General features: G+C 44.1%; 1 long non-coding RNA gene across 3 annotated transcripts; it reads left to right on the forward strand.

Moving 5' to 3' along the window:
* The first annotated feature begins 41,487 nt into the window (after nt 1-41,487).
* LOC128106382 (uncharacterized) lies at nt 41,488-55,425 on the forward strand. Of its 3 annotated transcripts, none has more exons than XR_008216681.1 (5): nt 41,488-41,730; nt 41,823-41,918; nt 44,905-45,008; nt 45,609-45,697; nt 55,154-55,425. It is a non-coding gene; the product is annotated as an uncharacterized LOC128106382 (long non-coding RNA). The 3 variants fall into 3 exon arrangements; XR_008216682.1 differs by having other exon boundaries at nt 41,827-41,918; XR_008216683.1 differs by lacking the exon at nt 41,823-41,918 and having other exon boundaries at nt 41,490-41,730.
* Nucleotides 55,426-72,089: the final 16,664 nt, after the last annotated feature.

The following is a 72,089-nucleotide window of genomic DNA, read 5'->3' on the forward strand; positions in this document are numbered from 1 at the left end:
AGATTGCTGGTGGCTTCTCTGCTGCTTCCGTGATCATTCAGGTTCTTACCCCGATATCTGACTCCTGATTTTTTTTGTTGTTCATAAAGAATAATTAGATAAACGCTTCACCCATCAATCTTATTTTAAGACAAGGTCTCTCATATGCTAGTGCTTGACAAGTGTGCTAGGCTGGGTGCCTAAGGACTCCCAGGCATCCTCCTGCCTCCACTTCCCAGTGTTGGGTTCAGAACTGCACCACCATGCCTAACCCCCACCCCCATTTAAAAAATATGAGTTCTGGGGCTCAAACTCAAAGTAATTTATCATCAGAGTCCTCTCCCTAGACCTAGGAAGTAAGCCAGTGTGTGGCACCTCAGCAGCATCAAGCTTGGGTGAACTAACTCGATGTTCAACATTGTCATCATTTGCTAATACAGACTTGAAAGTGAAGACAGATTTGACTAGGACATTCTGAAAAATACAATAGACATTCACTTATTTCCTCTTAGTCTCCCGTTTACCAGCTTCCTTTTCTGTGGACCGTTGTGTCTTCTTGGCTGCTGGCATTCCTAGACAGGTTGAAAGAAATCAATTCGTCGGTCCACCTGATTCTGAGTAATTCATAGTACCCGAATTGTAACTTTCTCACACGGTACAGATTCCGTCCTGGCTTGTCTGCTCTGGCTCACCACTCTTGGTTGGGTCTCATTTTCCCTTTGAACCCCGGTGAACCGACAGTAAGAACAGGAAGTCTGGAGAAAGCCAGTGACTTGCCATTGACTGCAGAGCTAGCTGGTGTCATCAGCCACGCCTGAACTTATAGCGCTTATTTTGTAGTAGTTCAAGATTCTTTTCCATCACCAGACTTTCTGACACCGTATATGGTTCTGATGGTTAAGACGGGTATTTTTTTCCTCCCTAAAAATGAATTTTAAAAGTGCAGAAACACCTTTCTTCAGGATCTTCAGTTCAAGAGTGGGTACTACTTTTTTTTTTTAGTATTTATTTGGATTTTTAATTATATGTGTGCGTGTGTGTCTGTGTGTGGGCATAAGCATGTGAGTGCAGTTGCCTGCAGAGGCATCAGATTCCTTGGAGTGGGAGTTACGCATCGTGAGAGAGCTCTTGCTGGCCTTGGCAATGAAAGAGTCCACCAGGCAAGGAATGTGGTAGTCTCTAGAACAGTGGTCCTCACCCTGTTGGTCACAACCCATTTGGTGTCAAACAACCCTTTCACGGGGGCCACCTAAGACCGTTGGGAAACACGGATATTGCCGGGCGGTGGTGGCGCACGCCCTTAATCCCAGCACTCGGGAGGCAGAGGCAGGCGGATCTCTGTGAGTTCCAGGCTAGCCTGGTCTACAAAGCGAGTTCCAGGAAAGGCGCAAAGCTACACAGAGAAACCCTGTCTCGAAAAAACCAAAAAGAAAAAAAAAAGAAAACACAGATATTTACATTATAATTCATAACAGTAGCAAAATTACAGTTATAAAGTAGTTATGAAATAATTTTATGGGGCCACCACAACATGAGTAATGTATTAGAGGGTCACAGCATTAGGAAGGTTGAGAATCACTGCTCTAAAAGCTAGGATAAGTAGGAAAATGGATTCTATCTTATAGTTCATGGAAAGGAAATGTTTTGCCAAAGCCTTGAGTTTAGCCCTTGTGAGACCCAGTTAAGGCTTTGGACCTCCCCTTCTGTAAACAAATGAATTTGTGTTGGTTCTGCTACTATATCTGTGGAAAGATATCATAGCCACAATATTAAATCAATACACTCTCAAAAGTCTTTTAAATGCAAACACATTGATAACACAATTAATAACACATCCTACTCTTTTTTTTTTAAAAATATGCTACTTCTTTAAGTTTGACCTTTAACAAGCTGTATCAAATGGGAAGAACAGCAGATTCTCAAGTGTAATTCTTCCTGTGCCTTGTGCACTATTCTAGATTTTGGATTTATCAGCTCATCTCAGCCTTTCCAGGACATCCGGAGGTAGGCTCACAATGACAGTACCTCACCAACACTAAACTAGAGAAGAAGACTCAGGCACGGAGAAGTCATGCAACCGGCCCAGGCTCACAGAGCTGGGAAGCTGGAAACGGGCATCGGACTTGATCTGCCTCTGGAGGTTATGATGCACTTTGATGCTTCTCCGAAATGCTAGTGGCCAAAGACAAAGAGCAGACATAGATCTTGTCTTTTACCCAAGAGTCAAAGTGTTCGTGGAGGCACACTTTTTTCTAGTTCATAGATTTTCCTTTGTGATATTTTTAGCATTTCCTGTAAGCTTGACATGCTGCTATTTTCACTCTCCTCTCTCCTTTAGCGCTGAGGCTGTTTTCACACGAGAATCACCAAAAAGCTCATAATTAGCAGATACCAGTTATTAAACAGTTTGGTTTGTGTCTGGGTTTTGGTTTTTGGTTTTTCTGTTTGGTTTTTTTTCCCTCTCCAGTTCAGCTGTTTGGGTCCCTTCTTGCCTCTTGCTTATTTCAGACAAGTGCAGGGGCTACCTCTGTGCAGGGGTGCAGGGGAGAACAGAGATGTGTAAGGAAAACTGCAGACTTAGGTTTGCCCACACTTGTCTACCGCAGACATTTTTCTGTTTTATTTTCAAATGAAACTTGAGCTTTTTGTATCCCTATGAAATGTTGTATTTAGACATCATTCCCTTTGAAGTCTTCGCTTCTGACGTAGACGTTTGAGATTTACGAATTTGATTCACTTATGCTAATCACAGATAATCAAGACTCTCTTTTAATTGTGATTTTGTCCCCCAGTCTCTAGACAGAGACAATCAAAGTGAATAAAATGAGTCTTTTTTCATCTTCAAGCCCTCTTTTCCATTCAAAAAAGGCTTCCGTCTATGTTTCAGCCCTGGAGTAGTGGAAGTACAGCCTGGTGGCTATTAGGTTGGCAACTCTTGTTTAAAGTCCTAGTTTTTAAAGTAATGGTTTGAGACAACATCTATGCTTCATGGAAAGCATCCAGCAATATTTCTTTCAGCATATGTAAATGATTGTTGATAGACATAGATCCATATTTGGGAGGTGAGCTGGACATCAAAATCACCCTGTCCGTGCCCTAGTGAGCCAAGTCCTTCTTAACCCATTGAACACCTATGTGGTAACGGTACTAGTGGCACCGTCTGTTCCAACATCACCAAACACTCACAGTCGTCAAAAAGAAAGAACTGCTACCACATAAAACCACACAGAAGGTAAGTGTGGAAATGCAGTCGAAGCTGGGTGTGGCAGCACATGCCTGCAATTCCAGCACTTGGGAGGCTGGAGCTGGAGCATCACAGGTATGATGCCAGCCTGGGCTGATAGTAAAGGACTGCAAAAGAAAGAAAGGAGAGGAGAGAGGAGAGAGAGAGAGAGATGAGAGAGAGAGAGAGAGAGAGAGAGAGAGAGAGAGATGGGAGGGAGAGGGAGGGAGGGAGGGAGGGAGGGAGGGAGAGAGGGAGGGAAGGAAGAAGAAAGGGAGGGAATGCAGTTTAAAATTAAATTATGTAAGACTTTTTAGCTTCAAATAATATTTACACACTGGAAGCATCGCTTAGACAATGCAGAAGGCATGGCAGATGGGTTAAACTTCCCTTTTAAAAATAACAATAGTTCCCAAGTTCTTTTTATTTGTACAGTCTTCTCTCTATTAAGTGACTTTATGTATTCAACTTAGTTTTAGCCCTTAACTAAACTGACAAAGAGGATATTCTCGCCTCACAAAGTTAATCGACACATCTTCCTAAGAAGCCAAGGTGGAGGATGCCCTCTGGACAGGAAATGAGCCAGCTAGACACCTTGCGAATGCCACCTTCAGCCGAGAGGTAAAAGTAAACCCATTTACTATTATCCCCCATCTGAAAGGGTAAGAGCCACCTGGAGGAACAGAGATGTTGGTAACAGGCTTAAAGTCAGAGGGCAGGATTAGAGAAGCCAGATCTGGCATAACTGTCAAGCTCCCAGGATTGTGTCGGGATGGAGCAAGCATCTCATCTAGCTTTCAGCTCTCTCTCAGCCACACCTCAGGGCTTGAATCTTATCACGCTGCTCCCCTTCAACCTTGCCTGTCCATTGCTGTCAGGCTGGGGTATTTAAAATGGTTTGCTCTCAGGGTCATGGTATTTAAGAGATACATGTCATTCTGTAAGGGGCTGCTGAGTTTTCTAGGTCCTTGCTTGCTTCTAATTCTTTTAGAGACCAGTAATATAGTGGGTGGGCTTTCCTTCTGTACCCGGGGGCCCTGGAAAAAAGTTAGCAAAGTTTCATAATCAACAAGGGTGTGTGGGGGGAAACCAGACTTCTGCCTTGAACTTAAAGCGAATGAGATCAGTTCAGAGACTAGTTAGATGTTCTGTTGAGGCTTTGTGTGGGGTCAAGTGTTCAAAAATACATAGCTTTTTAAAAAATAAAAGCCGGAGCATCCGCTTCAAATTGGTTCCTGAGGTGTTCTTTTGAAAACTGGTTCGGGTCACACAGGCCAGGGAGAAAAAGAAAGAAAAGAAAACTGGGTTATGCTTGATTTAATTCACCTCAGCTTTCAGGATTGAAGTTAAAGTTAGCGTCTGCCATTTTCGATAGCTCAGTGAGTGGAGAAGGACAGCACTTTCGCCATGGAGGGATTCAGAGAATTCGATGGAAAAATAACCCCCAGGGCTTGAGGGGGGGAGATCTAGACCCCCATCATGTCACACAGGCGGTTACTGATTACCTTATACCTCTTATTTAGATTGGTAAAGCAAGCTCTGTGTTGCTAAATAGACTCTGTATCGGTATTCAACCTAAGGACCAGCTGCTATCTCTCTTGTTCGAAGCACAGCTGTGAGCCTGGGTGTGGAGGTGTGCAATGGTATCACAGGACTCAGGAGGCCTGGGCAGGAAAGACGCAAGTTCAAAGCCAGCCTGGGCTACATCGGGAGCCTGTGCAAAAAAGACACAAACAAAAACCCACCACAATAAACTAGCTGATATTCAGTCAGTTGATCATTGTGTTATTTGCTATGGCAACAACTGGATTGTCTATATTTAAATTAATAAGCATCTAATTTTAAAAAGCTAGTTATTTTAACAAAATAAAAATGTTCAGATTTCCATTTATAATTGGAACATGAGAAATTAATATTTTAGGTTTGTTTATTTTTTGTTTTATGTATGCGGTATCTTGCCAGTATGTATGTCTGCACATCACATGTGTGCCTGGTGCCCTTGGAGTCCAGAAGAAGGGGTCAGATTCCATGGAATTATGGATAATTGTGAGCTGCCATGCGGGTTTGGTAATGGAACCCAGGTCCTCTGGAAGGCAGCTGGTGCTCTTAACCCTGAGTTCTCTCTCCATCCTTAAGTTTAAAAACCTATCTCAATTTTATATGCTATTGTCATAATGTATAAAAGCCCCAAGACCCCATTTTTTTAAGCCTCTAGCTTATCTGAAGGCATTTAACTATTCAATAGAAATAATGAACTTCAGTTTATCTTAAGAACATCTTGATAATACTATCACCAATTTAGTTTATGCATGTGCTAAATATCTTATGTCCTGATGTAGTTTATGTCTTGGGTCCTGATGTAGTTTATGTATGTGCAAAATGTCTTGGGTCCTGATGTATTTTAGGTGTGTGCAAAATGTCTTGGGTCCTGATATAGTTTATGTGTGTGCAAAATGTCTTGGGTCCTGATGTAGTTTTATGTGTGTACAAAATGTCTTGGGTCCTGATTTAGTTTATGTGTGTGCAAAATGTCTTGGGTCCTGATGTAGTTTATGTGTGTGTTAATTACTTATGAAGAAATTTCCCACACTAACTCCTCTGGGCAAAAATTATCGGACATAAGCACATAAAATATCAAAATTTCAGTTTTTTAATCTGAGTTTTCTTTGTTTCGGGAGATAGTCTCACTGTGTAGTCCTGGATGGCCTAGAACTCACTGTGTAGACCAGGCTGGTCTCAAACTTGTAGCAATCTTCCTGTTTCTGCCTTCCAGGTGCTGGAATTACGTGCAGACGTGAACCACTGCGTCCAGCTAATGGTAATTCTTTAAATCACAGTGTTTATTATACGACTACCCTGTAAAACACAACATAGTAACAAGATGAAAATTGCATGAGCAAATGTGCTTTCAAATAGTCCTAAGCTGCTCTGGGTGAAAGAAAAAAACAAAACATCATTTTTGTAGTCAATTTCAGTGACAGAGTTCAAAGGCTTTTAGAACACACACTGACAGCTACTTCTTAAATACGGGTAATTTGTTCTGGGTCTACAGCACAAGGCAGCTCCGAACGTTTTTAAGGTAGCTCATTTGATTACTCTAAAATTGTGTGGTATGTGGCCACCTGCTTAGGCAAGTCCACGTGACAGAGCACACCGAAAGCATTCTTGGGACTTGTGGCCATTTCAGAGCAAGCTGAGCTATTGTCAGGGAGGCTAAGTGAGACAGGTGATTTAATTGACGTTGTTTAAATTCCCAGGCAGTACAGCATGAAGAAGTCACTGTTTTCAGTAACTGGACTATTTCTGTTAGCCCCCAATGAAAAGTTCCAGTTTGAAAGCCTGGCATGATAAATGCACTGTAAAACACCTTAAAAAGCAGGGCATGAGGAGGGTTTCCAGTGAAGGCCTCATTAGCGATGACAGGTGTTTGTGTTAAACATCACGCTTCGGGACTAGAGAGAAGGCTCAGAGGTAAACAGCGCTGACTGCTCTTTCGGGTTCAATTCCCAGCACCCACATCGCAGTTCACAACTGTCTGTAATTCCAGTTCCAGAGGATCCGATGTACTCACACAGACATATATGCAGGAAAAATACCAATGCACACAAACTATAAATGTAAATATCAAACAAACAAAACTATTTCTCTTAGGCATCATTAGCCTATCACAGAATCTCCTAAGCCAGAGAGGTACATCAATCAGACATAGGCCCCTCCTATAACATAAAACAAAACAAAACAACAAAACAAAAAAAACCCCTAATGGCTATGGAGTCAGCATTTAGTTATTTCTTTTTCTTGGATGAAACAAAGCTCATATATGAACACAGAGACACACGAGGTGGCTGTACACAACGTTCATTGATCACTTTATTACTGGAAATAAAATTGGTTGTTATTGTAGCAGTATTGGGCTGGACCCTAGGGTACAGGGCTGTACCCTAGGATACAGGGCAAGTGCTGTACCTCTGAGCTAATTTTGATGTGAGATAATTTTGATTAATTAATATTGCATTTGTCATGGTTCCCTTTCCATGGAAAGAACAGGTCGTGAAACTGAGGAATATCAGAATGAAATGTCTTGTTCAGTTAAAAGTTGCTTTATTTCAATATGACCTACTCTCATTTTTAAGATGCACCACCACCAACAAAAAAATGCCTGAAGGTTTGTGGCCTTCACTCAGTGGATTTTCTCTATCAAGAGTTAGCTCAAGGAAGTCCCATGTGGAATGGGAAGAAGTTGCCTGACGGAGGGCACCTAGATCGCCTGATGTCATGTCTCCTAATGTCCAGTGCCCATTAAACTATTAGCTTTCAATTAATAAACAAGGCTCGACTGAAGACTGAGGAACAGTTTGAGATGGATGCTTAGTAGTAGACAAAGATTACTGGCCACAGAAAATACTTTTTGCTTCTTGAGGGGAAAGGAGCTATGGATTATTTTTTGTTTTGTGCAAAAGTATAGTAAGACTGAGGAAAAAATCCCTGTGGTGGGCTACATATATGGAGAAAATGAATCTGATGATTTTTATAATTATTCTGTAACTTTTGTGCTAATGTTGTGGTAATTTTGCTTGTCTCTTGTGTTCCATGATTAAATGTTTAGTTGCTACTGTTACCTGGCGATCATGCAATACTTAAGATTTTTTTCTTATATTATGAAAAAGAGTAAGTATGGCACAGGAGAACTGGATCCAGGATCTTTGTCTGTTGGCTTCCTTTACACCCCAGAGATTCAGTGATGATAATGGTTCTCTTTTAGGGACCCTGGAGGAATTCTTCCCAGAGAAATAGCATCAGTGTGTTAATAGATGATGTCAGTTCATTTTTCCTACCATGTTATAAACTAGCATGTTGAATTTTCCAGCCTTTAAAAAACGGGGACTTGGATGTTTTGATCGTGAGTCCCTTGAGCTCTGTACTTGTTTGGGGTTTTCTCTCCCTCCCTGATCCAGTCTGAAGTTCTTTGTCTGCAATTCAATCTCTATTGCTTTAATCATTTTGGATTGTACCGGTGGCTTCTCGCTAATAAAAGAAACGGGGAAACCAAGCCTCTTCAGCTGCAGTAAGACTTTACATATGAATTGTCTGCCCACAAAAGGGTCCACTGTCAGATTAAATTAATGAGCTGCATGTTTTAATCATTAAGGTAATAGCAATATGTGGATTCTTTGCCTCTGTTTTAATCATTTCTGTGTTTTTACCAGCTTGCTCATCAAATGCTTTCTTTTGAGACGCCGTCCCGTTTCACTGCAGAGAATAGCTTCTATGTGGGGCAGAAAGAAACGATTTAGAGTTTTGAGAAACCCTAAATCGTTTCAGGGCTTAGTGAAATTTATAGCTACATCTTTGTCCTCCAGTGCTTTATTTATTAGATGGCATTTGGAGAGACAGGTCTATGGCCACCATTAGCAAATGGGACAGAGTGAGGTTGGATTCTCAGAGTTAAGGGCAATAGGTGAATTTTAGGTCTTAGTAACTGAGGGGGAAATGGGTTATTTTGAGGACCACAGGCAACATTTAGACCAGGTGAGTTGAAAGAGATATTGCCACGGAAGCCAGCAGTGTCTCTGATAGCTTGGCCTCCTCTGGAAATGCTTTTGTATAGACTTTGAACTTGCAGGTGGGTATCTGCCCAGCAAACCTCAGCCAGAGTATTTGCAGTTCTCAAAAGCATCCAGGGGAGTACATTGTCCTTAGCTGACTTTTCTGATAAATGAAACTTTGATTCCCAAAGCATGGATGAGTGAGTCTGAACACCACTACCTCAGGGATTTAGGCCATGCCCAAGTGAAACCCACAGGATAGACCCATTTCGGTTCTCCAGTTATGTACTGTTGGGTTGATGCCAAGCAGGTGGCTCAAGGGACTTTTAACTGAATTTGCTAAATGAAAGCAACTGTTTTAATAACACTGTGATGAGTCTGTTGCTTGAGTTTTCCTGCCTGGCCCACAGTCAGGGCAAATCTCTCTCACCTGCCAGTCCCAAGCCGCTCAAACCCGATCAAGTAAACATAGAGACTTATATTGGTTACAAACTGTATGGCCGTGGCAGGCTTCTTGCTAACTGTTCTTACAGCTTAAATTAATCCATTTCTATTAATCTATACCTTGCCACGTGGCTTGTGGCTTACCGGTACTTTACATCTTCCTTGTCCTGATGGCGGCTGGCAGTGTCTCCCCCTCAGCCTTTAATAATTTCACCAATATCTGGCGCCCAACGTGGGGCACGAGTTTCCACCTAAAAACTGACAAAAAAGATTCTAAAACGGAGCTAAAAACAGTTCCTAATTGTTTCTCTCAAATGAGCGGCAGCTGCCGGTTTGAGCTACTGGCGGGTTGCTGGCGTGCGCGCTCGACCTGCAGTATGGCAGGAATGAGGCCTCTGCAAGTGGCACATTAAGCTGCTTGATGGATTTAGCCTTTGCTAGTACAAAACAAAAAAAAAGAGGTTTCTGGGCTACATGCTGCTTGGATAAAAACATAGACCCACGATGGCTCCCAGAGCTGGCGGTAAGCATACCGCCGTCGCCATGTTGGGAAGCTGAAGTGGGCGGAGCCAGCAGCCACAACACCAGCGCCGTTTCAGGCTTAGAAGGCTGCAGTTTAAAGCAATAGGCTCAAGCTAATATAAAAAAATAAGCCACGTAAAGATGGCTACCACACAGAGACTCTGGATTATGTTCTCTTTGATATTCGTAACTGAAGAAAAACATTTGATTGCAAAAGCTGTTGAGTTATGCCAAAATGTATATTTTAAAGGTACCTTGACTTCAAAATTTGGATATAAGGATATGTTGCTTTGGAAAGGAGATTCTGCTTTTGTTTCCACAGAAAGCCAGAGGCTATGGATTTGTTCCAGATTAAGACACATCAGGTTTGACCAGCCAAGACCCCCTGAAAGGTCTCCGATGACACCATGGCCCAGATGATCCAACATCCAGAATGGTTTCAAGGCAACTGGCTCAGACGATACACCCTCAGACTACTCCATAATCCTAAAATATTCTTTGTGTCCCCATAAGATACAGCGCCCCCCTCCAGCAGGAAGTAGTAAGAGAAGCTACGCCCAAATTCCCAAATATACCAAGCTGACTTTGGAGATGTGTAAAGGTTAAAACCTTCCTTTTTAAGAAAAGAAAAGGGGAGGTGCTGTGGGATGGTCTGTATGTCAAATGTGTTGCTGATTGGTCAAATAAATCACGGATTGGCCCGTGGCCAGGCAGGAAGTATAGGCGGGACAAGGAGGAGAATAGAGCTGGGAAGTGGAAGGCTGAGGGGGAGACACTGCCAGCCGCCATCAGGACAAGGAAGATGTAAAGTACCGGTAAGCCACAAGCCACGTGGCAAGGTATAGATTAATAGAAATGGATTAATTTAAGCTGTAAGAACAGTTAGCAAGAAGCCTGCCACGGCCATACAGTTTGTAACCAATATAAGTCTCTATGTTTACTTGATCGGGTTTGAGCGGCTTGGGACTGGCAGGTGAGAGAGATTTGCCCTGACTGTGGGCCAGGCAGGAAAACTCAAGCAACATGAGTCCGATACGCCCTCACAGCATTTGCTCAAACATAGCCCATTAGACGTTATAGTCTTCATCTGGAGCTTCTTTGGGGCAGGGCCAGTAACACTGACTGTGCCCTTAAGTCTTCAGGATGCGAATGCTCCGCAGATTTGTTGATATGAGGACAAGCAGGGGTTTTTTTGTTGCTGTTGTTTTGTTTTTTGTTTTGTTCTTTCTGGAAACCGGGGCAGGAGGCTGGACTAATGGGTATGTGAAGTAGGTTGGGAAATGCAAACAGAACGATGAGAAAGGATCCCAGAGGAGGAAAGTGGGACCCGAAGGGGTCAATGGCTTGTCAAGGTCCTGTACCTACTTGGGGATGGAGCCAGAACAGACAGGACTTTCCAGCACTCGCTGGAAGTGGGCACAGGTACCGTGCTAGGCCTGTCGGGTCCAACATGGCAGCTACTGGCCTCATGGAGCTAGTGAACACTTGAAATGTGGCAAGAGACTGAAGAACTGAATCTAAAATGTCACTCGATTTTCATTTAAAAAACCAAAGCAGTGGAAAGTGTTTTTTCTATTAAAGCCAACTTTATTGCTTTTGTAGAAGCACCTTCATTTTAATCACTACAATTTAGTGTCCAAATGGAGACCTGTCATTGGTATAAGAGACATACTAGATTTCAAAGACAGATTGACAAAAGAATATAAAATGGCTTGTTAGTAATTTCTGTATTGATTGCATATTGAAATTATGGGATATATAGATTAAGAAAAGTAGAAATGTTAAAATTATACTCACCTACTTTTTTCTATTATTTTTTAACATAGTTACTAGTACACTTTAGCTTGGGGTGCTGGCTCATGCCCATAATCTATAATCTGAACACTTGGAAGAGAGGCCAAGGCAAGAGGATTGCTACAAATCTTGGCTACAGAATGAGACACTTTTTCAAAAAAAATAAACTACTAACAGAAAGAAGGAAGGAAGGAAGGAAGGAAGGAAGAGGAGGAAGGAAGGAAGGAAGGGGAGGAAGGAGGGAAGGAAGGAAGGGAAGGAAGGGAGAGAGGGAGAAAAAAGTGTAAATGCTGCAGGTGTCTTGCTTATACTTGGATTGGGCAGCACCACATTGGACACGGAGACACAGCATTCCTTTACTTCCCCAACAGTTTAATCTCAGTTTTACCTGCTCCAATTTACTTAGGAGGACACTGGGCCGAGAGGGGCTGGACTCTTGCAGAAAGTCAAATGTCCAGGAAACGGCAAATTCGAGGCTAGCAGTAGGGCTGGGTGAGTTTGAAGCCCAGCTTTTATTTCTGAAGCTTCTCTGTACTACCTGGGTAGATCTCAGCATCCAAATAAACTGCATTTCAGATTTCGGAACCTAATCCAGATTCTAATGTGGTTGTTCATTACAGGCAGTGGGAGAATTCCCTTGGCTCATGGAAAACTTTAAAGTGGTCAGTCTTAAGGCTCTTGTGTTCTGTTCTATGAGTTTCTTGTTTAAAAAAATTCTGAAAAGTGAATGCATACAGTTAATTCATTTTAGGGCATTTCTTGTATTTTTATTTGCTTTTTTTTTTTTTTTTTGGTTTTTTTCTGTGTAACTTTGCGCCTCTCCTGGAACTCACTCTGTAGAGCAGGCTGGCCTCGAACTCACAGAGATCCGCCTGCCTCTGCCTTCCGAGTGCTGGGATTAAAGGCGTGCTCCACCATCGCCTGGCTTGCTTTGATTTTTCAACGCTTTTTAAAAAATAGGTTTCTAGCACAACAATTGTATTTCTAATTACAATTATATTTACCATTAAAAGCTGGTTTCATCATTTTTCTCTGAGAAGCAGGTCATGTGTTTGGAATTGAAACGATCAGTTTGTAACAAAGATATTTGGAAAATACTAATACATTTAAACAAACACTGCATTTTAATACTACACTTGCCCTACTTTCTAGATTTTGCCCAGGGTTTAAAGGTCAACTTAGTAGCTCCATGCAGGGCATACTGTGCAGGCACCATCTAGGTAGTTCTTTCTTGCTGCTCTTTGAGAGTTGGAAAGTCTAGCATGATTTTTGTCTGCATTTTAACACTGGCTCAGTGCAGATGCCTAATGATGTGGGGATAACAGTCCATTTACAGGAAACCGCCTGCACCAGCTTGGATGGAAGGCTACAAGACTCCCCCAAAGACTAAAGCCACCATGATTGTGGGTCTGCTGAAGGACCCTGCCTCTCTCTGAGCAGTAAAAGGAGTCAGTGTGATATCACACGATGGAGTTGTCAATAGAGGGCGCCAGAGGATGGGAAAGTAGCTACAGACGATGGCTTTGCCATATTTCTTTGGCTTAAATTACTATTAAAAAAAAAAAAAAGAAGGAAAAAAAATGAAAAGTCACCTTTTCATATTGCAAAGAGGATATCAGTACTTCTTTTCACATGTATGATTTCTGTCTGTCCAGGCCTAGGCCTTGAAGAGTGAGTCCCCAGCTGAAGCCAGGGTGTGGTGCCTAGGAGGTCTGTGAAGTCAGGGAAGCATTTCCTTTTTCCCCTTTCCCAGGGGCCACAGCCATGTTTCTTTCCCCAGTTGGAGCCTCAGAACTCTGCCACAGAGCCTCACTTCCACTGGTATTTTCGTTATTAGCGAATTAAGTCTCCTTATTGGGAAATAAATCGACAGAACAAACACTGGAGCTCTTGCCGTGGGGCCTGTGCATTGTCAGTTTCTGGGAAAACTAGGTAGTAAAAGAGACCAGCAGATGTGTAGCCCGAAGCCTGGCAGGCAGCGAAGACATTAGCATTCATACAGCTATACAGGAAAAAGTGATCTTGACAAAACAGCGTTGAAGCAGAGATCTGGAGACCGCGTAGGCATTAACCCGATGAAGTAGAGCGGGTTGAAGAAGATTCCAGGCACCATAAAGGCGGAATGCTGAGAGAGGGGCTGAGGAAAAAAAAGTTTTCCAGGCGGGAAATGAGAGAGGGGCTGAGGCTGAGCAGGAAGCAGAGAGACATTGTCACCGACTCAAGGTCATGGCAAGGAGTTTGGTCTTGTTTTCATGTGCATGGGAAGTCCTTGGTAAGTGGATGATGGGATTAGATGTAAGTCTTTAGACGAAATCTCTAGCTGCTGTGTGGATAATGGACAGGAAGACCCTAGGAAGGCTGCTGCAGCAGTTCAGATGGGCTATTGTGATGACGTAGAGCAAAGTACTGATGGACAGGGAGAGACCCAGGTAAAGAATGGCTGTGGCTCATGGAACATTTATGATACCAGACCCTTGGGTGACTGTAGTCCTGGATGTTTGCTTTTAAATGGCATCTCCAGTCTTCTCTGTCATTGAGTGAGCATTCCAAGAAGAGCTGGCCATAGCAGTGTGATATAGAAATATGTAGCCAGTGTCATTACATACATGCATGAATGCATAGAAAGATTCTGGAATGTAACCAGGCCATTAACCATCATGTCCGAGGAATGAGATGGTAGGAGGCCCCAGTCTGAACTCCAGATGTTAGTGTGTTATTTGAAAATGTTTAAGGCAGGTCTTAATTGGTCTTCTAATTAGCAAAACTCATAAAATCACCAACATTTCCAATAAAAAAAAACTTTTCAGCTGGGAAATTTGCAGGCCTTTGTAGAGCCCCAGTAATCTCTCACTTCCATTAAAAGTCTGGGCTGGAATTTCAAGAACCTTTCTATGTGGGGACCTTCTAGCCCCAGAGAACACAGATTTCTCTCTGCAGCTCATTAGAGATGCTCAGAAAATCAACTAGGGGACTAGCTGCAGAAGCCCTCACACACCCTTTGATCTTTTCAGTAGCAAATGTGTCATTTGTAACGTGATGGTCCACTTCTTCTCTGAGAGTAAAAGAGCCACCCGAGATGCTTCTGAGAGTCTGGCTAAGGACCAGCCTTTCCCTGACTGATGTATCCATTCTGTCATAACCCCCACCCCATGAGCATCATTTCCACTTGCTTGGTAAATAATAAGCCTGCCACCTGTGGACACAGAAAGGCCTGTAAATATTTCAAGCACCGTGAGTGATTGGAACTACCTGTGTTTGATTCCATCTTTACCTGTGAGGCTTCAGATGAAAACTCACCTCTAAGTAGGATATGGCCAGGAAGAAACACAGTCTAGTAACAGACGCACATGGTGGTGTTCAAGCTATTGTGGTCATAAGTGGGATATAACAAAGCCAGTAGTTTGAACCTGTCCAATTTAAGCTCTTACGCATCAGTCTTACCAGGAAAAAAAAAAAGACCCTGTTTTATAATAGAATTTTTATATTAAAGGAATATTTTTAAAAATAGACCTATTTTTAAAGTAGCTTTAAGTTTGTAATAAAGTACAAGAAATACAGAAAGTACAAAGTTCTTTCATACTCCCAACACACACACATACACACATACATGCATACACACACATATGCACACATGTGTACACACATACATGCATACACACACACACACACACACACACACACACACACACACACACACACGGCCTTCTTAACTACCGATGTCCCACACAGATTGATCTATTTGACAATATCCGGGTCAAAACTGATGTTCTTGTCACCCCCGAAGTCATAGTTTACAGTATAAGCAGGTTGCCTCTTGCACTGTATAGTGTAGATTTTGAAATCCATTTCTGGCAGGCACTCGCCACTGTATGATCATAATCATCTCCTGGCTCTGAAACAGTCTCTTTACTCCACTAACCCTAACCCTCCATCCTCACTGGATTCTTACCGGCTTCGGAGTTTTGTCTTTTTCCCCGGTGTCATAGAGTTAGAATCCTGAGAAAACAGTCAAGGTTGTCCCTCTCACAGTGAGCTATCAGAACACAAAAGTTCCACTTCCTACTAGTCATGGGCAGGCCTTAGTGGGGGTTGGGGACAGAAAGATTAGGGAAAGGCCAGGGAGTCAATTCAAACTAACCACCCATGACAGCGCCACAAGGAAACCTGATACTTGATAAGCTAATTTAAAAGGTAATGTAAGGCAAAAGAGTTTGAGCAGAGGGACCCTGCATCAGTAGATAAAGCTATTCCCAGAGGCCACAGGTTATTAAATGAAAATCCCAGTGCCAAAAGTGGACTGTCACCCCCGAGTTGTTGGTTAGGGAGATCCTGCGGTCATCCCTCCCGCCCCCTAGATTAATTGACACTGCCCTTGGTGGCCCACCAGAATCCGATGGTACGAGTGGGCTGCCGAAGACACCACAAGCGCTGGTCTGAGGACGCACAGATAAGGGAATCAAGCTGGAACTAGGCTAGAGGCTTCCTTCTTGCTGGGCAGCCCTCATGGTGCTAGAAGGTGCTACAGGTTTTGGTTGGGGGAGGGCAAGTGGCGAGACCTGTCATCAGCAGTCTTACTCACTGCTGACCCTCTGTACAACACTGACAATCAGCCAGGTGACATCTCACTGTTCTAGTGGCACGTCTGTTACAGGCATAACCAACCAGTCCCGAATTGTATTTGAGGCCTGCTCCACAACAGAGAATTCATATCTAGTTCTGGAAGCTTGGTCAAAGGCCTGCGGCTGTGGGAATCATAGGCCTTAGTAGAGAAGCTGCGGCTGTTTGAGAAGTGAACATGATGAGCCCATCAAACTGCCTTCTAAATACCTGGGTGTACGCCCATAGGTTAGTGCTGCTGTCTCCTTTGGCCAGAGAAGCTTTTTCCGCAGTGGTCAGTGGTAACTACAGATAACTGGCTACCATGAGAGCAAGTGATGGCTGAGTGTTCGCCGGAAGTGGGACACCCGTGTCTCCACCTCGGAGGCTCAGGGGACATTGTAGAAGAAAGGGTGGGAAGAACGTCAGAGCTGAGAGAGCGGGGCACTGGATGGAATGCTGACTTCTGGGGACAATAAGCTCTGAGTTCTGTTGCGCCCTGGAACTCAGAGCAGCTGTGATTGCCTGCCCAAGACCGTGCCCGTCAGCATCCTTTCAGGAAGGGAGAGGAGCTCATGAGGCCCGCCATTTCCTGAGTAGTTATATGCAATTCCTGGTTGCTGGGAGATGGAGAGACATTTTCTTTGGTGGTGTAACCCGTGGTATGTTGGCTGTGCCCCTGTAAGCGGCACCTCGGCCATGCTACTCTCAGCAGCTATAATGAAACTCATTGCATCACCAGAACAAAACAAATGTAAAAGTAGAAGGGACTAGTTGGGAGGAGGAAGGTGATCGGTGGTAGCGGAATAAGAGAGCAATGGGGATGAATAAGATAAGTACATACATGTACAAGATGTCATATTGAAACCCACTATGTATAATTGGTATATACTAATAAAAATATAAGACAAGACCACCTCTCAGAGCCTCTTTTTCTACAAATGGCTAGATTGTTTTCTCCTGTACTGGGGGTTGAACCAGAGCTTCCCATGTACTAGGCAAGTGCTCTACCACGGAATTACAGCCCCAGACCTTTTCTTATTTTTATTTTGAGAGAGGGTCTTGCCAAGTTACCCAGGCTGGTCTTGAACTTGGAATCCTCTTGCTTCGTCTTCTGAGCAGTTGGGATTACAAGCCTGGACCACCAGGCCTGGTTTGGCTATGATTTTTTTTAAAGATTTATTTATTTATTATATATACAGTGTTCTGCCTGCACATATGCCTACTTGCTAGAAGAAGGCACTAGATCTCGTTATAGATTGTTGTGAGCCACCATGTGGTTGCTGGGAATTGAACTCAGAACCTCTGGAGGAGCAGGGAATTGAACTCAGGACTTAGCAGCCAGCAGTCACTGTTCTTATCCTCTGAGCCATCTCTCCAGCCCCTTGGCTGTAGCTAGAGTTTTCCTGCCTGGCCCACAGTCAGGACAAATCTTTGTCACCCACCAGTCCCACAGCCGCTCAGACCTGACCAAGTAAACACAGAGACTTATATTGCTTACAAACTGTATGGCTGTGGCAGGCTTCTTGCTAACTGTTCTTATATCTTAAATTAATCCATTTCTATAAATCTATACCTTGCCACGTGGCTCGTGGCTTACTGGCATCTTCACATGCTGCTAGTCATGGTGGCGGCTGGCAGTGTCTCTCTGACTCAGCCTTCCACTTCCCAGAATTATTCTCCTCCTTGTCCCGCCTATGCTTCCTCCTGCCTGACTACTGGCCAATCAGTGTTTTATTTACTAACCAATCAGAGCAACACATTTGCCATACAGAACATCCCACAGCACTTGGCTATAATCTTTATAGTTTCTTTGTGATTGTCATGAAGACCTGATGTCCTACCTAAACCATGCCTATGTCTAGTCAGCTGAATGCAGTGATGAGGCCACTGTCTTGGGGGAGGCAGGAGGGACCCTAAAGAGGCTGGTGCTCATGCAGGCTGCCCTTCTGGAGCTGCGCAGAGTACTTGTTCTCAGCTCTCCCAGTGTAACTTCTGATGAAAACAGTCTTACAAAGGTAACAGAGGACTTTGGCAGACAATGTAAGCATTGCCTATGCTTTTATTGTCCGGAGATAACCACCATTAAAAGGGTAATGGCGTCTCTATTAGTTACTTTTCTGTTGTGATAAAACACCACAACCAAAGCAACTTGGAGAAGAATCTGTTTGGGCTGATGGTTCCAGCGGGTTAGAGTCTGTGGTAGCAGAGCCCTGGCAGAGGAGCTGGAAGCTGAGGACTCGTATTTTGAACCGCATGCACAAAGCAGGGAGAGTGAAGGGAACTGCATGTGGCTTTGAAACCTCAAAGCCCGTCCCCAGTAACGCGCTTCCTCCAGCAAGGCCACATCTCCTAAGCCTCCCCAGACAGCTCTATGAACTGGAGAGCAAGTACTCAAACATCACCACATAGGATCCTTCTCATTCAAACTACCGCAATACCTTTCTTTCAGTACTACAAATGACTTGAGACTGTTCTGCAACATGCCGATTTTAGAAAAGTATATGCAAGAAGCTTCCTATGTCTTATTTATCAATGGTTCACCTTTTAAAATATATACAAAACTTTATTACTTAAGCCATATTAATGGCTAACTTAGGTTACTTACACACACACACACACACACACACGTGTATAATATCAGCAATAAAGATCTCTGTGTTTCTTTGCACATCTGTGTATTCAGTTAGTTCCTTAGGCTTAATTGCCACATAGGTTGAATTTTTATGTCAAAAGGTAAATTAATGTGCTTAAATTTTTGATACATTTACCAAAACTTCACCAGAATACATTTTTCTGCATTCAAGCCAACGGAAAGAACATCAAACTTTCATTGCCAATTTGTTAAGTAAAATAAGTTTCAGGTTTTTTTTTTTAACTTAAAATATAGTTTGGTTTTTATTTCAGTGCTGATGACATAGGCAAAATTGGCTTATGAAAGTCCAGTGAGCTGAGTATTTATGAGGCGTGCGCGAAGTCTAACGCATCAGCCTTTGAGGGGGACTTTCTGTGTAGCAGGGAGGCTATGTCAGCTGTCACAGAGAGACCCCACAGTTCTGTAACAGGTGAGGCAGGCATGATTAACCCAGTAGATCAGCACTTCCTCAGCCATTCTTAGTCTCTTGGTTTAGCTCCTCCCCTCAGGATGCAAGACATCAGCAGGCATCCAGCCCTTCACATACGAATACTATAAAATTCAGAGGGAAGAAAAAGATTTCTTAAAAAAAAAAGAATATCTATCTATCTATCTATCTATCTATCTATCTATCTATCTATCTATCTATCTATCTATCTATCCATCTATCTGTATGTATCTTTTTACATTTTCTGTGTGTGTTTGAGGCAGAGGCATGCTACAGCCCACGTGTGGAGGTCAGAGGACAGCATCCAGGAGTCAGTTTTCTTCTTTTACAGTGTGGGTTTCGGGGGACTGAACTCAGGTCCTCAGGCTTAGCAGCAAGCACCTTTAAGAGCTGAGCTATCTTGTTGGTTTGAGGCTTGATTCCTCTTACACCTAGACAGTTAAAATTCCACTATCTGTCCATACCTGGATTAGCAAACAGCGGTAGGAACGGGCATGCCATGGCTGTCTATGCAAATCATGTGTTGTGTTACCCTCCCACCCCGTCCCCCCACATCCAGATTCTGGGAGCTGAGGCTTGGCTCCCCTGTGATTCCTGGCTGGGTGGAGGAGCTTGGCAGTGGTTGTTAGAGGTGATGATGTATGGGACAGCCAAGAGAGATGAGAGGAAGGATCAGGCAGGACAGGATGGGGGTACACCTTGGCTGCTGTTGGCGTGGACATGAAGAGAGACATCACAGACTGAGGGATATTACATGTGTCCATTAGAGATGGTTAAAGTCAATATTTATTGAGATGTTGGTCCTGGTGGTACATGGTTGTGATCTCAGCATTAGGGAGGCTGATGCAGGAGGATCATGCTTTCCAAACCAGTTTTGAAGTTCATAGAAAGACCTTGTCTCAAAAAAAAAATTTTTTTTAAGCCAGGCGGTGGTGGCACAAGCCTTTAATCCCAGCACTTGGGAGACAGAGACAGGCGGATCTCTGTGAGTTCGAGGCCAGCCTGGGCTACAAAGTGAGTTCCAGGAAAGGCTCCAAAGCTACACAGAGAAACCCCGTCTCAAAAACAAAAACACAAACAAAAACAAAAAAACAAAACAAATTGTTGTGTTCTGTTCTGAGCCAGAATTTGCACGAGGTACTTACAAGTACCATGCCAACGAAAGAAGACCCTACAGTCTAGCACAGGGTCATTGTGCTGAGGATTCTATGACACTGAGAGGTAGAGGATGATGCCCAGGGCTGATAGTCACCAAGAGCTTACTATCCGGGCCTCTCTTTCAGCACTCTGACGTACTAACTTACCTGATGCTCATAATAATTTATAAATTATTAATATTAATAAGAAACACTGTTATCATTCTTGTTTTAAAGGTAAGGAGACTGAGGCACTGACAGGTGAAGTGGCTTGTCTAGATCAGAGGACCAGTTAGAGGGGGAAACTGGCATAGAGTCCACACTCCTATTCTGCTGCCCATAGGCCCCGCATCTGCCACTAAAATGTCAGTCATCTGAAAAATGGCGTAGCATGGGAGCCGTGGGGCTAGAGAAGGAAGTGGCCGAGGGATGTTAAGATGTTTACCAAAGTTCAAAGTTGTTGAACCTGTGGAATTAACTCCCAACCTGAGAGATATTTTTCAAATGGAATTCTTAAATTCTTAAAAATAAAATTAAAGCATTTCCTTTGTGTGTGTGTGTGTGGGTGAACTTCAAGAAAACCCAAGTTGAAGTGTGTTATTGTACTGTGACGGGGTTGAGGAAGCCTTCACACTAGCCATGGTGCTTGTGGGGGTTGATACTGTCTACTTGAAAGGGTCTGGAGTCATGCAGCCGACAAGCCTCCAGGCACCCTCACGAGGCAGTGGCTGGAGGTAAGCCCTGGGCACGTCTGACATTGGTTAGTTTTATTTGCGGTGGGAAGAGTCACCCTCGAGGAGAGCATTCCCGTTCCATAGGCCCTCGACTGAGGAAAAAGGAGAATGTGAGCTGAGTACCAGCAATCATGGCTCTCTCCTTCCCGACTGGATGAAATTCGAGCAGCTGCTTCAGACTCTCGCTGCCTTGACTTCCCCCCAATAATGGATGGTACCCCTAAACTGAAAGTCAAAATCAAGCCTTCCTTCCCTAAGTTACAGGGCGTTTTATCTCAGCAGCAGGAGAAGTAACCAAGACTGTGCTGAGACCTCAATTATTTGATTCCAATGAATCTAAATCCAGAATCCTTTCTAATTGTCTTTTGGTCATGAAAAATAATATATATTCAATTTTATTATACATTCACGGTCCTTCAGTAATACTTCTGTGGATTATATTAAGCACCTAGTAACCACCTGTTAAAACCCCTGATGGTTATTCTTACAAACAAACCGCCCCACCCCTACTCAACTGTGGTCTCTCTGCAGAGTCTAAGAGGGACAATGACCTGGGGGGCTCTTTCTTCTTTGTTTTCTAGAATATTCACTTAAGCCCTAGTCCAGATGTTAATGTGGCCTTGCAGTCTTGGCTTGTCCCATTTTCTTCTCTTTAATGAACAACTGGGTGGAATGAAGGGAATTGTTCAGGGACATTGTGGTTTCTCTTCCAAGCTGAGTTGGATTCGGCTGACACCATTAGTGACCAGAGTCACTGCCATCTGTCAGTTGTGGGTGGCCTATGCTAGTGGCCTCCTTCTGTTCCCAGTGGACAGGTGACTCACAACCAGAAAGTCAGCCTATCCCATCTGGAGCTTATTGGCTAACTCAAAAGAGAATTCCAAAATGCAGCCAGGCAGAGCCCAAATCTCCTTCTTCTCGTCCGAGTTTGGGTCTCTTGGGTAGGGCAACTTGAGAAAATTTCTAGTGGTGTGGCCTAAATAAATAGACTTTTCTGAAGCATAACCTTTACTAGAAATAGGAAGAAAAAGAAAGAAAAATTTCCCAGAGTCCAGCACAGTAATGCATACCTGGAAATGCACCACGCAGCAGGCTGAGGCAGGAAGATCCAGTGTTGGAGGCCACTCTGGCTTAAATAGTGAGTTTGAGGCCAACTTGAACTACATAGTAAGGCAGTGTAAGTAATTTTTTTTCCCCAAAGGCTCTAAAACAACTCACTTCTCTGGCATGCCACACAAAGTAAATTCCTCATGAAGATATCTGAATTTAAATTGTTACTAGCTCCAAGGGAAAAGGCAAGGTTAGTTGTTTAAAAGATAAGCATTGTAACAAAATACCAGGGGCTACTATGATAATTTATAAACAGGTGGGAGGACTTCTTGCTTCTTCTTTCTTGGGTATATAGAGATTGTGGGGAGTGGATAAAGATGTAAGGAAATAGAAAACATGTAAGGAAACCACTTTATAAGTAGTCAAGCACAGTAGAGTAGAAAACATGTAAGGAAACCACTTTATAAGTAGTCAAGCACAGTAGAGTTTTAGACCAGAGCGATAAAAGCAAATCTGCTCTTGTTTTTATTCTGCAGCTTTATGTAAACATGTAGACATGTAAACATACCTCGTTTTAGCTCAGTGTTAATCTTATAAAGCTAGCATTCTCCTGTAGAACTGCTCCAGGTAGTGCCAATTTTGGATCATACACTGTGGCAGCTCGAATGGCGGGAACAGTGAAGAGTCAGGGCGTGATACTCAGCTGCCTCACTGAGGAGACTGATCCACGCCACAGAGGGAATAACTGTCCTGCTACCACCCAGGAGTCCCACCTAGGACATTTTCCTCTGCAGTTCTGAGCATAGCGTGGAGGGAGGCAACACCCCAGCCGTAGACTCAGAACACCCTAGACTTGGTTCCCGATGTTCCTATGTTTCCAGTTCTATGACTCTGGACAGGTGACTTTAACTCACTGAGGTATAGTTTCCTCATCTATGGAATGACAGTTGTCACCACCTTCCTGACAAGCCGTGAAGGATCAGATGCGATGAAGTTGGTAGGGCAACGGCATTAGCGAATGCTTTCCACCCTGAGGTCATGTCCTCTCCCATCACAATGAGCTGTGTGTTCTGCATATCCTATCAGCTGAGGTTTTTTCTGCTCTAGCTTAGAATCCACAGGATAGATTTTAAAATACTGCTCCTTGTGCATACAGAGAAGGGAGGTTTCTCTGTGACAGTGGTGTCTGGAGCAGAGAGAAATGGTCTTTTCTACCTGTTCTTCTTCCTTTCCTTTCTTCCTTTCTTCCTTTCTTCCTTTCTTCCTTCCTTCCTTCCTTTCTTCCTTTCTTCCTTCCTTCCTTCCTTCCTTCCTTCCTTCCTTCCTTCCTTCCTTCCTTCCTCCCTCCCTCCCTCCCTCCCTCCCTCCCTCCCTCCCTCCCTCCCTCTCTCTCTCTCTCTTTCTCTCTCTCTCTCTCTCTCTCTCTCTCTCTCTCTCTCTCTCTCTCTCTCTCTTTCTCTCTCTCTCTCTTTCTCCTCTGTCTCTGTCTCTCTTCCTTTCTTTGCCTCCACTACACGTGTTCACATAGGCCTTGCGACGAGTTGGTTTCTTGTGACCATTTCTATTCCCCCTATTAAGATATGGCTTAAAGGATTCACTTCGAGCAAAGAACTCTTTTCCTAATTGCTAGAAGGAATCTCTCCATGCCCCTCATGGTGTGAACAAGAAAAGAGTATGAGGATGTGTATTGAAGTTATTCAGAGTAAATTAGGAATAGTTTGCCTTTCAGCTTCTAACTGATCGTTCCCAAATCTGAGGGTTAGAGCTGCTTCTAACAGGACTGTTGAGTGTGCCGGACTGGAATAGCTGCTTCCTCCCATGCTGCTTTCGCCTGGTGCCGGTCTAGACTCCAGAGAGTCTAAATTTGAAGAGGAATGGATAAACGTATTTCTTTTCAGTATGCAGGCTACATACCTAGGCATCCAAGAAGCAGTGGGTAAATTATGAATAAACAAGTAAGTGAATTCATGAATGAATACTTATTTTATTTTTATTTTTTTGGTTTTTTGAGACAGGGTTTCTCTGTGTGGTTTTGGTGCCTGTCCTGGATCTCGCTCTATAGACCAGGCTTGCCTTGAACTCACAGAGATCCACCTGGTTCTGCCTCCCAAGAGCTGGGATCAAAGGTGTGCACTACTGCCGCCCAGGTATGAATGAATAATTTTAAAACAGTATATAATTTTTAACTTTTCAACATCTATTCTTTTTTGATCAACCTCTCACCCCAAGATGGGATATTCTTCCAAAGCAGTGATTCACAACCTGTGGGTCGTATATCAGATATTTATATTATAATTCATAATAGCAGCAAAATTACAGTTATGAAGTAACAACAAAAATAATTTTGTGAGTGGGAGTCACCACAGCATGAGGAACTGTATTAAAGGGCCACAGCATTAGGAAGCTTGAGAACCACTGTTCCAAGTTCTATTCTGCTTGTTCTGCATATTTCTGTATTTTATGCGTAACCTATCAGCTAAAATTTTGTCTAGGTTACCACCCATCGTACAGTAAAAAATAGTGTCAGATATCTCTCCCACCCAAGGCCAAATTCATCCTATGGGGTGTTGGTACTATTTAAATCAGAGGCCACAGAACGGCAGGGGTATGCCTATTTAAATGTCTGCCATGCATACCATATGCTGGTACTGAATGCGTGCTTTTGATGATGACACAAAGGCAGCTTTGGAAACATTTTCATGCTATACCATCACCAATTACATTTAGATGTTCAAAATTGCATTGAACCCAGACCTCCCAAGAAGGGTCCCAGTGGCCAAGTCTGTGAAGGAATGCCTGGAATTTTGACCTCTCTTCCTTAAGTATCTGTCCTGCTTATGTGCTTTGATGTGTTTTTGAAATAAAAAATAAAAAAAGATTCATATAATCTATGCAAAGTTTTCCTGATTCAGGCATTAATGAAGACAGAACAGCTAGAGGTTTTTTTTTTTTTCTTTTGACTTAAACTATAGCATGTAGGAGTTAAATGTTTGTGTTATGGAAGCTAGAAGTCAGCCTGTACTGCTTAGGAGTGCGATTATACAATGAAAAACAAGTCAAAAAGCTTGTAATTTTATAGACACCAAATCCATGGTTTTCCTTTTTGCTTTGGGATGAAATGGCCCTCTTGTAGAAACCAGGGTTGTTCTCCTCTTTGAGGAGCCTGAGGAGGGCACTTTGATGTGAAAAGGGATCATGGTCAAGAAACGGATGTAGAAACCAGTGTGGGGATAGGAGGAGCTTCCAGAGACAGGAAAAGGCATTGTCCCGAGGAAGGGTTATTCTGTTCCCTTCTGTCATCATTCAGACTGTCTGGTTGACTTCCTCCCCCAGGTTGGTGTGAGCTGGAAGGAGAATCTTTTGTTAACGAGGTCAAGAACAAAGCTACCCATTTTGTGAGATGGTTAAGGGCTGAACTTTCAGATTTCAGATTTTATGAAAAGTGACTCCAAAATTAATTTGGTCTTTGACTGAGCAACACCAAAGCAGCTGGCTAAAAAGCAAAAGGTCCGACTGTGTGGCTGAGCAATGTCAAAGAATCCAACTGGATTGCTTTCCCAAGGAAATACCTTAACTGGGCAGCATAACAGTTCAGGCATTGTGTACATATAAGGCTGAAATCCTGCCTAGCAACTAAAAATATGCTAAAATACGACCGTTCTTAAGAGTGTCATATTACAAATGAACAGCTGCTGTTTGAAAGCTGTGATAAAGACAGCGATGCTGAGAGCATGTGAAATTCATAGGCTTGTTTTCTGTGATCACTTCAGCAACTCTCCTGGGCGGGTCCCATTTTCCCCTGGGGTTTTCTTAGCACACCTCACCCCCTGCCCTGTGATTCTTTCTGCAAATATGGTTACCAGGCAGGAGCTTCAGCCAAGCCTCCATCGGCTAGGGGCACTATTTGAAAGAATGGCCAAGGTCAGGTCCCATCAGGCATCAAGGCCTTGTCATTTTCCCTATACTAGATCCTTCAGCTTGCTTGAGAATTTTTTTTTTTCTAGTTTTCATACCACTGTATGGCATAGGGTAAAACTTTCATATCAGGTTTCTCATTTTCAAGACCAGCGAGTTGATTATCAGTAGGCTTAAAGTATACAGGGGAGAATACAGCTTGGTGGAAGAGTGCTTAGCCAGCAACCGGAAGGCCATGGGCTCCATCTCTAGTACGGGTGTGGGTGTATTATCCAGCATCACCCAGAAAATGAGCATTAGACTCAAGCTCAGCCTGTTCAATATACCCGAGACCAATGGCTGTATAGTCTGCAGAGAATACTGGCCTCAGCTCTCAGAACTAAAGAAAATTCACTTTCTCTTTAGGATTTGCAGGAAGTTCTCTCTTCCAAGGGTCCAGAGAAGCTGCAGCCAACCTTCACTTATGATCTGAACTTGGTGTTAATTGCTAGAGGCATTCTTTCAGCTGAGGCTGGGTTCAGCCTAGCCCTTTGTTCTAGGTCACACCAAAGACCCTGGAGGAGCCGGGAGTGGTGGTGCTCACCTTTAACCCCAGCATGTGGGAGGCAGAGGCAGGTGGAGCTCTGTGAGTCTGAGGCCAACTTGGTCTGCATAGTGAGTTTGTCTTAGGGTTTTTATTGCTGTGAAGAGACACCATGGCCGCAGCAATTCTTATAAAGAAAACATTTAATTAGGGTGCCTCACTTACAGTTTCGGAGGTTTAGTCCGTTATCATCATGGCTAGGAACATGGCGGCATGCAGGCCGATGTGGTGCTGGAGCTGAGAGTGCTGTATCTTGCAGGCAACAGGAAGTCAACTAACTGTCACACTGAGGGAAGCTTGAGCAAAAGAGACCTCAAACCCCATCCTACAGTGACACATTTCTTCCAACAAGGCCTCACCTCCTAATAGTGCCACTCCCTTTGGGGCCATTTTCTTTCAGGCCACTGAAGAATTCCAGGACAGCAGGACTACATAAAGAGACCCTGCCAAAACCAAAAAACAAACAAACAAAAAACCTCACCAACACCAACACCCAAGAGGGTTTAAGATGAGCCATTTTTTTTTCTAATCTACAATTTCAGTACAAAAAATAAAAAAATAAAAAAAAAGACCCTTACAAGGGTCAGGTGAGCAGCTCAGAGATGGAGTGTTGGCCTAACATGTGCAAGGTCCTGGGTTTGACCTTCAGCATGGTACAGCCTGGCAAAACAGACACATAAAATCAAGCGAACCAAAGCACACTTTAGGGGAAATACGCCGAAGGATAAGCCACGACAGGTCTCGGAAAGCACCTCAACTTGAGATGGCAAATGTCAGAGACGCCTTCGGTGTGCTAGCCCCCAAAATGAATGAAACCGCTTCTGGCTCTCCGAGATCCCAGCCCTGAGGGTAGACAAAGAAACAGAAGCACACTGCGTGGCTGCCCCAACACAAACAGGAAGGAACTGTGCCGAAACGGAAGGAGAGGTAAGGCGGGCTTCATCCAGGAGAGAATGTCCTCTTCAGTGGAGACACTGACGAGTCAGAGCTGCAGGAGCAGAAAGAACCGAGGTCCAGGGCGATGTGAGACACCTTGCCCGAGACCAGAAGCCGTTCGTTCCTCTGTGCTTTGTACCAAACCACTTTAGAATCCGTCCATTTTGTGGTACCAGGGACTGAGCACAAGGCTTTGTACGTGCTAGGCATGTCTCCGACCCCTGAGTCACACCTCCGCGGACCCATTTTTCAAGGTTACCCAGGAGACAGGTGTCTCCTGGACTTGAGATGAGTTTATTTTTGTCTCCATTTTATTCAAAAATCCTAGGAATACAGCATAGGAAGGATGGCCCATTTTTCTCATGTTTGCATAATTTGGTACTTGCATTCTCACTACTGAGGACTTTTATAATAATGAGATGTATTCAGAGCCTCATGTCAGCTGTAAAAAAGACCCTTGATTCAGAGGCAACTTCAAAACTATGCATCAGAATCCAATCCAGTTATGTCTCTAACTGTGTATCCCGAACTACCTACTAATTGTCAAATTATTTTATCCAAGAATGAATCCCTTCGTTTTTCTATTCATTTGAGTCAGGGCCAAATGAATATATAAGGCCAAATTTACTTCCTCTATGAAAATAGATTAAGAGAGTATAAATGTGGGATCAGCGTTAACCATAGTATTAAGCAAGAGAAACTAGTCACAATGTGTGACTGAGTTTTTTTTTTTTTGTTGTTGTTGTTTTTAGTTTTTGTGTAAAAATAGCAGGTTTATCAGAAATCCCAGGCATCACACAAAGATGCTTTGAAAATACTTTCTATTAATATTTCCCTGTTAAATGTGATTTTCTGAGAAACATATAATGCAACAGATTTAGCCATTTCTGCTTGTATAGATAGTGGTGTCTTGTGTTTACAAAAGTGCAAGCACCCGCTTAAAATCAGCACTCCAGAGCAAGATAAGGTGCGTGCGATTCTGACAGCCCAGAAGTCCTGTGAGCCGACAGCCCTGCTCCAAAGTTAATGGGTTCAGTCACTTTATTGATCGATAGTGAGCGCATGTGGCACATCAAATATTCTACTCCATGTGGGAATGTAAGTCACATAGGTCCTGGCTCTGGAGAAGCCTATAGTGTCGCAGAGTAGATCAATGATAAGCAACACTCAATGTGATGGATACTCCTACTGACTAGAAATGCCACTGACTACAAGATGCACCAGTATTATTTTTATGTTACACAGAGAGACTGTGGTTGGCTAAACTGTGATAAGCTATTGATTGTAAGATCCCTTTTTAGAGATGTTGAGATGTGTCTTAGACTTGAAGGAATGTAGCACGTCCAAGGTAGAACACAGAACACCGTGTTAGACTGCCCAAGGGAGAACTTTAAATAGGGATGGCTTCTGATGGGATAGATTTTATCTCCTCCTGGAGGAATGAAGTTGGTCCTAGTAACGATCAAAAAGGAACATGCCAGGGCTAGAGAGATGGTTTAGCAGTTAAAAGCACAGGCTGCTCTTCCAGAGGACCTGGGTTTGATTCCCAGCACCCACACGGCAGCTCACAACCATCTATAAATACAGTCCCAGAGGATCTGACACCTTCTTCTGGTTTCCATGGGCACTGCATGGACACGGTACATAGACATATATGCAAAAAAAAAAAACACCTATACTCATGGAAAAGAACATTCTAGACAGCTGAAATAGCCTTAGGACAAAGCAGCAGGAGAGCACTTGACACATGTTTAAAGTATCTCAACTGTACTTCACAGGTTTGATAGCAATTGCCTTGGTGTTTCCTGTAACAGCCCACTGAAGTTTATTAAAGAACACCACACGGTCAAGCTGCCTTGCTTTCCACTGGTCCTACTATCACACGCCTGGCAAAGCCTAGGAGGCCTTGCACTGAGAGGCTCTGCTTCCAGGGATGCTCACGACCAGCCTCCTTCCTTCTGGACCAGCCTAGGCCATCGCTCTCAGCATCTCGACTTTCGGTGCGGCTTGCTCTGCTGGAGGACCTGGCCCCTTAACCAGCGTGAATACCACTCTGGAGACCTTGGGTGGTCTGACCTGACGTCTTGCTTCAGTGGCCAGGGCATTTTAAGTCCCCAGTTGGCCGTAGACCAGTTGGTAGACTGGGTCTGCAGTCTACCCTTAAGAATAGTTTCTTTCCCAGTGAGACTCCCTTGGAGAAAACTGAATTATTTGCAAGTGGAGATAGCTCGGGGTTAAGAATAAGCTCATGTGTCCATTTCTCCTTTCAGCTCTAGGACCCCATCTGGTGCAGACCTGTGCAGGCCCTGAGCATGTGCTCTCAGGCTCTGTGAATATATGTATTCAGAGGCCCTGCTGTGTTTAGAAGGCCTTCTTTCCTTGGTGTCCTCCATCCCCTCTGACTTTTACACTCTTTCCAACTCCTTTTCCTCAGAGCTCCCTGAACCCCGAGGAAAGGGATTTGATGGAGATGTTCCACTTAGGGCTGAGTTTTCCAAGGCCTCTCACTCTCTGCATAATGTCTGGCTGTGAGTCTCCGTATTTGTTCCTCTCTCTTGTGGGAAGGAGCTTCTCTGATGATGGCTGAGCAAGGCATGGATTCATGAGTGTAGAAGAATGTCATTAGGAGTCATGTTATTGCTATGTTCCTTTTGTAGAACAGTAGTCTTTGGTCCTCCCAGGTCTCTGGGCTGTCTAGGATCATGTTCTTGGCCACCCAAGCAGTGTCAGGTGTGCGTTCCATCCCGTGGAGTGGGTCTCAAGTCAGATCAGATATGGGTTGGTGACTCCCACAGCTTTGTGCCACCATTGTCCTAGTGCATCTTGCTGGCAGGACACTACATCTGTGCATACACACACACACACACACACACACACACACACACACACACACACACGTGTGTGTGTGTGTGTGTGTGTGTATATATATGAGAGAGAGGACACTGACCAATACAGATGGAAATATTTTAATACTGGATTATGGTAATAGTTACACAATTCAAATTTTCTCAAAATAATAATTGAACTGTACACTTAAATGGGTGACTTTTAGGCCAATAGGCTGTACGCCTCAACAAAACTGCTCTTTAAGAGCATTGTCCCAAGGAAGCCCAATAGAAGACATTCAGTGTGGTATTAACTGGCCCTGGCTCCTAACTCCATTAGCTCTTGGTCTGTGTGATATAAGGCATTTCACCTATTTAACTGAATACCAAAAACTTAACATTTATTGTACCCCTCTAGGTGCCAGTAATCATAGTCAAATACATTTTTTTTGGTGTGTGTGTAGGGGGGGGGGAGTGGTTTCGAGACAGGGTTTCTCTGTGTAACAGTCCTGGCTGTCCTGGAACTCACTCTGTAGACCAGGCTGGCCTCAAACTTACAGAGATCCACCTGCCTCTGCCTCCCGAGTGCAGGGATAAAAGCCACTACTGCCCAACTAATACTGCTGAAAAAACTAAACATCTTTCATAATTAGAACTGAAAATAGATCGGAGCGAAAGGAAACATTTCGCTGTAAGGAAAAGAGAGAAAGTAACAAAGCAAGTTCACACCCCACCTTTCAACATTTGTAACCAGCTAATGTCTCAGAGGTCACGAAGTCTCAAAGGCCAGCACAAGCCCCTCCACAGCTTCTGCTTCTCTGTCCATCGGGTATTTCTACTCTTGTGAGTGGTCCAGGACAGCTGTCTGCAGGAGAGCTCACTATGATAAAGTGCTGTCGGCTCTCTCTGAAGACTGGAAGCTGGGATGTTGGCTCTCTCTGAAGACTGGAAGCTGGGATGTTGGCTCTCTCTGAAGACTGGAAGCTGGGATGCTTTCTTTCCTCTCCCAAAGGCCCACTCAGTGGCAGGACCTTCCAAGAACAGGCGGACTCTCTTCTAGCTAACAAGTTCAGTGAGGCAGGCTCCCAAGCCAGTGGTAGGGCCCCTGAGTTAAAACTCTCTCTCGGGGAGCTAGGCAAGCTCAGTGCAGGCTCATGGGCTGCATGCATGTTAATGGCGCACAGGCTGGTGGCGTCAGGAGCCTGGCTGCCGTGCAGTTACAAAAGATCACACCATACACAACTAGTTCTGACTCTGCGAAGGCTAAGTCATGGCATAGACAGGTTAAGTACTTTGTCCTCATAGCTAGAGGCAGCATCACACCCACCTGTCTCTGGGTCATGCCTGGCTACTCACTCTTTCCAGTCTCCATAGAGTAGCTTGCTATTCCTGCCTACGAATCTCAAGACCAAGATAGCTGTAGACCTGTTTTCCTGAAGAATCCCCAGTTCTTTCTGGTACCATGGCCTGTTGATTTGCATATTCACACCCTGCTCTCTCTAATCCCCTACTTTCCATTCTTTCTGAAACCTCTCTATGGTAGCTTTCACTTTCTCAAGCTCTCCCCAGCTAGCTAAATGCAGCGGCCAGCATTCTTTATGACCTTGTCTTAAGGAGCAGCCAGTGGAGAGTTACCCACTCCTCTATTCTTCAGATATTTTTGGTTCCTGATAATACGTTCCTTTGATTTTTCTTCCCTACCATTGAAAGCCGTTGTGTCCCTTCTGGATGTTGTTTTGTGCTCAGTTGCTGGTTTTTTGAGCATTCCACAGGCTTGCTCTGAGGTTCTCTGTCCTTGCCCTCATTCTGAGCAAACAGTCCCTTCACAAGCTGGAATGATGATTTTCAGTTAATTCATGAGTACCACAAAACTCAAGGTTTATATATCCAACCTGTTTCTAACATGCAATTTGATTAAAAAACATTCACAACGGAATTCTTGATTTCTCTTCTCTCTTCCACTTCCGTACAGGATATGAACATTTGCCTAGTTCTTCAAGCTGGAACCTATAGTCAACCTCAGATCCTTCCTTTCTTCCCCATAAGTCCATCTGGAATGTAATTGCTTCCTCAGGCTTGACATGACCACACAGTGGAGTGGAGCAGCTGAGACTCGGCAACTAAACAGAACCATACAGCGATACGTAAGTCCATGGTAATGGTTTACGGGGTTGTCAGCATTCCCTCTGGAAGGGACAAGAGGGTTTCTTAAGACTTTTACAAGATCTCCAAAAAACACCTCCATCTCCCCTCTGAGATTTTAAATATCACTCTTTCCTTCCGTATGTAATCTTAGGATACTAAATATTAAGCGGTAGGAAACTGATGAAGAGTGGGGCTTCCCAGTGGTGGGGCTCCCCATGAGTCACCTATGCTCTGAGGAGCTCCAAACAACTCTCTATTTGGGGTGAAAAGATGCTTCCTTACACCTCCCCAGGAAAATCAGGTGGCACTATCCATCAGCGTGTCTAATAGGCTCACCCTGCAAAATCCATCTCAAACCTGTTTCTTAAACTTTCCCCTTTACTCTTTAATCCAGATCCCTAACTGAAGCAGCTGGTTAGCTGGTCTCCCTGTTCCCACACTTGCCTCTCCCAACCCAACCTCTGCATAACAATCTATGATCGTTAAAAAGTACTGTCACTTCAGCTCCATAAACTCCAGATTCATTCCTGTGCTTGATCTGCACATGCTGAGTAAGACTCATCGATTGGCACACGGGTATAGATGGTCTAGGTCTAGGTCCAGGTCTGGATATAGATAAATAATAGGGTGTAAGGATAGCCCTTTATTCCTTTTTAAAGTTTTTATTTTCTTTAAGAATCCACAGATTCTTAAATTAAGAATCCACAGATCCCGCTCTCGTTCCTCCCCCCACTCCCCACCCCCAGCTTTCTCCCTCCCCCGACCCAGCCCCCATCTCCTCCTCCAAAAGGGTAAGGCCTCCCATGGGAGGTCAGCAAAGCCTGGTTGAGGCAGGACCAAGACCCCAGCATCAAACCTGAACAAGGCGTCCCACCATAGGTAAGGGACTCCAGAAAGTCGGCTCATGCACCAGGGATTGATCCTGATCCCACTGCCAGGGGCCCCTCAGACAGACCCAGCCACACAACTGTCTCCCGTATGCAGAGGGCCTAGTCTGGTCCCATGCAGGTTCCACAGCTGTCGGTCTAAAGTTCGTGAGTTCCTATGAGCTTGGTTCAGTTGTCTCTGTCGATTTCCCCATCGTGATCCTGACACCCCCTCCCCCCTTGCTCATAGAATCCCTCTTCCCTCTCTGAGCCCTTTATTCTTTAGAGCAGCCATTGTTAGCTTTCCGTGTTGACCTTTTTATGATTTACCTCCACCCCAACCTGGCTGGCAATCAAATACCTCTCAGTGTTTTGAGGAACTGGTCATGGTTGAGTGAAAGTGGCTGATGGAGCACTGGCCATGAGTGGAGGAGATAATTGCATGAGTCAGCCTTCCTGCACCTCATGGCTGAGACAGGGACCAACTGATGGAAATGGAGTCGTTCTTCCGTGCACCAGTCCTGTGGGTGGGTTGTGGGGTACCACGGGTCTCTGATCAGAGCCTCTCCGGCATTTGTTCTGCTAAGTTTATAGTGCTTTCTTTGTTGTTTTGTTTTCTGTTTTTCTCTCTTGACAAAATTCATTATCTTAGTTTGTATATGTGAAATAATTTGTAAAAATCTGTAAGAAATACTATGGTATTTAGCACCCTAAAAAAGAAAAGGCATATGTATTACATATTTCATTGACAATGACTTCTTCCTTGACCAAACTTTAGTCAGTTTCCTCTGAACTTTTTTTGCTAGTCCTTGCCTTGGCCCATCCTTGGTCTCTAATCCATTTTCAGCAGAGAACACTGTTGGGCCCTCTTACAAGCACTCTGCATCCTCAATATCACATTGAACTTCTCCCCCTCACCTTGATAGAGGGTCAAATTCCTTTCCCACAAACCCTTCATACTTAATGGAGGCAGGCAAGGCTAGGGAATGGTTTAACAACTCTGGACTCCACTTGGGTTGGGTCATGCACACACCCTTTTTCTAGTGAACTTGGCAGCCTGAGACCCTTACCTGTAAGTGCTATGCACAACACACCTATCCAAAAAAATGCATCTAGCAACCTGTTAGACACTTAGGACCCCAACCAGCATAAGCTACATGCACACCCCTCCCTGAACAAAGGAGTAAGTTCCTCTTCCCCTAAACAATGCCAAATGCAAATAGTTTCCATTCAAACACACACACACACACACACACACACACACACACACACACACACACACTCCTAATACATCTGAGTAGGAAGTAGGAGGGCCAATGCAGCCTGAACTGGTTTTGGGTGCATGTGAAATAAGGCAAGCAATGTCCTCTAAGTGAACTTTTGGGAGAATCTCCTGTTTGCCATCTTATGCCTATGTATAATTAGGCATGCATGTGTTTAAAGTCAGAAATATTACAGGAACAGACACACACAGTGAGCAAAGACCTGTGTTATCCAAGCTTGCCAATCAAACTAAAGAACCACCTAAACTATGCACCTGGTATATTAGCTACTTTTTTGTTGCTATAACAAAAGACCATGACCAAGGCAACTCATAGAGGGAAGTTTATTTGGGCTTAGGGTTCCAGAGGGATGAGTCCAATATGGAGTGGGTAACACACCAGTAGCAGCAGGGATGGGAGCTGGGGCAGCAAGCTGAGAGCTCACATCTTGGACCACAAGCACTAATCAGAGAGGGAACTGGAAATGGTGAAAGTCTCTAAACCCTCAAAGCCTGTGTGGTGGTTTAAATAGGAATGGCCCCCATAGGCTCATCTATTTGAATGCTTGGTCATTTGGGAGTGGCACTACTTGACAGGGATTAGGAGGTGTGGCCTTGTTGGAGGAAGTATGTCACAGGGGGTGGGCTTTGAGGTTTCAGATGCCCAAGCCAGGCCCAGAGTCCTCTCTCTTCCTGCTGCCTTTGGATCCAGATGTAGAACTCTCAGCTCCTGTAGCACCATGTCTGCCTGCAAGCTACCACCATGCTTCCTGCCATGCTGACTGATGATGGACTAAGCCTCTGAACTGGAAGCCAGCCCCAATTAAATGTTTTCCTTTAAAAGAGTTGCCATGGTCATGGTGTCTCTTCACAGCAATAGAACATTGACTAAGATAGCCTGCCAGTGACATATTTCCTCCAACAATGCCACACATCCTAAATCTCCTCAAATAGCATCATCAATTGGGGACCAAATGTTCACATACATGAGCCTATGGGAGTGCAGTCTTATTTAAACCACAACTTCTAGTAACAAAACTCATTCCCATTTTGAACTCCAGAAAAGAAAGCCCCAAACAAAAATTGGGGCCCTAGAGTACCCTTACTCATGTGGCCAGTTGTTACTTTCAGCAGCATATTTTTGATCTATTGTTTTGCTTGGAATAAAGAATCTTTGATATTTTGCAATCTGTGGGCACCTTTAGTTCATTCTTGAATAAGATCCCAAGAAACTAGAAACACCAAGCCTAGACCCCAACCATTAGTATCAGGTAACTCCTAGTAATTTTCCAGTCATTTACCCATCACTAAAGTCATGGTCTGTCAGTACCAACCCATCTCTGTTATGTTCAGAGATGGTTTTAATTGTTTCCCCCATTCTGGCTGTCCTGGAGCTCTCTATGTAGACTAAGCTGGCTTTGAACTCAAATCCATCTGCCTCTGCCTTCCTAGTACTGGGATTGAAGGTGCACGCCACTGCAATCCTCCCTGCCATTTTTCCGCAAATACAAAGTATGAAATTTCTCTTTAAGACACTGATTCAAAAACATTACTGTTTTCCATTTTAAATTATTTATCTGTTGATTTTATCTAAGTCGTTCTATTTACCAATAAAGACTTGGGAGTCAGATGTTGGGGTGAAAACCTGCTAGATCAGAGAAGCCAAGAAGCAGCCAGCTGACCTTCCCTTTTGGCCAGAGACCCAGTAAGAGAGCATGTTTTCACCCATGCCAAAAAAGACCGTGAATCTCTAAGTCCCTCTCTACTCCTCCCTGTGAGTCTCTCTATCCATATTCCAGGCCCCTCCACCCTCTCTATGGCTAATTCCTGTTATCTGGTCACTGGCTCTGCCCCTGACCCAAGGTTAATTTTGTTAACACAGATTCAGAGTTTCACAGTGCGATCAAATATCTCGCAACACTTATCAATCATTTACTATCAAACCTTCCCCTCACAGTGTTAATCTCTTCTCAATATGTTCAGAGACATTAGTTATTCCAGCAAGTTCATACCATGTTTTCATTGTAGACATCTCTCCATTGCTTCTTGTTTGCTCTTCAGAGGTGCTCCGTTGCCTCCCTGCACCTCCCTCCATGATGCATTTTGTGGGTTCACTTTGCTTCTATCTATGCGAGGCTCCTGTAACTTCCTCTGTGTTGGCCACTATAAAGTGAAGTGCATTTTTGGGGAGCTCCCTCCAAACAGGCTGTGAGATGACAAATGACCTATTTCCATTGAGGGGGGAGCATATTTCCTTCTCCTATGACCAGGACTAGCCTGTGACCATCGCATCTAACAGAGTAACGGAAGTGATACCAGGCTCGTGCTCATCTAGCCTGCAAGAGGACTGGCAGCGTGTAACCTGTGGTGGAACCACATAAGAAGTCTGACTGACCAGGCTGTGAGGAAGCCCAAGCTAGACAGGTGGCAAGGTGATGGGCACATACAGAGAAATGCTCAGCCGCAGTCCAGCTGCTCAAGTCGTTGGAGACCCTCGACGTTACGACTCAGAGACCACCTACCTCCCCTGTGTTCTGTTCACACTGTCAGTTCCATGAGATATAGTCCATGTAAGTCCATACTTACATGTAAGTAACTACTAAGTCTGGATGTAGTTTTTGTCTTTGTCTCCATGAGGACATTTGACAATGTCTGATGACCAGAACCTGGGAGGGTAGGGCAGTTTACTATCTACTTTAATGTGAATTGTCCAACAATGCTGCTGAATGTCCTACAGGGAACAGCCCAACCCCATAAAACAAGTGTCCTCCAGGCTAATTTGACAATGAGACCAAGGTTGAGAAACCCTGGTCTGCACCAAATATTACTCTAGTACATAGCTAATGTACACATTTGGACTTTCTTAAACACATGACCCATCTTTGAAATACTGTGTTTGTTTAAATTTTCATAGTATACCACTTGGGCATTTGGGCTCCTCTGAGAAGCATTAGGTTGGAACATCCTTTATTATAGTTATTTAATATTTAATATATTCTCTTATATTCTTTCTTTTATTTTAATTAATTTTTTTTAAAGAGAGGGTCTCTTGTATCCCAGTACCGACAGTGTAGGAGAGGATGGCTTTGAACTTCTGATCTGCTGCCCACACCTCCTAACTGCTGGGGTTATAGGTATGTACCTACATGTAGGGTTTCATCTGCTGTTTGAATTCAGGGTTCCGTACATGGTAGACAAGTACTCTACAAGCTGAGCTGCATCCCAGCTGATTCTTTCATGTTTTTAGAAGGGTCAGATTAGTGATTAAAGAAAAAAATAGTAGACAGTAAATTAATATAATCCCTACTTAATTTATCATTTCCCTTTCCCACCTGCAATGGGGTATGGCATAAATCGTCTCTTACGGTTTTCTCCCGGCAGCTCTCCTGCCTTTTCCGAGGGAAGAGCCCACCAGGCTCTTTCCGATCACCAAATAGTACTGCCATTACAGACCTAGAAAGGGCCTTGTCTTAAGTAACAGTGGAACTAGAATAGGAATTTGGGTCTATCCTAACAGGTACCTGGAGTCTGTTGTGGCGTGTTCTTTGAACTAAAGTCAACAACAGTGTTTAAGCCCTTTTAACTACGTAAATTCACCTTCCACAACACAACAAATAAAATGTGTACCCCCTTTGACTTTCATCAAAACTAAAGCCGCCTGAGGCTACCGTTCCGTGTCACCCAACCATACCAAAGGCTGCACCCTGCCACCGCTGATTATGGCCTTGCAGACAAAGTGGGGATTTGCAGCCCTTTGTTGTGACATGCAGCACGCTTGGGAGGCTTGCAACAGCTACGTCTGGAGGACAGCTCTGTTTGCAGGGCGGATTCACTCAGGCTGAACTCAGCAGTTAGTCATGGCTGCTTATTTCACCCGTTCTCACTCCCCAGCTCCACCTCATTCTCCAGCCTCACCAGCTAAGTCTAAACACTGGGCACAGAAGGTCTCTGTGTCCTCCGCCGGCCTCATCCAATCAGCGACTTGTGATACATTTTTGAAGCTAACCACTTTGCTCTAGTTACTCTCTCTGTAGAAGGCAGCTACTGGCTGTCTTACTCATCTTCTCAAAGTCAGTAACCCAATAGGAGTTCTTTGACATCTTCAGAGAGACGAGGGGCCTGAAGGAAATCCATGGCTCAGACCGCTTCTGCCTCCTCAGTCCTGTGACTGGAAGTTCCATCATTCCGTTCCTTCCTGTCCTTCTTTTCTCTAAGCAGAATGTTTATATCTCCAGACTGGGTTTTAATGGAGGTCATCCAGCCTCTTGCCTGGCCACAGACCTGACTGGATAACCCGCTATCCCTGGCCCTCCTTTCATGGACACTGGGTATTTCTGTATCAGTCAGTACTTCACTGAACACTTCCTACTTGTTCCTGTTTATTTTCTCCTTTCCTCTGTGTACGTGGTCCTCCCTTTCCTGTGTACATGGTCCTCCCTTTCCTCTGTGGACATGGTCCTCCCTTTCCTCTGTGGACACGGTCCTCCCTTTCATCTGTGGACATGGTCTTCCCTTTCCTCTGTGTACATGGTCCTCCCTTTCATCTGTGGACACGGTCCTCCCTTTCATCTGTGGACACGGTCCTCCCTTTCATCTGTGGACACGGTCCTCCCTTTCATCTGTGGACATGGTCCTCCACTAAAGTCCACTTTGAGGGGAGGACTGTCCACCAGCCTCCTTCACACGACAGCTGACTGTGTTGTGGTCCTAATGGGCTACCATCATGGAAGGGCAGCAGATGTGCTTAGAATAGATGTGCCCTACATGTGATTCTTATGTACCTGTGTGCCGGTGACTTTCCTGTTGAGGCAAACAGAGCAGAGGATTAATACCTCCAGGGTGTCAAAGAATAACAAATGCAGAATTTTAGCTTTTGCTAACAAACATTTTTGTATTGAGTATAAGACGGGAAAAAATTAAACCATAAGCAGAAAGGTAGAAACATTTTCTGCGTTCTTCCCTACCCTCACTACGACACAAAGACCCCAGGAACTCAGGCAAGGGGGGAGATGCAGGAAGCTCAGGAAGTTGGTGTTTGGGGGCCTCCTGCCCTGACTCTCAGGGTTGAACTCTCTGATCCCAGTTCCCCTGGCTTTTGCAGATCCCTTCTGGGACCCATCTGCATCCCAGAGAAAGAGAGGTAGCACTGAGGCGGAAGGTCACTTAGTCCACGCTGGGCCAGTGTGAGATCCTTTGGAGGCCTGGAGGATGGAGGGTGGCTCACCTTCCTCTGCTTCCTTAAGAAAGGTCCTGGGAATTGGGAAAGTGTAGGGGAAGCGGGGAGTGGGAAGAGGAGAGACAGAGAGGAAGAGGAAGGGGGGATAAGAGGGGGAGGGATACTGGTCAGCAAGTCCATTAGAGAGAGTAAGGGGAAGGAGATGGAAAACTAAGAAGAGAAATAGATGTATTACTTCTCCCTAGCTTGGGTTGAGATGATCTGTGAGTTAGCAAAGCATCCCCTAAGACAGTGGTTCTCAACTTATGGGTCGCGACCCACACACATGCTGCCTATCAGTTATTTACATTACGGTTCATGACAGTAATGAAGTAGCAACAAGATAATTTTATGGTTGGGGGTTCACCACAACACAAGGAACTGTGTTAAAAGGTTGTAGCATTAGGGAGGTTGAGAACCATTGGCCTAGGATAAGCATAAGGCTAAAACTGCTTTGTAGGTCTGAAGTGGTAGATTATTGGCAATATCATTTCATTTTTTTCCGGCGCTGCAGGCTGGACTGTGTGACCACTTTCACAAGTGTTAAGTACCTCTTCCTTGAAAAATGAAAACTGCACATCCACCTTGGAATGCTGACCATTTAAAATTGCATATTAACACACATTATCCATTCAAAAGCTCCGTTTCCCCTTTTGATTTCTAAAGAAATAAGAACAGTGTTCAGAGCCACTAAACTTTGTGGGATCCCTGGGCCTTGCACCCTGTGCTTGGACGGATGCCAGTGCTGGGGAGGGGGAGGAAATAGGCCAGGATGTGGTTCTACTGAGGCTCTGCACGCTGTGCCCTTTGAGGCTTTATGGTTCCTTTCTGGAGTTAGAGGGGTTAATCCCCACTCTGGCCTTCCACAGGTGGGTATGCCTTCCGGTGCCCAGCTCCAAGTCCAGCGCATGCAGGTAGTAAGGATGCCCCCATTTCAACTGAAAGCTGATTGTTCAGTTGGGGCTTTGGCTTGTGTGTGTGAATTAGCCTGAACGCTGCACATTTTAATATTTTAAAAGCAGTCAAAATCTCAAAGCTTTCTCCTTTCCATATGGATACCACTGTCTCCACTATCCAGGCGACTATTTCACTGGTGGGTATACTGACACATTGGCAACGGGCAGACCTCGTTCCCGGGTCCCCCACAACTAATTACCCTTTGAAAACTGGCAGAAAACATATAGGATCCTCCTTTGAAAGCCACAGGGGCCTGTGTGAGTGAATGATGTCTTATCCCTTTGCCCTTTAGGAGTTAGCAAGATGAGCCGCGGCGCTTGCCCCACTTCTTCCTCAGAGCCAACCACCCACGTCTCAAGCGCCTCGGGAGAATGAGGTAGCTCGGCTGATTATCCTGAGGTGATAGGAGAGCAAGTGGGAGGCAGCTTGTCAGGCCAAGGTTCTGACTAGAAGGAGCCAGGCATGAACAGATAACCGATCACAGCTCTGGCTCACAGATTTAATTGGTTACTTTTAGTAGCGCACATACCTCGTTTAATGAGAGTCACTCTTCAGCTGATATGAGTGAAGGTTTGCTGACGGGTAATTCTTACTTTGCTTGTGTAAGATCCAGTCTCCTGTTTCGACCTTGCAAGCACGATCCTTCCTCCCTCCTCCCTCCCTCCCTCCTCCCTCCCTCCCTCGCTCCCTCCCTCCCTTCTTCCTGAGCTCATCCCCCAGGTTCCTGTATCTCAGGCTGACTCTGACTCACTAGTAGCAGAGGATGACCTTGAACCCTCCACCACCCCCTGCTTTCACCTCCCAAGTGCTGAGATTACAGTTCTGTACCACCTGGCCGAGTACAGAATCTTTTGTGCTTTGAGGAGTGACTTCCCAGAACTGCCTTCCTCTGTGCTTTCCACTGTCTTCCTCATCCACAGGTATTTATTAAGCGTGTATTCTATTCATCAACTGATGCCAGACATTTATTCACATTTTATTAACTTAAAAATTATGATGCTTTCACATCGAGGCAGCCCACAGCCACCCTGATGTTGATTGGTTTTCCTGCCTAGCATAAGGAGCCCCTTCACATTCCTCTCTGCCGACCTCTTAAGGACCATTTGAGGTAGGCCTGTGAGCAGAGTCATTGTCATAGTATTCTGTTAGGTCGGTAATGATTAGCACTAAAGTTTGCAAAATGGCTGATGTGCATGGCTTGAAAGACAATCCCAGGGTTAAAAGGGAAGCTCTTTGCAGAAATACTGTCCTCTCAACGCTCTGGAGGCACAGGTAATGATGATGTAGCTGGTCACTCTGATGTGAAGCTGACTCAGACTCCGGGTGAAGAAGAAATTGAACCAATTTCTTCAGAAAACGTTTTTCTTTGTGTGAATGTGCAAGAGAAATATGCTAAATGGCTATGGATAAATTTGTTGCTTGAATCAAGTAGAGAAACGTCTAAGAACAAAATATAGTGCCTTCATTTTATTAAGCATCATGTCATCTTTGCAGGCTGTCTTAGTTAGGGTTTTTATTGCTGTGAAGAGACACTATTATGACCATTGCAATTCTTATAAAGGCAAACACTTAATTATGGTGGCTCACTAAGCATTCAGAGGTTTAGTCCATTATCGTCATGGCAGGAAGCAAGGCAGCATGCAGGCAGACGTGGTACTAGAGAAGGAGCTGAGAGTTCTTACATCTTGACTCACAGGCAACAGGAAGTGGTCTGAGACAGTGGGTGTGGCTTGAGCATATATGAGACCTCAAAGCCCACCTCCACAGTGACACACTTCCTCCAAAAAAGCCATACCTACTCCAACAAAGCCACGCCTCCTAATAGTGCCAATCTCTTTGGGGCCATTTTCTTTCAAATCACCACAGAGGCTATCTTTCCCTTTCTCTCTCTCTCTCTCTCTCTCTCTCTCTCTCTCTCTCTCTCTCTCTCTCTCTCTCAAGATTATGTTTTAAAATTTTTTATGTATATGATTATTTGTCTGTTTGTGTGTGCCTGTGCCTAAGGAGACCATAAGAAGGCACGAGATTCCTTGGAACTAGAGTTACAGTTGTGTGTGAGCAGCCATGTGGATTCTGGGAATGGAATGCAGTCGTTCGCGAGAACAGCACGTGTTTAAACCACCGAACCGTCTTTCTAGCTCCTCTCTCCATTTCTCAACGGTCTATAAAATAGCTGTTCATTTCATCATGGGACCTAGTGCTAGTCTTGAGAGTCTGCTATCATTATGTTTGGTTTTGCAGTATATTTCATTAAGGAAATATTTACTGAATGCCTATGACGTTGGCCAAGTGGTGCTAGGTGCTATAAATGGATAGGTGCAGTCTCAAACTTCCAGAGAGGGACAAATACGATGGAGAAAAAAATGTGGAATGCATTATGAATATATTGTAAAACAGTTCAACACTGATGCCCAAGACATAATTCCTGTTCTCAAGACAAAGATAGAGAAAAAATTTAAAATGGTAGATGAAATGCCATGAACTCCTCTCAATTCTAGAGGAAATGAGTTACTGTTCCAAAATGCCAATGAGGACTTGCTGACTGACTATCCAAGATAGGCGACCATGTTAGAAATCCACAGAGTAAGTGGGAAGCTGGAGAGTCCTGCTTGTAAGTAGTTCAAGTGGCAGAGTTAACTAGTGAGGGGCAGGAGATGGGTCTAGACTGTCTTGGGAGATCTTGAGCCCTGTAGTGAGAGCTTGGTCCTTATTTCACACACAGTGAGTTAATATCCCAGGGCATTAGGCAGGGTTAGGCCAGGTAATATTTCCATGTTAGAAAGACCACTCTTGCTGAAGATGCAGAGTGGATTCATCCTACCTCCTTTTCCTTGCCCCCCAAGCAATGAAACCAATTACATTAATTCAGTTAGAGGAGGAGGAGGAAGTGGAGGAGGAGGAGCAGGAGGAGGAAGAAAAAGAAGAAGACAACGATGATGAAGAAGGGGGATAATGCTGTTTAATTTCTCCAAGTTAATGGCATATTAATTATGATCATGCAAAAACTGTCAAAACTGTTGACTTTGGTAACCTATGGCCCCTGCCCAGTCATAGTAACTACAATCATTTTTAAATGAAGTCCTGTCAAGTTACTTGACTAAAAAACAGATTAATAAATCTACTGAACCAGAGAACAACAGATCAATAAAATCGCCACCCCAATTATGTGACGAAGTCAAAAATCAAAGCGTTCAGTTGCCCTCCTGAGCTTCTGAGGTGTTGGAGAATTTTCATCTGAGATTTATCAAAGGTTCCAGAGAGTCAAAGAATGGTTCAAATGAAACTCGATTGATTTTGTGTTTCCGCCGGAGATTTCTACAGGTCATAGCCTGTCAGGTAAAAAAGAAATCATATATATATATTTTTAACCAGAGCTTCCTTTTATAGTGCAGAAGTGAAAAGGCCCCACTCAGGGGGGCTGGACTGATAAATGCTGGTCACGTGTCTGTTTAAACAGATGCAAATGAAAATGCCAAAAGGCTCAAGTTCAAAGCAGGGATTCAGCACCTGAGAAACGTCCGTTTATGACATTCCGCTTCTTCGGAAAAGTAGGTGGTTAGAAATGTTTCTTCCCACAGGCTGGCCAGGCAGACAGCTCTGTGTGGCTCTCTCATAGTCCACTGGGCTACTGGCCTTTCTTCTTTAGGCCCATCGAGAGAGAAAGGTTGCTCCTCCGGAAGGTTCCATGTCACCCAGAGTGCTGGCATCTCTCCCTTGTGTCATTTCTCACAAGGAAGTCAAATGGGTTTTTTTCTAAACATTTTATCTTCGGTGCTTTTCTGGATGTGTGGAAGGGTGGGTTAGTCCTGCAGGAAACCATTTAAGGAATGTAGATAATACGGATCTGTGTTGAGTCATCCTGTCAGAGAGTAATGTGCAGTGAGCTTCCTAGTAAGTTATTTATCATACCCCAAGGCTTGATGGGATGCAGCTTCCTTGATGAAGAGATAAAAAGGAAAGACATAAAAGCAAGGTTTAAAAAGAAAAGATTCATTAAAAGTGAATCTACCTTTTGGCTTTAACCTCTTGGAGTTTCAAAAATTATTATTTATTGGTATTACTGAAATTTTTCATCACAGAAATTTACTTTGTAGAACATCTTTCCGGAAGATCAAGAGTCCGGCGACGACGAGGGAGAGAACGGAGTTACAAAGAAACAGAAGTGTAGACTGATGGAGAAAACCAGAAGGATTTGGAGGTGAGAAGGGGGAAGGGAAGGAGAGAGGGAGGAGAGAGATGGAGGCAGACAGAGAGTCTGGAGAAACTGACTTCGCTAGATCACAGTCCTGGGAAATGCAGTTAAAGAGACCACGTCCCCAGAAAATAGATACAACCGCGCTGGAAAAGCAGTAGCTTTGTTCTGTTGAAGTCAGTGGGGGGAGCTTGGTCCAGGTGGCCAGAGAGGACTCCTGACTGGTCACAGAGAACTGAACTAGCCCCCAGGACCAGTGGAGTCTAAATGGAATAAATCACAACTCTTCCCTTAAAGTGAAGGCATGGGGTTTTGTGGGGTATCCACCAGAAAAGACTGCTTGGATATGGGTTTAAGCCAATAGAAAGTCTTTATTAGCCAGCCAGTGACTACATTGGGTGCTCAGGATCCCAGTGTAGCACTGAGCCTTTCTCAGGGTGTGCTTTTAAGCACAAAAACCATGTTCTGGGTTGACATACTTCAGTTAATAAGAACAGTTAGCCAGAAGCAGAACTACAGAAGCCAGAAATCAAGGTTAGTACATTCAGAGACTTTCCCAGAACTATGGACTTTGATGGATTAGGTCTTTGTTTTCATTTTTGGCAGATGGTGCTGTCTACATGCCGAGTTTTAATGCTTAAATGGCACTTCCATCATGGAGTCACCTGTGCTAAGATCTGGGGCTTTGTTACAAGGTAAAGGTTTCTAAGGTGCTTTGCTGTTCTAGAAGGCTGTCTCTTAGGGTCAGTGGGGGGAGGGGATCAAGAAAGAGTGAGGAGGAAGGGAGGGGATACTTCATTACATGATGAAATTTAGTTCAAATCCAGGCTGTTTGCCCTCTGTTCCCATTGCTCTCCTAGACAGCACTTTGCTAGTAAACAACCCTTAGAAAGTATGGCCGATTTTCAGGGCCACATTAGGCCTTTTCTAAAGAAAACAATACAATAAATCAGGCTTTTACTATCTTTTTAAGGACTTATCTAGTTTATGTTATGTATGCAAGTAGTCAGCTTGCATATATGTATATGTATCCCATGCATGCCAGGTGCCTGCAGAAACCAGAAGAGGTTGTAAGCTGCCATGTGGGTGCTTGGAACCAAATATGGGCCTTCTTGAATAGCAGTAAAGATTCTTAATTGCTAAAAACAATCTCTCCAGCCCCAAATCAAGGCTTTTAAAGTCACCATTTAACCATTTGAAAGGACTGATATGTGAACTATGGAAGGAACAAGTTGAATTGTTTGTTCATATAAAAGGGAGGGAGGGAGCGAAGGAGGGAGGGAGGAAGGGAGGGAGGGAGGGATGGAGGGAGGGAGGGAGGAAGGTAGAGAGGCTCAAGTCTGTAATCCCAACAAGTGGAAGGTTAAGGCAGGAGGATTGCCATGAGTTTTAGGCTAGTCTGAGTGACACTGTGAAACCCTGTCTCAAAACAAACAAAAAGATGAACAAGGAGACTATATTAGACATAAGGCTGAATTCCCTCTTTGCCGATTTTCTTATTGCAATTGTTCCCAGCCTCTCCAGTGAGACTTTATATCTACCAGCTGACCAATAGCAAGCTTTATCACTTTTTAGGGATGGAATCCAAGGTCCTGTGCAGGATACTAAAACACTTTACAGCTGAGCTGAACCCCCAGCCAAGTCCACTGCTTTCTTTTTATTTTTTAATAACTCATTTTATGTACATTGGTGTTTTGCCTACATGTAAGTTTGTGTGAGGGTGTCAGACCCCTTGGACCTGGAGTTACAGACAGTTGTGAGCTGACATGTGGTTGCTGGGAATTGAACCCAGGTCCTCTGGAAGGGCAGCCAGTGCTCTGAACCGCTGAGCCATCTCTCCAGCCCCCTGCTTTCTTTACAGTCCCTCTCGGTAGAATGGTACAGTATTGCTTTTTCTGTGCTTTTTTTTTTTTTTTTTTTTTTTTTTTTGGTTTTTCGAGACAGGGTTTCTCTGTGCAGCTTTGCGCCTTTCCTGGGACTCACTTGGTAGCCCAGGCTGGCCTCGAACTCACAGAGATCCGCCTGGCTCTGCCTCCCGAGTGCTGGGATTAAAGGCGTGCGCCACCACCGCCCGGCTTTTTTTTTTTTCTGTGCTTTTAACACCAGCACTAATGGTCTGTTTTTTTGATTGCTATGACTTTAACGCTATGTGTGAGTATATTCCTATTCCTTTGAACTGCATGTAGCATCCTGAGGCAGACAGGTCACAGTGTCTACAGTCATTCTCCTGTGATTTATAATTAGGTGATTATTCCCCTTGGTTGGTTGTTTCATGATACTGTAAACAAATACTCCATCTTTATATAGGCCTCTGTGCACCTATGTAGCTATCTCTTTCTCTAAGAGATAATTCTTTCTAGCCTTTGGGTCTCTAGGTCACACAAAAGCAGTATGAGTTTAGCTCTAGGCCTAAGAGAATCTAGTAAGTTGTCTCAAAGTTGAAGAGCCAGGGAGAATTACGCTTTAATCTTTGAAAATCATCAGTCCATTTCCCAGCTACATAGGATGACTATGACCTCTCTGTTATAGATGACATCCAGAAAATGATGACAGCATTTACATAATTCTCTGTTTTGGAGTTTGTATGTTAGATATACACTTCAGGTATAAAATGGAATCACTTTATATTTGAATTTTTTTGTATTATATAATTTTTGTATATGAAAATCTATGTAAACCAAGACTTCTAGAATAACACAGAGAGACATTGCGTAAGAATATTGTCTTGTCTCTTACTGAGTGCTTAATGCGTAAGAGGAGAGGGGAGAGACAAAAAGGGGTAATGTCCAAATTAAGCAACCAATCAGCTCCCACGGTCACTTCTGACATGCAGTGTCTACACCGGCAGCTTCAGGATCAATCCACTTGCAAATCCTTTGAGCAGTTGTTTGCAGGCCACCAGCTAATGAAGCTCTTTGAGGGCTCTGTTATTAATGGGATGGGGCCAGAGCGGGGATAAAGAAAGAAAGAGTGGACTGAAGGAGAGAGCTTGAAGAGCAGCCTCCCTTCCCTCGCCACTTGTGGAAATCCATTTCAGCTCAACTGGGACCAATTGTGAGTCTTGGCCTTGGGCAAAATTCCTATTTGCAGTCAATAAATTAATGGGTGACACCTTGAAAAGGGTTGGCTAACCGAATCAATGTCTGATGTGGCATTCTATCCTCAGGCCAAATTCCCAGTGAGCTTCTTAGGTTGGAGCTGATTGAGGCGATGGCAGGACCCTTGAACTCTGTTTTATTTTAACTCTATTTTGAAAGGCAATATTCAGCAGGCTAGAGGCACCGACCCTCTCGGTGTTCCTGTTCTCGCTCACCTCCTCCTCTAACAGGCCCAGGACGGACTGACGTTAACCGATCTCATTGGGACAGAGCTTGACAATGTATGGAGCTCTTTGTCTGCTGATGGCAGTTTAATGTTTCCTCTGAAAAGCTGGTCCAGAAAGCCAGAGGTGACTGTTTCCTCACAGTAGCTCCTTTGCAAACCTCTGGACAGCAGGAAGCCGAGAAGGGCGCTCTGTTGGTTCAGCTGGGTTTTACAGCTGAAGATAACATGAACCGCAGATCCGCCGGGGCTCATGTTTTCTCGGAGGGGGAGGAAAACTCAGGGAGCAAAATAAAGAGAAGTTGAGATTTAATGTTTCATAACTGTGTGCTCTTTTCCAGGTTTTATTCCTGTAATAGTCTCTGTGTGTGGCCAGGCCCTTTGCAACATAGAGCTATTGAAGAAAAGGGAGAGGAAAGAGGAAAAGGGAGGAAGGGTGGAGGAATGGATAAAAAAAAATGAGCCAGCCTATGGGGTATGGTAGGAGGGAGAGAACTGCTTTCAAGTCCTGACCGTGACCTTAACTGGATGTAGTCAAGGCCTCTGGGGGAATTAAGCTGCCCATTTGATTTTGAAAATAGAATAGGGGACCAGTACGCACAGAGAATTTATAGCGAAGCCAGAAGAGGGAAGTGACCCACTTAGTATCTCCTCTGGAAAAAGTGGGTTCTTGAGGCAACAGAAAGGTGTTGGGTGGGGAGCTCCTCTTTCCCTGACAGTGTGCACCGGGGTGGGGGTGGGGGTGGTGGGGCTGCTAGGGGAGCAATCTGATGGGAAAGATAGTAGATAGCATTACAGCACTATCTTTGGATTTTGGAGGATTAAAAAAATAGAAGGAAATTTTCATTTTGATTTTGGGGTGGCGGCGGGGGGGGGGGAAGCATTTGCGTATCCACATTATATCTGCAGCACTGTTCCCACCGAAGACTGAACTTGCTGCTGGAGAGAAGACTACTTTGTTTTCAGGTCGTCCAAGCTATTTCCTGCCTTAGAGCAAGACCCAGTGCAGCTACTGAGCCCTGACAGCATTCCTAGGCCTCTGAGTAGCCTGATTTTAATGAAGGAGCACCGCTCTTTGAAGGACCCAGAAAACACAAACGGCCAAATCTTATCTCTTTCTTCCCGAATACACCTTTCTCTCCAGTGAGAGGCCACAGCTGAGAGATCTGAATGGAACTATAGAAGATGACCGTCATCTTGATTTCTGGGAAGCCTTACATCATCCCAACAGCACATGGTAATGATGACAGGCTGTAGCCCTGGGAAGAGGCCATTAAAATGGGGCCAGCTATCGGTTCTGAGTTAGGTTAGGGATGCCAAGGCAGAGCGTGTGCTGGGCAGGGCAGGGAAAGGGAGGAGAGAAGGACATCGGGAGGAAGGGAAGGATCCACAGTGGCATTTGACGGTGCTCCTTCACTGGTAGGTATTTCTTAGGCGCACAGCGCTGGAGCTGAGGAGATCTCGGATGTTATGAAATACAGTCCCTTCGTTTTACTAGTTGGCTAGGGTGAAGGGCACATTCAAGCTGAGTTCTGGGCTCTTGCTCTCTAGGTGGGTGTCTTCCTTTGCTCTAAGTTGGGCACTTTGCCAAGCAGCTTAAAAATCCTTGGTCTGTGTCTGAATGTAACGTCAGTTCAAGTGATTATTTTCCAGAGTAAGGATTTCAGAAAATGAGTTAGCACTGAGGTGACCCAAGCCAACACTCTCTCCCAAGGCTCTCTCTCCACTGAGCCCTTCACAGCTTGGAGATGGACTAAATGGCCGCAGGGACTGGGGCAGCTTCACCAGCATTAGGAGCCGGTGGCATTGGGGCTGGGGATGTGGGAATGTGGTAGAGTTTGTCTAGTATGCACGAAGGCCTGGGGGGTGCATGCCTGGAATCAGTACTCTGGAGGGGAAGGCAGGAGGGCCAGAAGTTCAAGGTCATTCTCAGTGACATAGAGAGTTTGAGACCAGCCTGGATACACCAGGCGCTACCAACACTGTGTCTCAAAGGATGTAAGAAAGGAAAACTCAAATATCAAACCCAAGTCTAGTGGCTGCACTATTAACCTTTCTAAAATCCCGAGTGGAACCTTTTGTGACACCAGGGCCCGGAAACCCCTTGTCTCATAAGTTCAAATGGGCGTGTTGTTTTCTGAGTTGTTATCACGTTAACTCTGAGAGAACACATTTGTGTTTCTGTCATGTGTGTCGGGCTAGGAACATATTTCAGGATCTGACTTTCTGTGTTAAATGGCATTCAGTGTTAAGTAGTTTTACGGAATCTGTTTCCATGCACTCAGTCCACAAAGTTGAAAATGTTCTAAGGTAAAAAGTCTTCACTACTCCTAACCTAGGGAACATGGCGGGGAATGGTAGATGTTTCCCCGAGTGACCTTAGTCATCTTCCCTGTCACTTCCCAGGATCACAAGACAACATCCTCCTTTTCATGACTGACTAAATCCATCATATAGATGATGGCATGTTTACCATTCATTTATTAATGGATATTTAGGTTAATTTTATATCTTGCCTATTTCAATAATGCTGAATAAACATTTCTCTGACACTGGTTCTATATTTGTGCGTGTGTGCGTGTGTGTGTGTGTGTGTGTGTGTGTGTGTGTGTGTGTGTGTGTGTGTGTGTACACATACATGCTATGGCACACGTGTAGAGGGCAGAAGGCAACTTGCAGGACTTGATTCTCTCCATCCACCCTGTGGGTCCCAGGGATTGAACTCAGGTCTTCAGGCTTGACAGCAGGAGCCTTTACCAAGTGAGCCATCTCACCAGCCCTAAGACATCTCGTGTTGAAGAGATAGTCCCTCTGTGGAGAATATGCCACAGGAAGCAAGGAGGACAATTACAAGGACCAGGGAAGAGAAGTGTGCTTCCCCCTGGGAAGTGGTAGGAAGTGGTCAGATTCTAAATAGACATTAAATTTTAGACCGAAAAGGTTTGCTGATAGGTTAAGCATTCAATGATAGAGGTAATTTAGGAACTTCAAAGCCTTTCCTTGAACAATCAGAGTAGCCTAGTTGTGATTTATTAAGAAATTGTTCGGAAAGCACATTTAGGGAGAGAAATGGACATTCGGCTTTGGCATGCTAAGTTTTGGGCATATGCTAGGCATCAAGCTGGATGTCTGGAGTTTAGAAAGTAGTTCAGGTTAGTGGCAGAAGTTTAGCACCCGCTCTTACAGATAGTACTTAAAGCCGGGGAAAGGATGGTGCTGGAGAGGGACACTAGGTGGTCCCAGGTGAAACAAGACAGGCCTAGGTGCTCTGATTGTTAGAAGGCAGGAACATGGAGTTGGGAGACTCTGTAGAAGCGGCCAGTAGTGGCCCAGAGTGAGATGTTCTGGAGGCCAAGTGTGGGCACACCCAGATCCACAGGAGAGAGAGAGAGAGCTCTTTTAAACTCTGGCCATCTCAGACGGCTTACCAGCCCATGAAATTATGGCACGCCCACAGACTTCCTTCCTGAGGGGGGCAGGGGCTAAGTACCTGCTGCCAAAAATGGAATGGAAAATGAATCTAACTGCCATCCGCTGCTGCTCACACTGCCTGATTAGTAGAGACATTTCAACAATCTTAAGCGGTTCAGCGAAGTCACAAATGTCCCTGAAGCAAATTAACCTAGTCTCCAGGGGGAAGAGTCCTCTCTATAGATGAAGTGCTTGCTCTGGTCACATTTGAAGAGGACATCTCACCTGGAGCTGCAGCATGTTTCTGGATAGTGTGGGAATTAAGGTCGAGCACGTCCCCACGGCAGCAGTGAGGCAGGAATCCAGGACCGAATCTTGCCATGGACCCTGACTTGGAGGATGAGATGTGGGCCTAAGAGGAAGGAGCGCAGAGAAAATGGAAAGCATGGCTCGGGTTTAGGAGATGAGAACACAAAATGCCATCCCAGATATCACGAGACATTCATTGTCACAGGTGGGCTACTAGTGCTCACCACCTGAGGGAGACCTCTGGGAGAGAGTTTTCAAAAGGGTGCAGCCCTCGAGACAGGATTAGTTTCCCCAGTAAGAGCTGTGAGTGATGATCTCTCTCTGCTCTATGAGGATCAGCAAACCAACAGTGTTCTGACCAGAGGTCACTTCGGCTAACACCTTGCCTAGCTTCCTGAACTACGGGAGTAAACGGCCATGTAATATCTCCTGTAATCCACCCAGTTCACCGAATTACGTTATTTCAGCCAGAGCAGACATTGACTTTGCTCCACAAGAACGTTATACAACAAACAAAAGTCACTCATGATTGCTATGACCTTAGACATTGACCGTATGAACAGCCGCAGCCGCAGCAGCAGCAGCTAAGGCTGGGGTTTCGGGAAGTGCGATAATGTTAGGAGAATGGCAGAAGCAGGTCTTGGGACGTACGCTGGGGATAGCTTTGGAAGCAAAAGGGTAACAACAAGCCAAAGACATGTTGGAAAAGGAACCAAATTGCCACAGGGTGGGGGATGCCTGAGGTTTTTGAGCTGTTCAGAAAAGAATTTTTGTTTGTTTGCTTGTTTTTTTTTTTTTTGAGACAGGGTTTCTGTGTGTTGTCCTGGCTGTCCTGGATCTTGCTCTGTAGACCAGGCTGGCCTTGAACTCTGAGATCTTCTTGCCTCTGCTTCCTAAGTGCTGGGATTAAAGGTGATACACCACCATGTCCAGTGCAGAAATTTTTTTTGGAAGACTGCTTTATAACACGAGAAATATAAAAACCATTCCACTCATATAGAAATATATTTTTATTACATTTAAGCTAGCATACAAAGTAACAGGTTTCCTTGTGGGATGTTTATACAGGCTTTGTTCTGATTCACCTTCTAACCACTGCTCACCTTTGTCTCCCTGAACCCCCCTTGATGGTCCCCCTTGATGGTCCCCCTTGTCCCTTCCAGTAGCCCCTTTCTGGTCTCATGTCCTATGCATCCCACTAAGTACTTTTTCTTCCCTTTCCTCCTCCATCTCTTAAGATCCCTTCTTCCTCTCTCATGATCCTTTTTCTTGCTCTCTCTCTCTCTCTCTCTCTCTCTCTCTCTCTCTCTCTCTCGCTCTCTCTCTCTCTCACACACACACACACACACACACACACTCGAACACACGCACACACGCACACTTAAATGTAGTTTTGCATATGAAAAAAAACGTGGCATTTGCCTTTCTAAGTCTGGCTTATTTCACTTAGCATAATGATGTCAAGTTTCACTCATTTTCCTACAAATGTTATGATTTCATTTTTCTTACAAGAGAATAAAATTCCATTGGGTATATATGCTATCTTTATCCATTCTGCCACTATGGAAATAAGTATGGAGGTTTGTCAAAAGAACTAACAGCAGAACTACCATATGACTTCTAGGTATATACCCAAAGTCTTACCATAGACATACTTGTACATCTCTGTTTATTGCTGTATTGTTTACAATTGCTAAGGAATGGAAACAGTTTTGATATCAGTCAACAGAAATAATATTTTCATTGGGCACTGAAAATTGGTAAAAAGGTTTCCTGATACGAAGGTGTAAAATATGACTAATTGTGTAAAATGGTGAAGCAGGAACTTTGGGGGTATAGAGAAAAGTTCAGGGGGGCTCAGGAGATCTACGTGAGAAGAGAGTTGGCAGAAAACATAGAGGGTCTGCTTTGTGGCCACAAAGCCCCTGGTGGGCCCAAGCTGAGGGCCTGGAGATTCATATTGCAGGTGAGTCAACTTTCACTTCAGAATGGCACAGGGCACAGGACAAGACACGTAACTGGAGGCATGACACTTATTTCGAGCGTTTTTGTTTTGATTTGCCTTCATCTGTTTTTTGTTTTGTTTTGTTTTTCATTTTCTGAGGCAGAGTCTCACTACAAAGCCCTGGGTGGCCTTCCAACTCTCTGTAAACCAGGCTGGTTTCTCATTCACTGCAATCCTCCTGCCTCTGGTGCTGAGATTGCAGGTATGAGCTACTATGCTGGGGCTTGTAGTTTTCTGAATTCTTGTGATTTTTTTCAGGACTCCCGTGCCATAATAAATCTGCATTTCATATAATAGATAATGCATTTTTTCTAAATCTCCAAGACAGGTAGATGGCCAGGGGAGATATCTCCACTTCATTCTACATTTTAGTCATTTGCAACACCGTTACAGTTTTGAAGGCATGCCTTCTATCTGGAGAAACACATTGGACAGATAATCCTAAGAGAAGGATCAGAAGAAGAGTGTCTACCACTTGCCCATGGAGGAGACTTCAGAGGTAAAGGGGTGGAGGCAATATGAGTATGGAGAGGAGCTTGTCTCTTAGGCCTTTTCTCCCCCTCCTTCCGGCCCTGGCTTCGATGTGCCAATCCACTCTTGGAGGCTCTCTTTTCTTCTTGAGTTTCCCGGAGGACTGTGCATCCAGCGGAGGAGTGGAGCACACCACTGCCCAAGCTAATCAGCAACCTGTATGTATCATAGGGATAGATGAAGGGTAGTCTAGTCAGAATAAATCCCAGAATTTATGCCAAGGATGTAGAGGAGGGGTGGGGAAGATACTCTTCCACTCAAGTAGAAGCTGCAGAGATGAAACCCCAGAAACCAGTACAACCTTCTCAGCACTTGGACTTTGAAACAGGAGCAAGGAAACAAAGAAATTTGAGCCTTGGCTCCGTTTGGGTACTTTTACTACAGGAGCAGATACATACTTGCCTAAACCAGTTTCGTTTGTATCCTTTGTCCCTTACAGCCAATAGAATCCTCACAGAAGTGGAGGAGAGGAAGCCTCTTCTATTTCTACATCTTGCATTCACTGAAGATGGCTCATGGGCCAGGTTCCAAGAAAAACAATCAGATTAGAAGAACCCTGTATTTTTTTTTTCAGGCTTCACTTGTAGTGGGTAGCCATTCCAGCTTTGATCTGGAAGTTCCAACCCCCACTGAGGCTTCAGTAACTGTCACACCTACAAGGCGGGGCCAAGGGAGGACCCTGAAGACCTGAGAACCGGATGGGCCAGCTCTCTCTGTTCCTGGACCATAGACGGGGAGGTTGACTGAGCAGAGCTCTAGAGAAAACCGCTGGACTGTGCTCTAGAGAAAACCGCTGGACTGTGCGATACACCTTCCCCAGACCCTGCGACCTACCTGTCCCTTCAATTTGTAAGTTACGCCACTAATAAACTTTCCTTTTAACTACGTGGAGTGGCCTTAATAATTTCACCAATATTCACTCTTTCTTGTCTAAAAGTAATCCAAGTCTTCATCCACAGAAACCGTGCATGCAGAAAGAAAAGAGCTAAGCCTTTAAAATTTGACAAGTGGACATGCTTTTTAAGTCCGTGCTGGGACTCCTTTAAACACCACATACACACACACACACACACACACACACACACACACACACACACACACACACACACACTCACACAGGAAGGGGTTCCATTCATGGACTATCTTCTTCACAACAGAACAGTGATTTGCTACAAAGCTCAATGAGAGCAATACCACATACAAGCTATTAGTTCTTCAAGCCAACACCTGCTTCTGAAGCAGCTGCGTAAAAGAAACCCAACGTTTATGCATCAAAACCACATGTAACTCCGAACCTAGGAAATAAAGCTGTACACTAAGTTTCCAGTTTATAAAGCTGTTCTGTCACAAGTCGACTCTGGTCTAGAGGACTGAGGAGCTGGTCTGGCACTTTTATTGCCTTAGCGGACTCCAGCTGCTGCAAGATCACCACCTCTGTTAGTTAGCTGTGTCCTCCCAGTCACTCAGCCCCAGCCACCGCTGGTCATTGCGATGATTTGGTGCCTTCACGGAAACCCATTGACCCCAGAAACAATTATCAGCTATTTCACCCAGCTCGTCCAATGTCAGAAATGTGTTTTTCAATGACACATCAGATTTCAGTTGATCCACCATAGGACAAACCCCACCACACCCCCCAAAAACATTCAATAATGTTCTCTTTTTCTCGCAGTGGGTGTTCCAAATACAGGGCACAGTGTGGCCAACAGTTATAAACCTACAAAGAAACAGACATTGTTTTTAGAGTTCTGTGGGATAGTTTGATGAGATTCCCTTCAATAAATGCTCCCAAACCAGACATTGCCTGTAGAACATTAAACGATGCGTGGTTGGGATGATAAATTTGATAGCTGTACAGCAGATGGAATTGAACAGAAATTGCTGTTGTCAGAGCCCAGCTAAGACCTAGAGAGAGTCAGGAACTCATACAGATGTGTGAGGCCCATGGGGAAGCCTTCACATTTAACTGAGTGCCCACTCTTGTGCTAAGGATCTTGTCCATTTTTGTTGTTTAATAAATGTGTGCGTGAATGAATGGATGGATGGATGAGCTTATGTTCCCAATTATTACCTTGCTCCCATGTCCTCTTCCTGTAATAACCCTGAAATTGAAAGAACCCCAACGTCTCTTCCACAGATAAGGCCTCTCTATCATGTTGCTTGCTCCCATTCGACTTGACTCTTGCTTGTCAAGCCCACCACGCTACTCGATGTGTGTTATCCTGCTGGAAGATTGGAATCATGCCTGGAATGTTCCCCGTTGCCCTTATTACATTCAGTGAACGGATAACACACACTAAAACTGATTAAGAACTCATACCTCTCTTTTGCACACAAGAAAAGCAAGTCACCCAAAAGTTAAGTGACTTGTGCAATTTAAATAAGTCACCTTGTGGGAGATACTAGAGAAAATATGTGACTACCTTCAAATCATTTATTCTGAGACATGCTCCAAGAGTTACTTTTTAAGTCTCAAAGTCATGTTAGCAATTTTCTGCTCACATAATTTCAATACTTCTCAAAGTATCTTGAGTAGAATAAGTCAGGATAAACACCTACATCCCTGAGTGTGCTCACTCCTTTGTACTAACGGCTCTCTGTATCTAAGTCTCCGTTCGTGGCTCCATGTTGCAGAGTTGTACACAGGAAGGCCCCATAAAACATGAACCTTGAATAGCTGGTAAGGGAGAAAGCAAAACATCTATCATAAAATAGGAAACCGAAGCCAAAACCTTCACCCTCCAAATGAGAATAAAATAAAGTGATAATAGCTGTCTTAGGGTTTCTATTCCTGTGAAGAGACACCATGACCATGGCAACTCTTATAAAGGAAAACGTTTCATTGGGGCTGGCTTACAATTTCAAATGTTTACTCCATTATCATCGCAGAAGCATGGCAACATGGGGGCAGACATGGTCCTGGAGAAGGAGCTGAGAGTTTTACAGCCAGATCAGCAGTCGACAGGAAGAGAATGCCACACTGGACCTGGTTTGAGCATCTGAGACCTCAAAGTCCACCCCCAGTGACACAGTTCCTTCAACAAGGCCACACCTACTCCAACGAGGCCACACCTGCCACTCCCTATGAGCATATGGGGACCATTTTCTTTCAAACTGCTACACTAGCTCACTTTTATTAAATGGTTCAAGTGTCAGCATTATACTGCGCATGCCCCTCGTTCTTATAGAAGCCTGGAGTAAAGGTATGTGTCAGACATAATGAATGATCTTACCGTGTGGATGTAGAGAACCTTGGGGGAGACTAGTAGTTTTCCCAAAGCCACAAGGGACAAGACGTGGATGGAAACGTGGATCTCTCTGACGAGCCTGTCTCAGAGGCAGAAGCCAACAGTGGCTGCTGCTGCACATGCTGGCCTCTACAAGAGTTTTGGAGTGGGGTGCTGGAGATGTGGCTCTGCAGTGAAGAGCACGGGCTGCCTTTGCAGAGGACCCTGCTTTGTTTCCCAGCACCCACGTCGTCCATAATCCCGGGGCAGCGGAGGCTGAGGCAGCGGGATGATGAATTGAAGACCAGACTGAGCTATGTCGTGAGACCCTGTTTTGAACAACAAAATAAAACAGAACAACAACAAAAACAAGCCAACAAAAACCCCAAAGAATATACAAGAGGAAAGTAGAAAAATATTGAAAATTTGTGGTTAATAAACGTTAATAGAAACACACTGTTGACCTGGGCTTTTTGATGTTTATACTATTTATTGACTTGGTGAAATTATTAAGTACTCATTTTCTTCCCTAGTTGTATTATTTTGTGTCCTGTTTCTATTTGTTTGTTTTGATTGCTCTTTGCTTTTGAGACATAGTCATGTTATGTAGCTGGGCTGGCCGCAGACTTGGGTCTCCCTCTCTGTGCTTGGTGTAGAGGCGTGCAGCACCACATCCGATGTCCTGACTTGCTTTGAAAAGAGGGCTCTTGAGTGATGTGCACACCGGGCTCCATAGGATGGAACCTGACCTTGGGAAGTAGGGTCACTGTCATGGTCATGCTGTGCTAACCGTGTGTTTGACCCAGGATCTAGGCTGTAAGCAGTCACATACAACTAGTGTTGACTCCTAGGAGCTTCTTGCCATCTGAGAACTGGATTAGAATGTTCTGGATAATAAAGAGTTAATTCCTGTCTTCGCTCCGACCAGCTGCCAGTCTCTGGCTGAGTATAAAAGTAAGACTGGCCGGGTGGTGGTGGCGCACGCCTTTAATCTCAGCACTCGGGAGGCAGAGCTAGGCGGATCTCTGTGAGTTCGAGGCCAGCCTGGACTACCAAGTGAGTTCCAGGAAAAGGCGCAAAGCTACACAGAGAAACCCTGTCTCAAAAAAAAAAAAAAAAAAGTAAGACTGTCCAGTTTGTATTTGTCTGTTTCTGGTTTCAAAAAGGTGGCTGTTTGTAGAGCATCAGTTAGGCATGAAGTGAATTGGCACAACAGTGGTGGAAGAGTGTGTCACACGGTGCCTGTTGGGGCTGTTGGACTAGTAGAACTGAGCCTTCACTAGACCCTCTCCAAACCTCTGTCTTTTTCACATCCCACAACCAAACCAAAATCTATTTGTGTGAGCTAGGATTAATTTTCAGTTTTCTGAAAGCTCAGGATAAAAGTGAAAAATGGAAAAGTGCTATTGTGAATCCCATCCGTTAAAACAAGAACCATTTTTGTGTGTGTGTGCACACACACAAATAAGTAAATAAATGAACAAATAATAAAATGAATATGTGCATAAATGAGTCACAAAATGTCCCACTCTTTCCCTAAGTTTAGTCACACGGTTGCCTACTATACATTTGAAAAAGAAAAAGAACTCTAAGAAATGAAGTATAACTTACATGCTGCTGTAAGGGGGAAATCACTCTGAGTAAAGAGAAGGAAGAAAAGCTATGAGGAAAAGAGACAAGTGTAGCACGAATCTTAAAAGGTCAAACCCAGGTATTGGGGTAAATTCTGAAAGATCAGAAAGACAGAACAGGCCACAGCTACCTCACTTGGCCAACTCCTCAGCTGATCCTGTTTCCTCAGACTGGAAGCCTCTGAGTCCTTATTCAAAATGGATCTCAGCTGAACTGTGCTGCTCAAAAGCCTAAAAGCTTAACCAGCCTAGATCCTCGTTTTCATGCCTTATTCACCTTTCTGCTTTCTGCCATCACTTCCTGGGATTAAAGGCGTGTTTCACCATGCCTGGCTGTTCCCAGTGTGGCTTTGAACTCACAGAGACCCTGATGGATCTCTGCCTTCGGAATGCTAGGATTAAAGGTGTGAGTGCCACCATTTTCTGGCCTCTGTATCTAGTGGCTGTTCTGTTCTCTGACCCCAGATAAGTTTATTAGGGTGCACAATATTTTGGGGAACACAATATCACCACAGACAAGAGTTTAAACAGGACAGGATCATTTGTGGTGGGTGCCAATAGTTACATGAGGCATAGTTGATCCTGAGGACTTTGTATAGGAGATGGAATTCATTCTCAATTTCTTCAGCAATTTTTTTTTTTTAAATCAAAATGAAATGTTACAGGGTTTAACATTTCCTTTAAAAGTTTTTATTTGTGTGTGTGTGTGTGTGTGTGTGTGTGTGTGTGTGTGTATTTGCAAGTGTGACTTCAGGTGCCCACAGTGACCAGAAGAGGGTGGTGAATCCCCTGGAGCTGGAGATACAAGGGGATGTAAGCTGCCTGATGTGGGTGCTGGGAACTGCAAGACCAGCAAGTGTCTTAACTGCCGAACCAGCTCTCCAGTGTTTTAAATTTCTATTATCAAAAATTATGAATACATTATAATAATGCATTTGAAAGACAATAAAGAGCCATACTAGCATAGCATTCTTTAAAAACATTTTATTGCATTTGTGTGTGTGTGTGTCTGTGTGTGTGTGTGTGTGTGTGTGTGGTGGTCAGAGGACAACTTGTGGGAGTCAGTTCTCTCCTCCCATCGTGTGGATTCTAGAAATTCAGTTCCAGTTGTCAGACTTGGCGGCAGGCGTCTTTACCCACTGACCTATCTCACACCGCAAATAGCGTCCTTTTTACATCTAACTAGGCATGTCCTCTGCGAGCATTTCCTAGTACTGCTTGTTGTGATGATCTTAACATCCTCCGCCCTCCGTGCCCACACAGGTCCAGGGGTTAAGGGGTACATAGACAAAGGAAGGATTTATTTAGATAATAAGGTGAGATATTTGTTGTGGGTAATTCAAAATGTGCGTGTGTACAGTAGACCCAAGGTGAACAGTGTGAGGCTGTAGGTCATCTGCTAGGATGGAGGAAACAACCTTTGGCTCTTTACTAGGGCCACCGGGAGCTCTCGGTCCGTAGGTCGCACTAGAATCTGCCACTAGATGGTGCTAAGCAGCAGGGAGGCCGGGACTGCAGCCCTTCGGCGCCCCTCCCCCACCCCGGGCCTGCATCCCTTGGTTCCTTGGTCTGTGGGCTTGATGTTGAGAGCGATTGTTCAGGAATGTCTAATGATAACAAAACCCCGTTTAAACATTAGACAAACACGAGCCTAGGTGGGTAAACATCGTTAGTGGCCTTCTCCTTTGTCGCTTAGTGAAAGGGGTGAGGCCCAGTCGCCTAAACTGTAAACTGGGGAGTTTACAGTCATCAGCTCAAGAAGAAGGAACCCTTTGAAAACCATGGATTGTCTGTTCGAGGTGAAGAGAGTTTGGGGAAGTTGGGGGAGGGGTAAAAGTGGTTTTGAAGGGGAGAGAGGTGGAACTCCCTTCGGCAGGGCAGCGTGGTGCACGCCCAAGGCCTAGCATTTGAGGTCTTTGTATTTGAACTTGTGTATTTATAGTCAAGAAATGGAGTTGTTTGTGCAAAGCTGAGTGGCTTTACAAGTTGGTGGATTGCTCCTCCTAACAACAGGTGGCCCCAGTGACACAGACAAGTCCTTGCATTTTCTTTCTGATGAAGACCTTTCAACTCTTAACACGGGAGGGGAGAGTGCTCTTGCCTGCACTAGCTAAAAACATCCTGTCAAAACAGGAGTCTGCACTTAATCGCTCTGTTTTAAAACAGGTGTCTGATTTCAGGCTAGGCAAAAACAGGCGGGGAGAAATCCCTTAGGAATGGAATCATCTTTGTATCCACTTCTGCACTGGAAACAAACAAACAAACAAACACCGAAGCCGTTGATTCATGTTGATACATAGGTGTTCATTTAGACTCAACCTGAGGCATCCACTGAATAATAAACTAAGACCTTTATAAATCTTAACTTCAGACTGAAGAAATTTAACTAAAAACAATGTTGTCAAAAAAAAAAAAAAAAGAATGTCATCAGGCATTATTACTTTACGGTAGGTACTATTGCCAAACCAACCAGAGCAGAATTTCTTGACCGAGATTTGGTGTCTATGGCCATTCTGCTTAGAATTAGGCTGGTGTGACACTTCCTAAGGCTTCCTTCACCGGACAAGCAGCACCATATCAGTTCCTGCAGAGGACTGCGCATGTGCCAGGTGGTGAGGGCATCTGAAAGTGGGGATTGTGTACGCCGAGGCAAAGGGGAAGTGGAGTGTGCAAATGCCAGGAGTCAGGGTAAATCAGTCTGAGGAAATACACAAAAAAGGAGAGGGGTCTTCAGGAGAGGGAAGCTGGGGTCAGGAGCAGCAGAAGCCGGCCTGTGTGGATGTGTTTTCATATTCCTAGGCAACCCAAGCTGAAGGTGAGCTTTGTTTCCGGTTGGAGGGCTAGGAGAGCCGCAGCAGACTGGAGTAAAGGGAGAGGAGGGTCACGCCAAACTTAATGCCTGTAGCAAAAGTCAGAGGTCCCAGAGAATTGCTCCAGTGAATTTTCACACAGGGCCATGCTGTGTGAGCACTCCCAAGGCATCGGAACTGGAGTCCAGCAACCGCCGGGTAGAGGCATCCCTCAGCTCTCTGGATGCCTGGCTCAGGAAAGCATCATCTTGGCCACTGGTTATTCTTGGGTACTGGGCTCTCACTGTGAACCAGGACTCTAGACTGTGCTCTCATGGATGACTCTGAGCTGCTGGGGTGCTCCTCTCCTTGGGGGGTAGGCTTGGTGAAGGAATGGTTTGGACGGAGAAACCCAGGGTTAGAGAAATGTTAAGCACATGTTACTGCACAAAAGTTAATCTAAACCTTAGTAATCTACAAGAATACTTATCAGCTACTCTGGTCTCACTAGGCCAGGAACCCTATGGTGACATATCTCCTAGGATGGTCCCCTTCCAAGGAGTTCCTTCAGATGCCTGGCAAATTCCTGCTGGCTGTTAGCAGGAAGCCTCAACAGTGGGCATATCCATAGGGCTGCTCAAATGTTCTCAATATGTCTGGCTTCTCCCAGGATGAGATCCCAGGGAGCTCAAAGCAGAAGGCAGGCCTTTTTATCACCTAGCATCAGAAGTCTCACCACCAGAGAAGAGACAAGAAATTAACTGGACTTCGTGAAGGAAGAAATGTCCAGCAGTTTGAGAATGCCTTTAAAGCCATCGTCAGTGGGTTGAGGGAGGCATTTCTGTAGTCCCAGCTACTGACGATGCTGAAGCTGGAGAATCATTTCAGTCAGAAATGTGAGACCAGCCTGGGCAATACAGTGATATTCCTGTGTCCAGTAAGCAAATGAGAAAAACCCCTGAAAACCACCACAGATAGATTGGACATCAGGAATTGACTAGATGGACACCTCCAAATAGTTGGAGTAGGCGTGTGTCTGAGAGCGCTCCTGCCTTACAACCACTGTATGAGAACTGAGTAGTAATGTCCACATAAGAATCTCAGAGGACGGAGTCTGGAAATCAGTATCTCTCTTTCTTCCTATAGGTTCTTAATTCTGGCATGCAAGCTGGCCCCAAACCCATGATCCTCCTGTCTCAGTGTCCCAGGATCTGGGCAGAAATCTGTGTCTTTCAAGTCTCTCAGACAAGTATGAGAACAGGGAGGCTGGAGAAACCTCAGTACAGATCCCAGCTTCTCAAACTGTGGGGGCATATCCCCACATGAGGCTCATAACTCTATATGGGGAGTGGTTTTTAACAAAAATGGCAACGGTAAGAGGTTTCTGAACGCATGACACCGAGTTTAATTAGAAATCAAGCCCATAGGGAATTGAAGTGCTCCGGGGTGGCGCTCACCTGTGTCATGTTGCTAGACACACAATGTGCACTCTTTGCACTGAGCATGTCACACAGCCATGCAGCTCTGATGAATGCTCTCCAGAAAATGCCTCAGCTCACTTTCCAGACTGTTGTGCACTGGGAATTACAGTGTTTACACTGAACATAGAGTTTTGTACCCTGAAGGAAATGCAATGGCTTAGTTACAGAAACCAAATCTTTTGATATTGTCCTACCGTCATCCCTCAGCACGTTAATATCAATTTGAGATATCTTTGGATTGTACTGTATTGGAACGTTTGGTTTTTGAAAAATCACTGTATGTTTTGTTGCCTGGGGCTTCACAAACAAGCCATTCAACAGATTTTGGCTTAGAATTAGGACAGAATTTCCAACAATTTCTGAAATGGCCCCAAACAGACTTCTGACATTTATGCAACATGGCATTGTCAGGATTAAATATTGTAAAAACAAAACGTAAAACAACTTTGAAAGGATTAAAGATGCTTTATCAAATACTTTAGCAAAGTTTAATTATTTTTATAAAACTAAATAAGCACATGCATCTCATTAGTATGTAATTTTGCTTTTTGTCTTTTTGGTAAAATTTTAAGTATATCAAAGAATTGTTTATTATTATTATTATTGTTATTATTATTTTTGGTTTTTCGAGACAGGGTTTCTTTGTGTAGCTTTGTGCCTTTCCTGGAACTTGCTTTGTAGATCAGGCTGGCCTCGAACTCACAGAGATCCACCTGCCTCTGTCTCCCAAGTGCTGGGATTAAAGGTGTGCACCACCACCGCCCTGCATTTATTAATTTTATAACTTTGTGTGTGTGTATGTGTATGTGTGTGTGTGTGTGTGTGTGTGTGTGTGTGTGTGTGTGTGTGTAAAACATGGGTTCTAGGAATGAAACTCAGGCCATCAGGCTTGATTAGTACATTAGTTACTGTTCTATTGCTATGAAGAGACACTGTGATCAAGGAAACTCCTGTGAAAGAAAGCATTTAATTGGGGCCTTGCTCACAGTCTCAGAGGTGCAGTCCATTTAGTCAGGGTAGGAAGCATGGCAGCATGCAGGCAGGCACTGCCGCTGCAGTTGAGAGCTCCATTCATAGGCAGGCAGACAGACAGACAGACAGAGAATATGACATTGGGCCTGGCTTGGGCTTTTGGAACCTCAAAGCCTACCTCCAGTGACACACTTCCTCCAACAAAGCCACACCTCTTAATCTTTGTAATCTTTTAAAACAGTGACATTCTCTGGTGACTAAGCATTCAAATATATGAGCCTGTGAGAGCCATTCTTATTCAAATCATGACATATGGCAAGTGTTTTTTTACCTACAAAGCCAACTTGCTGGCCCAAATATTGTTTTAAAATAATCTTTTATGCTTCATTTTTAGTAAATATTTGATTTGTGTGTATCTGTTTTATGTATTTATATAACTGGGGTTGTATAAAAATGTATAAAAAAGGGTGTTGGAAATGGGGAAGTTTGAGGAACTACTCAGTGGAAAGACAACATAAGTTAAATGAGCAATTCGGAAGTACCCACATTAAAAAAATAAATAAAAATACACAAAGCTAGTTTAAATAACATATTTTCTTTGACCTAATATGTCTAAAATATTATTTTGACATGGAATTGATGTGAAATTATTCATTAGACATTTATCTTTTCATCCTACAGATTATGGATTCAGCATTTACTTTATATGTATAGCATATTTCCACTTAGTCCAGCCAATTTTAAGGGCTTAGCAGTCCTGTGTGCCTATTGACTGTCTAACTTACTAATATGTACAGGTCTATATAAGTCCCATGAGTACAGGGACAACTCTTCTTTTGGTTCACAACTTTGTATAGAACCTGGTACATACATATTCTCTCCACATATTTGTTGAATAGACTCATAATTTGCTGATACGAAATTAAAAGTCAATTATACAGCAAATATTCTGTCCATATATGGTATATTTATAAAAGATTCTGTAGTTGGACCTTTTCATTGGGACCATTGGCTCCCCAGTAATGACATGGAGACTTACTATTAAGTATAAAAACTTGGCTATAGCTTAGGCTTGTTACTAACTAGCTCTTAGAGCTTAAATTAACCCATTTCTATTAATCTACATATTGTCATGTGGTTTGTGGCTGTACTTGTCCTCCAGCATGTCTTGCTCCCTCTGTGTCTCCTGGCAGCTCCCCCACTCCTTCTTCCCAGTGTCCTGCGTGCCTGAAAATCCTGCCTAGCTATTGGCCATTCAGCTTTTTATCAAAACCATCAGAGTGACATATCTTCACAATGTACAAAAAGATTACTCCACAAGATTCCTAATTTTCTAGATTGTTCCAAGAAAAACCAAACTATTATAAGCAACCTGAGAAATCCAAATCACTTTATCCTCTGAGAATGTGATCAAACTATTACACATACCCTACCTCCTTGTGACTAGGGATTGAACTTAGGGCTTGCACATGCTGGGCAGAGGCCTATCACTGAGCTACATCCTCAGCCCTTTGGGTAGCTTTTTAGAATTTTGAGGTAAGGTTACCTAAGTAGGCTTTTACCTGTAGTCCTGCTCCTGAGTAGGAAGGTCACCAGGTGCCTGTCACCCAGCCAAGAATGTATGCACAATTTTGGCAACTTTTTTTTTTTTTTTTTTTTTTTTCGAGACAGGGTTTCTCTGTGTAGCTTTGCGCCTTTCCTAGAACCCGCTTTGGAGACCAGGCTGGCCTCGAACTCACAGAGATCCGCCTGGCTCTGCCTCCCAAGTGCTGGGATTAAAGGCGTGTGCCACCACCGCCCTATATGCACAATTTTAATGTTTAAAGCAAAGCCTACATCTATTTTGAGCCAATACCCCTGCACTGGGTCCCCACCCCCTCTCAGCTCCACCCTGGAGCTCCTGGTGTCTCCAGGCCTAATACATTCCTGGACATTAGTAGTTCCCTAATAAGAGGGCATTTTGGATCATTAATTAGCCATATTACCAGTTGCCAAACACTGTGCTCTTATTAGGTACATGTGCATTTCAAAAAGTGTTCACTGGGGCACAATGAAAGAAGCCCTTCAGTGGCTTTGGGTCTTACTTTTCAGAATTGAGTTTCTTGTTTCTTGAAATGACATCAAGGAGCTGGGAGTGGTGGCACACACCTTTAATCCTAGAACTCGAGAGGCAGAAGCAGGGTGGATCTCTGTAAATGGAGGCTTTTCTCTGTCCTATCCTATCCTGTAGCCATTTTCAAATAATCACTCAGAAGCTTATATTAATTATAAATGTTTGGCTGATGACTCAGGCTTATTACTAACTAGCTCTTACATTTAAGTGAATCAATTTCTATTCATCTTTGTATTGTCACATGGCCCTTGGTTTACCAGTGCTCTGCCATTTGCTCTGACTCTGCTCTCTTCCTGCATCTCTGCTTGGATTTTCCACCTGGCTCTATCCTGCCTTGCTATAGGCCAAAGGAGCTCCTTTATTAACCAATGGTAATAAAATATATTCACAGCATACAGGAAGACCATCCCACAGCAGATCTCTGTGAGTTTAGGCCAGCCTGGTTTACAAAGTCAGTTCTAGGACAGCTAGGGCTGTTACTCAGAAAAAAACCTATCTCAAAAAATCAACAAAACAAAACAAAACAACAACAACAACAAAAATATCAAGGATAGAAATGTCAAAACCAAAAGAAACACTCAGAAGAATTCAATTTCAAAAACCACAAATTTTTAAAGGTAATATCCAGAAGCTAATGCATTATTGGTTATACATTTAGAGGTCTGTTTTGTTTGAAATGATTAATAGGATGGCTAATAGAAACAGGAGCACAATACTTTAGACAAGGCATGGAGGGACCACACATGAAAGTCAACATTCAAAACTCTTCTACTATTTTTTCTATTCACGGGGTACAGATACACACTTTTAGAAGGGTTTATCTATTGTTCATCACTTGTTGAAAACTTGAACCTCATGTAGCGACTACGTTTTCATGACTTTACACCAATCCACCTCCTTGGTTTTAGTTGGGAATGGAAAATTTCATGAAACGTGGAGTCTTCTTAGAAATTATAAATGTGAGAGTAAACATAGTTGGACAGTGAGATTTCAAATGAGCAGGCAGCATATTCACTGATGGCTAATTCCTGTACACAAAGATGTAGGACGAGTGAATCTCACCTAGTGCGAAGTTCAGAAATTGCAACAACTCCCCATTGAGATATTTAACACAACAGAGGATATGGTCTACAGTGGAGCTTGCCCTCTCTGGCCATCCTAAAATACCTCTAGTAGCCAAGAACTCCCTGGGTGGACAGTGAGGATGCTTTGCTAAGAGTTGAATTACCAAAGGCACTCAGGGGGTCTCAAAGCCGTCAGCCAATCATAATGGCCAGTTCCAAACAGAGCAATGATCAAGGAGTCGCTGAGCAAATAACACACGCTTGCTCTGCAGTGTGAGAGACTGAGTCCTCAGGCCCTGGAGAGCTGAACCTGGACTTCAGATGGAACCACCGAGCCTGTGCATGGCACCGATCAGAATGACAAGCCGCTGACTAGCAACGCAGCTTCCCACACACCTTGATAAGTTAGGACTAAATTAAAAAAAATTAGTCATTCTGTGAAGACAGCCTCTTAGGAAGTACAATGTACTTGCAGTCCTGCAGATTTTAAGTTACAAAGGCCTCAAGGCAAATATTTCTTAGTGACACAGTACTGTGAATGTCACTTGAACTCCGAAATGCAATTCTCTCATTTGAAGGTAAGGATCATAATACTTAGCTCCTAGGGTGAGCAGAAGATAAAACAAGATAATTCATGTCAAAGGCTTAGGGCAGGATCTGACACATACATAACTACACAATACCCAGCAACTGCTATTATTATTTGGAAAGGAGCTGGGAAGGAAGGCAAGCTTACCAAATCTCTATGGTGTTTCCCACAAGTCTACTCACCAATATATCAAAGTCAAGGAATGTACCCGTAGGAGGGAAAATCGGCCCATCGTTTAGTGGGAACAGGTTCCCATTAACACCGTGTTTTGCTTCACAAACATGATAGGAGACGAAAGCAGCCATCAGATAGGGTGGTTGGAAGCTGTTGCTCAGAGACAAAAGTTCACTTCCTACATGGATTCCATTCAGCTCGTTAAGTGCTAGCAGCACACTCAGACAGTGTACCTTATTTTCCATCCCCAGGGCATGGTAACCAACTGGAGCACCTGGCCATGAGTCAATGATCCATGTTGGAACGGCAGCTCTGACAATGCGCATCCTTGGCGTCTCTCCAGGGACCAACCAGGCTTTTCCATTTCCTGTTTAGTTTCACATGGGTGATGATTATTTATGGAGTAGCAGGGGATACTTTTTATTTTAGTGTTTGAGCAACCCACTGTGGGTTTGGAGGTTCACTTTCTAAATAACAGTAAAATGAATAGTTGTGTTAATCAAGGTCACGCCTTCTGCATTTGTTGTGTGGCCACTGAAGGCCATGTCACCACACTTAACACCGAGGGGATGTTGAAACACAGCTCCCTGCAATGTTCTGGGACTTTCCATAGAACTGGGTCTGGTTCTCCAGTTTCGTCATTCAATGCCGCCATTGCCTGCAGTTTCTCTGTCTCTCCTGTCACATGTGATTATGCTTGGTTGGTGACTTGTTTCTAGCCAGCTACTCCTCCGTTCAGCCGTCCTTCTGGGTGTCCTTCGTTAGGCTATAACCGCAGGGACCAGGCTTTTCCTCTGTAAGGTTATTACTACTGATTGACAATTGTGAAAATAGAAGTCTATTTTTTTTTTCCTGGTGCAGTGTGCAATGCAGGGCAGGCCCAATGCCTATCTTCCTAAGACAATAGTAACAAGAGCCAAGTAGAGAGGATGGGGTGATAGATAGTTCAGCCTGTAAAACACCTGTCACACAAGTGTGAGGACCCAAGTTCAATCCCTAGCACTCACATAAAAATGTCAGCCTTGGTGGCATGCCCTTGTAATCCTAAAACTGGGAAGGCAGAGACAGGAGAATCTCTGGGGCTCATTGTCCAGCCAGTTTAGCCTAATTGGTGAACTACAAGCCAATGGGAGACCTGTCTCAAAGAAGATGTATGCCATTCCTGTGAGTGACCCATGAGGTTGTCCCCTGGCCTCCACAAACATATGTGCCAGGCACACATGTTCACACACATACAAGTTCACACAAAAATAATTTAGTAAAGTTTATTTTATGATGCCAAGAGTCTCCCTAGCTATAATGGGCCTTCCTTCCTGCCATAGTCTAGAGTGGGGACAGGTGGCATATTAAAGATCCATTCCTGGGCTGGAGAGATGGCTCAGAAGTTAAGAGCACTGACTGCTCGTCCAGAGGTCCTATGTTCAATTCCCAGCAACCACATGGTGGCTCACAACCATCTATAATGAAATCTGGTGCCCTCTTCTGGCATGCAGGCATATATGCAAGCAGAACACTGTATGCATAATAAATAAATAAATACATCTTTTAAAAAAAGATCCTTTCCTTTTTTACATCACACAGCACAAGCTTCAGGCAATTTATATATAATTTTAATGTTCAGAACTAAACCTAAACTCATCTTGTAATCATCCATTTGAGGTAATTGAATATGTACCCTAAATTCTAGACAAGAAGACACACCACTTGCATACATTTGTATTTGTATTTACTAAGCATTCCCTATCCAAAAATTTATTTCCTTTTAGTTAAATAGTTTGAAATCTTTAGAAAAATAGAAAAAAATATTTAAAGAACCATAACAACCTCATGTGTCTTTAAATCTCAAATGAAGTGTAGTGTAATGGCACTGCACCCTGAACATCTAGTCACAAATTCTTGCTTCTCAGTTACCACTTGCAGATCTCAAGTTCTAGAGAGGATGACATCCTGGTTCTGAGGTGGACACACATGACCTGATATAGCTCAATTCTGGTAGTTGTTGTTGATTATTTTCTTTTCTTTTGGGGGGCCCACTACTCAGCTCCCCATAAAAAATCACACATGGAGGCTTATTCTAAATTATAAATATCCGGTCTTAGCTTGGCTTATTTCTAGCCATCTTTCCTTAACTTAAATGATCTAATTTATCTTTTGCCTCTGGGCTTTTACCTTTCTTTATTCCTTCATATCTTTCTTTGTATCTACTCCATGGCTTGCTGTGTAGCTGGGTGACTGGCCCCTGGAGTCCTCCTCCTTTTCTGGCTACTTCTTTTTTCCTCCCAGATTTCTCTTATATATTCTCTCTGCCTGCCAGCCCCACATATCCTTTCTCCTGCTTTGCTATTGGCCATTCACTTCTTTATCAGACCATCAGCTGTTTTAGACAGGCACAGTAACACAGCTTCACAGAGTTAAACAAATACAACATAAACAAAAGTAACACACCTTAAAATAATATTCTACAACAGTAGAATTGCTTTTGGTCACACTACTGGACCAAAAGTGTGCACGTGATACCAAGTGATATTAGTCATTATGAATCTCCAAATGTCAGGGGAAAATATGGAGGACAAAGACACTCTGTCTGAATGTTACTTGCGGCATCATGGGTATAGTAAGGGATGATTCAGGAACCATAAAGAACAGAGGGAAGGGTGGTGGGAGACTGCTTTCATGTGACATGGAACCCCTGGTTGAAGCCCAGAAGAAGCTGGCCCCATCTATACTACTTTTCAGTTACTTGAGCCAAAACATTTGCTTTATTTTTAAGCTATTCTGAGCTATCTTTATTTTTATATGCAACTAAATGCACCCTTACCAATGTATTGGAAACATGCCTGCCACGTAGTAACAGCTCGATAGGTCATTGTAAGATGATTGGAACAAAGTACACTAGATAGAAACTTCAATAAAGACTGCCTTTGTTTGACCTAGGCTTCAGTAGTAATTAAACTGAATACTATGGTGTCAAAACTGGAGAAAGTGGCCAATTTATAGGATGTATTCTAAAGAAGTTTGGTGACTCTTGATTGAATGTGTCTTCTGGAGTTCTAGAGAAAAGTCTTTGTGGCTTCTTAACTCAGAAGTGTTTCATATAATGGAGCTAAACACTCTACCACTCCTGTGAGTGGCTGGTACCTGGCTGTGACACCGACCCATCCCCCCCCCCCCCCCCCCCACTACCTTTAGGTTGATTTATGTACAGCAGCTATCATCTTATGACACACCACATGTTTTCATCTCTCTATTTGGTCCTATTTAACTTGGGTGGGAACTCCGCTGAGTTGAGAGTGCTGACCTGTTTTTTGTTGCTATAGCCTCAACCTCCTGAGCAGAACCTGCCCCGTAGTGAGAACTTGCTAAATATTTGACAGATGGGTGAATAAATGGCAACCTTCCTGAGCAGTCAGCAACAGAGATGTGCACATGATACAATTTGGAGCAATACAGGGTCTCTTTCTGACCATTGA

The sequence above is a fragment of the Peromyscus californicus genome, unplaced genomic scaffold, assembly GCF_007827085.1.
Source record: "Peromyscus californicus insignis strain IS unplaced genomic scaffold, ASM782708v3 Scaffold_9__1_contigs__length_137607984, whole genome shotgun sequence".
Lineage (NCBI taxonomy): Eukaryota > Metazoa > Chordata > Mammalia > Rodentia > Cricetidae > Peromyscus > Peromyscus californicus.